The 65,558-nt window shown below is 44.3% G+C and overlaps 1 protein-coding gene across 1 annotated transcript; it reads left to right on the forward strand.

Annotated features, from left to right (window-relative positions):
• The first annotated feature begins 1,860 nt into the window (after nucleotides 1-1,860).
• On the forward strand, nucleotides 1,861-31,492 carry TREH (trehalase). The gene is made up of 15 exons (XM_033918559.1): nucleotides 1,861-2,021; nucleotides 7,507-7,607; nucleotides 8,538-8,685; nucleotides 12,219-12,306; nucleotides 13,215-13,315; nucleotides 13,475-13,567; nucleotides 16,200-16,316; nucleotides 18,252-18,374; nucleotides 19,369-19,418; nucleotides 23,136-23,336; nucleotides 23,830-24,047; nucleotides 28,526-28,637; nucleotides 30,414-30,526; nucleotides 31,091-31,144; nucleotides 31,279-31,492. Exons 1-15 carry the CDS (start codon nucleotides 1,915-1,917, stop codon nucleotides 31,348-31,350), a joined length of 1,698 nt encoding a protein of 565 aa, XP_033774450.1. The 5' UTR covers nucleotides 1,861-1,914; the 3' UTR covers nucleotides 31,351-31,492.
• The last annotated feature ends 34,066 nt before the right edge of the window (nucleotides 31,493-65,558 follow it).

The following is a 65,558-nucleotide window of genomic DNA, read 5'->3' on the forward strand; positions in this document are numbered from 1 at the left end:
GAAACTGCTCCATAAGATCATTGGCAGGAGCGATGCCCATTTCCTCCTGCTGGAACCTCCCCCATAGTCTACCTGGACCACACCAGTACCTTTTTTCTTTGGCCAGCTGGGGGGATGTTTATTCCCTTTGGCCGGCAGGCCAACCTCCACAGAAAGGTGGGCCTTCCCCTTCACAGTGCATCAAGGGATGAACCGGAGGGACCTAAGGCCTTGATTGGCCCAGGCGCTTAAGGCCTCTCCCATAGGAAGGATCTTAGGCACCTGGGCCAACCGGAATCTTAGACCTCTCTCCCAGTGCATTCTGTGATGCATTTGGAGTGGCCTAAGACTCCGATTGGCAACATTAAGGCGGTATATCAAATTTTTAATAAACATGAGAAACTTGAGATCTCTTAGACCACTCCCTTCCTATGCCACCTGGACCAATCAGGGCCTTAGGCTCCTCCCCGGTGCATTCCATGGTGCACCGTGAAGGGGAAGGCCCGCCATTCTGTGGAGGTTGGCCTGCCAGCCAAAGGGAATAAGCATCTCTCCAGACAGCCAATGAAAAAAAGGTACTGGTGCGGTTCTGGTGGGCTTGGGGGAGGGTAGGGGTATTCCATCAGGAGGAAGTGGGCATCCCTCCTGCCGATGATCTTAGGGGGCAGTTTCCAGCAGGAGGGACTGGGCATCCCTCCTGACAGGGAATATTGGGGGTGGGTGGGTTTCTGGCCTGCCAGGGGATGACTCAGGGGAGGGGAGTGGCAGCAGGAGGAATTGGGTACTTCTTCTACTGTGGACATTCTGGGGTGGGAGTGTAGCTTCAGGGGTTCTGGCAGGAGGGACTGCGCATCCCTCCTGCTGGGAGATTTCTCAGAGGGGATGGTTTCCCTACCGTGACCGCTAAACTGATCGCAGCAGGGAGATTCCTTTGCCACGATCAGCTTAGTGGCTACACAATTCTCTAACAAGCACATGTGACATGGACACTGGTTAGAGAATCATGGTAGTTAGGCAGGCTCAGGCGTTTGGCAATGAGGACAGACGCGATTCTATATAGGATGCTCATGTGCCCCGAATCTCTCTTGCCTGCCGCCTTGCTCTCTCCCGAATCTCTCCTGCCCTTCCCCACACAGCGAGCCCATGGTTTTAACCCGAGGGTTAAATCCACGGGCTCACTGGGCTAAAAAGTAAAGTAAAAAAAAAAAAAGTCACGGCTCGGATGGCTCTTAGACGCATGCCCAGACCATTTACAGATGGTCTGCGCATGCGTCGGGATCGCACCCTAGCGATCCATGCTGGCAGATGGGGTCGTTCCGCCGATTGCCCCCATTTGAATATTACTATTTGAAGAATCCATCGGACCTGCCTGGATCGGACACGGATCGGATCTAGCCCTAAATCTTTATTCAGTAACAAATAGTCCCAACAAGGATCCCTGTTTCGGCGTATAGATGACGCCTTCTTCAGGGGATAAATGGCAGAGTGCGAAACTCACTGCTGAGAAAACTCTTGGTTTGGAGAGCGGCAACACTGTTCAGTAATGTATTTCCACTCTCCAAGAGTTTTCTCAGCAGTGAGTTTTGCACTCTGCCATTTATTTGCTGGGACTATTTGTTTCTGAATAAAGATTTAATCATCTGTTGGAAAGACACCGCTCTTGCTTTTTTCGTTTGTCTGCAACATTAATACGGCAATGAGTTCCTGGCATTGAGGTAGAAATGTGCCTTTCCTTCTTGCATGCTGCGCTCCTAGTTTGTCTCAAAGGGGGCGAATGTTTTGGTTTTAAAGTCAAATGTTCTCTGTTGTGCAACACCTTTATTAACAGCCCTTCTTATCGTATCACGTGATTGGATTTATTTACTTTGTACTGTACAAGCCATGACAAGCCCTTCAGTCACCGCCTTGTTTTAAGAGTGGAAGGTCTTTTCTGCCATGGCTTTCACTATGCCTTGGAAGCTGAGATGGTTTTCGCTCTGTATTGCAGTCTGCACGACCTTACGGAATGGTGCAGCTTCAGGTTTGCCGCCTCCGTGTGACAGGTAACGCATTTCCAGTGTGCTTCAGACAAGTGCAGACTAGGCACTAGTGGTTGTTACCCGCGGCTAGCCACGGGTAACCCGCCGAAACGGGGAAATAAAATAGTAGTTGCTACGGGGACAAGGCCATTCACTGCCCCGTGGAGCTGTGAATGGTCTTGTCTCGCAGTGAGGCAATCGAGGATCGCGCGGTCCAGCAGCTCCCACCCGCCCAATCGCAGCGTTTAGCCAGCTTCCTCCCTCCACCTCATCTTACATTCCGAGTTTGCTGGCTTTCTTTCTCGCCGAGCCGCATCTGAGTTGCTCAATCTTCTCTGCTGCAACTTCTGTTTTCTGTTGCGTCATGGCAGAAGAGTGAACAACTGAGCAGCCGCGCATGGGCGGCTTTTTGAAAGCGCGCGGCTCGGCGAAAAAGAAAGCCGGCAAACTTGGAATATAAGATGAGGTGGAGGGAGGAAGCTGGCTAAACGCTGCGATTGGGCGGGTGGGGTTGCTGGACCGGTGTTCCCGGCTCACACTAGGAAGGAGGGAGTGAAAGGGAAAAAGATTCTGGGCCAAGGGGATGAAAAGGGAAAGAAAGAAACCCACAGCAGGAAAGAAAGGGGAGGACAGGCAGGTGAGCCAGATGCTGGAAGCAGGGGGGGGGCGGGGAAAGAAGCTAGATGGAGTTGAAAAGAAGACACACTGGTATGGAAGAGGAAGATAGGGGAAATCTGAACACAGGAAGGTAACAGAAAGAGGGGAAATTATGTGCATGGGGCATAAGGACAGAGACATAAAGGGGACATGCCATGGGGATGGTATATGGACACAGGGGGGGGGGGGCAATGCCAGATACATAAGCACATAAGCATTGCCTCCGCTGGGTCAGACCAGAGGTCCATCATGCCCAGCAGTCCGCACATAGGGGAAATATTAGAAATGGAGGAAATAGGAACACAGAAGCGAGATGGTTTGTGGGGATGGGACAGGGACCGAGCTCGCAGGCTCCAGCGGCTTGCACAAATTACATTGTAACGTGCCACAAAAATAAGAGGGAGGGAGGTAGATAGATAGGCCACACGAGAGGAACTGAAGGGTGGTAGAAAGGAACAGATGGTAAAGGAGGGAAGGGTGGTGGTGAAAAGGAATAGAACAGACATTGAAAGAGGGTAGAGAGGAACAGACCCTGAAGGGAAATGTGGAAGACAGAGTGGGGAGAAGACGCTGGAAGGGAAGAAGACAGATGCCAGTCTATGGGGGAGTGGAGGGAAGAAGATGGGTGCTAGACCAATTGTGGGAGGGGGTGAAGGGAGAGGCACAGTAACAGCAAATGGAAGACGCAGAGAGAAGACACACAGTGGATGGAAGGAATTGAATGAGAAGATGTGGAAAGCAGAAACCAGACAACAAAGGTAGAAAAAAAAAATTATATTTATTTATTTATTTTTTGCTTTAGGATAAAGTAGTATATTAGTTGTGTTGATAAAAATTTATAAACAAAGCCCTGCCAGCTGAACATCTCTTTCTCTAGTTCAGCAGCCAGAACTTTGATTTATAAGGAAGGAATAAGCTAAATATTGCAGTTCTAAGGCTTATATGAATGCCGCGGGGACGATGACAGGGCGGTGAAGGGGATGGCGGTGACGGTGATGGGGCGATGAAGGGGATGTTGGGCTGGGGATGGGGCAGTGACGGGGACAGATTTTTTCCCCGTGTCATTCTCTACTAGGCACTGCTCATCCAAATTCCTCCCTGCATTCTATGCTTAATCAGAGGTTGGCCATCTTGGATCCCAAAGAGAGCACGAGCGGAGCAGCAGTATTTGCCCGTGGGCACGCCTCGAAAAGGTGCAAATAAAAGATGAGAAGGATTAGGAGTATAGTTATCAAGAAAGCAGCATGACATTAATACTCTCAATTGCTGCAGGGAGTGAATAGCAGAACAGGGGGAGGAAGGCTGGAGGTGGGGATTATAGTGTAAGGCTAGAAGGGAAAAGGGATTGGGATAACATAAGAAGGAGAAACTCGTAGGTACTTCCTGGAGCCTCTTGAGCTTGCTTCCTTTTTCACCATTGTTAGCTTGCTGTTATTTATTTATTTTCTTTTTATACAAAACAGTTGGGGAAAATGTTGAGGGATGACTATTGACGTAATCCAAAGGGAGATTCTGTTTCAGCAAATCTCTGGGTGACTGTCAACGTGCATCTCCATTTGGGCTTGAACCATCCTAGGGACACAAGTGCCAAGCTGTAAGGAGGCTCTGCATCATTAAAGGACAATGACCAACACAGCTTTTTTTTTTCTTAATCTTTATTGATTTTAAAACTAAAAACAATGCCAAACAAATAAAGAACAGTAGGTATTACAAACAATGCACTATTATCTGTACAGGCAACTTATATATCATTCAAGATTTCAATATCATATATTAAATAATAATACATTTTAACATAATATATGATTTAAATAATTCATAAAGTTACTTAAATAGCACCATCAGTATTTATTTATTTCCCTCCCTTCCCCCCTTCCCCCCATGGATGTGTATAGGAAATGAATAAAAGAAATATTATCATACCTCCATAAATTTAGTTAATGGGCTCCAAACTTTATTAAATACACCACTAAATCCCCTGCATTCCGCATTTATTCTTTCATATTTGTATGTAGTGCATACCTTCACCCACCAAAACGTGTAGCTTATTCTGTCATGATTTTTTCCAATTACTCATGATCAATTGCATGGCTATGCCCGTCATGATCATAAATAGTCTATTTTTATATTTATCTAGAGTGGGTTTCACATGTAATATCGTTCCACAAATTATAACCTCATATGATAGTGGAACATTCAAATCCAAAACTAAATTTATTTGTCCCCAAATTGACTTCCAAAATATAAATGGACAAAAATATAACAGATGATCCAAAGTCCCTATATCAATATGACAATGCCAGCATCTATTAGACTTAGAACTATCTATTTTATTTAATTGAACTGAGGTCCACAAAATCCTATGTAACAAAAATAACCATGTTTGCCTCATAGATGCTGATGTTGTACATTTCAATCTCCAAGTCCAAATTCATGGCCAACGAGACACAGAAATATACCAACACAGCTTTGACAAAACAAACACAGGCTGGAAGGGAAGCTCAACATGGAATATTGTCTCCAGGCAGTTTGTTCTTAAATCTTTTTGTGGCATTATAGCTTAAAATACTCATAATAAATAGTTTGGTAATTATTTTGTCAGCATTTCCCCCCAAACAGTTTGCACGTGAAATGTTTTGACAGTATTTAAAGCTGGAGAAGATTTTCTACATCTGTATGTTGGTTGTTTTAGGGGGGTAAGAATTTATTAGGCTGGTGGAAGTTGTACAATTTTGATAGCAGCTATCAAGAAGTTAGAAAGTCAGTTCTATTAAAAGCCAAATTAAATTATATGAATTTGGAAGTGTTGTTTATCCTTCATTTTGTATCTATTGTGTGCATTTGTGTCTTCAAAACTGTAAGAGTGCTGAGCAGGCCAGACTGAAAATGTAGGTGTCCATACAGACCTTCTTGTTAAAAAGTTTGACATTTCATTAGAAGAACATAAGAAATGCCGCTGCTAGGTCAGACCATCGGTCCATCATGCCCAGCAGTGCGCTCACGCGACTGCCCTTTGGTCAAAGACTAGCGCCCTAACAGAGACTAGCCCTACCAGCGCATAATGAAACAATTAATACTTGTGTAAAATATTGGTAGGCATCCTATACAACTAGCAAGCATTTAGATGTTTTCCAATCCATTTTCTACCCACTCCTTGGTAATACAGCGATACTACTATAAATAATCATTTCTGTAGCACTTCTAGACATATGCGGCACTGTACAACAAAACACAGAATAGACAATCCATAGAAACATAGCAAATGACGGCAGAAAAGGGCCATAGCCCACCAAGTCTGCCCACCCTATTAACCCTCCCCCAACTACTCACCTAGGGGTTTCACTCTGATGGCATCACCTCTACACTACCCTCGTAGAGATCCGACGTGGGCATCCCACTTTTTCTTAAAATCTTGCCCACTGCTGGCCACGATCACCTGTTCCAATGGTCAACCACTCTTTCTGTGAAGAAATACTTCCTGGTTTCTCCATGAAATTTCCCGCTCCTGATTTTCAGCGGATGCCCTCTTGTGGTCGAGGGACCTCTGAGATAGAAAATATCATCTTCCACCATGATACGACCAGTGATATACTTAAATGTCTCAATCATGTCTCCCCTCTCCCTACGTTCTTCGAGAGAGTATAGCCGCAATTTGTTCAGCCTTTCCTCGTACGTGAGATCCTTGAGCCCCGAGATCATCCTGGTGGCCATTTCCTGCTCAAAGGACCTTACAACCTAGTCAAGACAGACAAACTGGACAAAAAGGTGCCTCAACACACAGTGGTCAGGTGGGGGAATTACCGAGGGAACGATAAGACAGATATTATTGGTGCTTAGCAGATGGGGTTGGAGTTTTCAAATTGAAAGCAGTTTCATAAAAGTGGGCTTCGAGTCTGGATTTGAATACTGCCAGAGATGGAGCTTGACGTACAGAGTCAGGCAGTTTATTCCAGGCATATGTTACAGCAAAGTAGAAGGCAGTGGCATAGTAAAGGGTCTTCTAAAGTAAGTTGTCTTTGTAGCTGTTTATCTTCTGGACTAGCGATCAAGTGACTAGTATCTCTCTCTCAGAATGCCCTATTAGCACACATTGACGTTAGCGTATATGGTCTGAAAGGGGGTTCTGCTATTTTAAGCTCCATGTCTGTAAGAGAAAAGCAAAAGTGTAGGGGTACAAGGGTTTCCAGGGGACTGCAATTCATGGAAGAATCTCACTGTTCTCCTTTCCTTCCCTGAAAGGCTGCCTCTACAAGAAATTTCTCGATAGATCCCTTGCATTCCAAGTGGGCAAATGGAACAAATGCCTCACAGCACTCATCTCCAATTCCCCCTCCTACCAAATGTTCAGGAAATCAATCAAAACCTACCTTTTTGATAAATTCCTCTAACTTCTCCCCCCCCCTCTTCCTTGCCTCCTCCTCGGACCTTGACTTACCTCAGACTCTCGACTCCTCCAATCCTGTCAGCCACCAAATGGCTTAACAAAATGGATCACCCTATCCAACTAATCACCCCTTCTTTGTTACCTCCCTTACTTAATGCCTCTGCTCGGCTTTATCGAACTCCGCAGTATATATCACCGCCGTATGTAACACTACTGTATGAACTCCGCTATATAAATGCAACTTATAACAAATGTAACTTCTCTGAAAAATAACTTCACCGTAAATGTAGTGTCGCCGAAAATGTAAATGTAGCTATGCCAAAAAAAAAAAAAAAAAGGGTAACTTCGCTGTAATGTACAGTCTCTTCATCTGTTAACCGCATAGAACTTCCATGGTAATGCGGAATACAAAAATAAAGTTATTATTATTATTATTATTATTATTCAATTCAGTCCTTATCTCCTCAGCCCAATTTACTGCACTGGGAATCTCCTGAAGCAGGTCCAGACTGCCAAAGTATTTAGTGATGACAAACATTTTGTGGACATGGGTCTGCGTGAATCTCCAGGTGAGTTGGAGCAATCAAAAAAAAAAAAAAAAAAAAAAAGTAGGCCTTTTGCTTATGCTTTTGAACTTTATAAATAGCTGAGCTGTAATTTGTGTTCACTCCAAGCAAGATCTGTGAATACGTACTAATGGGAAAATCAGGTGGATCAAATTCTTTCTCCAGACCTCTGCTTCTTTCTCTCACTTTAGATATTTCTTTCACATGAAACAGCATGTGAATCCTGGCCCTAGCACAAGGGTTCATAGACAACGGCGCGAAAGGCAAAAGCGCACGCCGACAATTGAGCGCAGCGCGTGCCGCCGCGCTGCTCTAAATTACAGTTTTTAGGTGCTCCGACGGGGGGTTTTGTTGGGGACCCCCCCCCACTTTACTTAATAGACATCGCGCCGGCGTTATGGGGGGTTTGGGGGGTTGTAACCCTCCACATTTTACTGTAAACTGAACTTTTTCCCTAAAAACAGGGAAAAAGTGAAGTTTTCAGTAAAATGTGGGGGGTTACAACCCCCCACACTCCCCACAACGCCCCCACAACGCGGCGTGATGTCTATTAAGTAAAGTGGGGGGGTTCCCCCCCACGCCCCCCCCGACGGAGCACTAAAAACAGTAATTTAGAGTGGCACGGCGGCGCGCGCTGTGCTCAATTGTCTGGGCGCACCTTTGTCCCGGCGCGCTTTTGACCTGACACCTAGCACAAGGGTCTTTATCCCCCTTCAGACTGATGTTGAAAGTGCATATTGGTGACAGTCCAATTGTAGATGCATAAGAGAGATTTAGTTTTGGTCCTGTTTATCTGTACAGTAACATTTATTGCCATATTGGCAACATTAATATCACGTCAAGCTGATCTTTTGACACACTGACAGTTTAGTGGCGCTGGCGCTTGAAGGAATCCATTTTTTTAAAATGATTCTTGTTCTTTATGCCTTGCAGAACAAGTCTTACAGAAGTTCCAGAAGTTGGTGGAATCATGTCCAGACGGGAAAGTTAGCAGAAATCAATTGCTTCAGTTTATCAACTTATTTTTCACTCCTCCTGGTCAGGAGTTTGAACCTTGTACCCTACAAGACTGGCATGAAAAGTATAAATACGATCTCCACCCCATTTATTACAGGAAACTAGTGAAGAGCTGTCTTTTTAAGTCAGCTGACATCCCTCTTTGGTGCAAATCGTAATCGGGGCAGGCAGAGAGCAGGGCGGCAGAAGGCAGGGCAGTCAAAGGACCTCAGCGATTGGTCCTCAGCAGTTGCTTATTTTGAATCGGCCAGCCCAGTCGATGTTGCTTTTTTTTATTTTAGTGAACGCCGTTCCCCCTCATTTGCATGCACGGATCGGAGGATGATCAGGACAGAGGTTAGTGAATCGAGACTGAGGGAAATCGGGTTGCAAAGGGCTCACAAACCGATCGGTACATGATCGGTTTGCTTAGTGAATCTAGCCCCTAAATGTATTGGCCCGTGATTTAATATATGCTACTATGTTGTAGTAGGTGACCTGGTTTCCCCCCCCCAAAAAAAAAAAAAAAAAAAAAAATCCAACTGATCATGTTATTTCTAATACCTAGAAATCAATTCCATCATGAAACTGAGGGGAAAAAAAAATCTAATGTACCCCGTACTCGGAGGCACTGGCTTACAGAATATTGCTATTCTTGGCAGTTTCAAATTTGGATGGCCCAAAACCTAGTATGTTTCTTGCCTCTAGGGAACTCTACTGAACTGCTGTTCCAGGTCTCCCAGGGCCTCTTGAAGTCAGTAGACTGAAGTTGAAGTTTGGAATGCACTGCTGTATTGGCTCAAATTTTTATTTTTTAAGGGATGGAAGTAATATACCACCTTTCTCTGTGGTTACAATCAAAGCAGTAGTATAAGTACTCATTTTATACCTGGAGCAATGGAGCTGCACTGGGAATTGAACCCAGTTCTCCAGGTAGTTGTTATCTGCTATAATAAAACCCTTAGCGCACATGCGCAGTTGAAACTCGGTGCGGCTGTGCTTCGCGTTCCATGTCTCTATGTCACCGCATGTTCAGTAGAGTTGAACTCTGCCTGCGGCGGTTTCCCCATTGCCCTCCCTCAGCAACACTGCAAGTGTCATGCTGCTGACCGCATGGGTCCCTGCCCCACCCCCGAAAAGGTCCGCCGAAGCACCTGCACACGCGGGACAGTAGCCGGAGGCGGTCAAAGGCCACGGTGCTATCCTGTCGGCTCCCACACACAACCCACTCCTCCCACGGCCCGGAACACTTACAGTAAAAAAAAAAATAGACACATATTCTTGTCAATCACAATTAGGCGCCCATCTCAGAATCATGCCTAACTGAAACTTAGGGACTTATTAGGCACTAACAATGTAGGCCAGGGTTCTAAAAGCTTACATTATAGGTGCCTATGGGCTAGATTCACTAAACAAACCGATCATGCACTGATCGGTTTGCGACACAATTCCTCTGACCCAATTCACTAACCTTAGTGCCAATTCGATTCAGATCCGTGCATGCAAATGAGGAGAAACGGCATGCAAAGTAGGAAAGGCCGTGATTCACTAAACAAAAATCTTGAATACCGACTGGGCCGGTCGATCAACAAGAAGCAACCGCTGGGGACCAGTCGCTCACCTCCTCTCTGACTGTCCTGCCAGCTGTACAGCCCTGAAATAAACCTGCTCTCTGCCGCGACCTGCTCTCTTCCTCCCCGACTGTCTCTCTGCCTCCCCCCCCACTCTCCTGCTCTCTGCTGTGACCTGCTCTCTTCCTCCCCGACTGTCTCTCTGCCTCCCCCCCACTCTCCTGCTCTCTGCTGCGACTTGCTGTCTGCCTCCCCGACTCTGGAGTTACGAGTTGCCACACAGCGCTGCCCTGCTTCTGCCCCGGCCTTCCCCCCCCCCAGTGTGAGCCCGTGGTTTTAATCCGTGGGTTTAAAGCGGGTTTAAACCACGGGCTCGCTATAAAAAGTTAAAAGTAAGATGATCCGTGCACAGGATTAGAACAGTACCGGAGGCAAGAAGGGGAAGGAAGGCAGGAAGGGACATGGAGGAGAGTCGGGGCAAGTTAAAAATAATAATAAAAGAAAAAGGACAGCAAACACATGTGCAGATCATCTACAGGCAAAGTAGATGGTCTGCGCATGCGTCGGAATTGCTACTCAGTGATCCGTGTAGTCGGATGGGGGCGTGCCTCCGAGTGCCCCCATTTGAATATTCTTCCTTCCTGAATCGATCGGCCCTGCCTGGATTGGGCATGGATCAGGCAGGTTAGTGAATCGGGCCCTAAGTATTTTAGAGAATTGCACCTAATGGCGTCTAAATCCTTCTCTGCCCCTAAACACACCTATTATGGAGTTAGGCACCTCGCTTATGTAGAAATGTTTTTTTCAATAATGAGCTTATTAAAACTCATAATTGAAGCCAACGGAGTTCCTTTCATTACTTTGAATTATGATGTTAACCGCTGTGATCCTTTTTGGCTAATTAAGATTCAAATTTCAAGTTTTATTTTAGTTTGATGAATCACTTATTTAGTTTTACTAAGCAAGATATAACATTAATTTAAAAAAATATAAACATATGTTTAGACATACCATTTAAAATAATGGGTTAAACCAACAGACTTACAGACTAATTAGTACACAAGGTAAAAAGGGACAGAACTACAATTCAATGCTTTAAAGTACAGAGGAGAACCATAAATGGAAAGAACATTAGGAGGGGAAAAGTGAAAACCTGGAAGCGGTATATAAAGATTTTTAGTAAACATAAACCATATACTAAAACAATATCCACTAATGAACCACAATTCATAGACCGGTTGCTTATACCTCACACTTCAAATCGCTCCCTCCGATCTGATTCACAAGGGTTGCTTATGGTCCCTTCATTGAAAGTAATAGGAACTAGACGTCATGACATTTTTTCAGTCATGGCACCACTTACCTGGAATTCTCTTCCTTTATATATTAGAGAAATTAAGGATCTCAACCTATTTAAAACTAACTTAAAAACTTTTCTTTTCAAAATTACATTTAATCTATAAAATTAACCATTTCCCTACGATCTAATCGGGGACTTCTTTATTAGCAATATCCCAATCCATATGTTCTACCCTCCCTACTACAACCTCTCTTTCTCCCCTATGGGAAACAACAATTTGTAACTTTACCTCCTTTTGTTTTTTCCTAATGTATCTTAGTTTGTCTGTATTGTCTGTCTATCGTTGCCCCTTTTTATTTTAAGTAATATTATATATTTTAATGTTATATGTTAAATCTTTTTTTTTTATTTTTATTTTATTGTAATTCGCTTAGATTATAATAAGCGAAACATCAAATTTAAATAAACTTGAAACTTGAAACTACTAATTAAGTTAGGTGCCTAACGTAGACGCCCATGCGGCACCTGTCTTTAGGCGCCTTTTATAGAACTTCCCTCTCTCTTCTCTGCGTGATTCACAAGTTGCCTATCACACGTATATCTTCTGTAAACCTAACGTAACCCAAAGATTGCTCATCATCTTGATTGTAAACCACATCGATTCCTAGTTGAAAATTGTGGGATATAAGAAACTGTATGTGGTAATAACCCCAGTATACAAGTGTTTGTTTTGTTTTTATTTTCCAGTCCTAAGATCTTGGCGAAGATTTCTGATAGTAAGCTACGGAGATGGGCCACAAATCTTCATGCTTTGTGGAAGAGTCTGGGAAGGAAGGTACCAGAATATGAACAGATACTTTGCCTTTCACTGTACAATAAACGTGTGCCTATGTTCTGTCCACCGAAGTTAGCTTTTTGGCAGTAGGAGCAGCCTTCTACTTTCATAGGTAACAGGTCTTGTTTAAGACGGGCCCCTCAAATGCCTGAAATGACCAGTACTGATGACAGCATTACTATATGACAGCCTTAGTTACCAAACTGGGAATATAGTGTGGTAAAAATTATATGGCATGAAAGCTTAAACTTCAGCTGTCCTTGCTTAACTTTCACCCCCATAACCTTTGCACTAACAGGACTTAGGGGAGGGATGGACTGTCACCTGCAATGACATGGAAAATGTCAACAACATATCCCAAATCACTACGTGTTTTAAACCTAAAAGGAAACAGAAAAAAAACATGAAAATGAATGTGTGCGTTTCATTTGCTGATAAGGCGCACTCTTAAGAGTGCGCTTTGTCATCGAGAAAAGGCGGACCCTTTCCAAAAATGCACATTCCTTTCCCAACAGTGCACCATTATGCATGTGCAAATAGTGTGTAAATGCACTTAAGAGAGTAAGAGAGTGAATGCTCTTTTGGAAAGAGTCCACCATTTTTCCAAATAGACACATATTTTTGAAAGCATGCATCAGAACATAAGAATTACCATACTGGGACAGACCGAAGGTCCATCAAGCCCAGTATCCTGTTTTCATCCCAGGTCCCAAGTACCTGGGTAGTTAGATCCCAAGTGGTAAAACAGATTTTATGCAGCATATCCTAGGAATAAGCAGTGGGTGGGCTAACTTGAATAACTAAGCTACCTGTGAAATGGTGGAGGGGCACATAGAATATGTGTGTGTGTGTGTGGGGGGGGGGTGCAATATAGATCAATAATCTTTCTGAAACGTTTATCTTTTGAGATTAAAGAAGATGTTAAAAATCACCCTGAGCTTCATTCTCAAATCTACGTCCCATATCCTGTGGTGGTGCCTGGTGGGCGATTCCGTGAATTTTATTACTGGTGAGTGACGTGGGAGCACAATTCTACTGGATGTAAAAGTGAGCTTGATTGGATGAGACGGTGTATCAGTACAAGGGACTGGAGTCTTGAGGCCATTTAATCAGTTCTGGATGCTAACTTCCAAACTAACACACTGGTCTGTTTTAATCCTAACTATAGGGACTCGTATTGGATAATCAACGGGTTGCTTCTGTCAGAAATGCGGGACACTGCAAAGGGAATGATAGCAAACTTCCTGTACCTTGTGGAAAAGTGAGTTATTGTGAAGGACAGCAGTAAGAATTAAGAATGAGAAACTGACAGGGGTGGGCAGCTTTACGGCCTGCCTGGCCCTGCCCTGTTCTTGCACACCAAATAAATCACAGAGTCATGGAGTCACTGCAATCTCATCTACTCATATTATTATTGAGGACCGTATGGGGTATCAGACAACCCGACAAACCGCTTAGTTTGAAGGGAGAGATTCTTCATTTGCCCCACGGAACCTCCTCCTCCACATTTCTTATTACTGTTTTTTCTATTATTTTTTCTTTTTCCTTTCAGTGATAATTATCTTATCATTTCATATGAATTAGACTTATTTTTCATGTAAGTTAGACTTATTTAAAGTTACTTAGCTTTCAGCATTTAAGCTTTAAGGTCATTCCCCTGAACGCCAACGCGTTTCGGATGTCTTTGTCAAGGCGACATGGGGAAGCTGAAATACCAAGAAACAAAACATTGCCTTTCTAAGCTGGTTGGCGGTACGCTGTGTATGTTCACAAAAAATTGTAAGTAATATATCTGAATAAAGGGAGGGTTCGGGTTGTCCTAAAAAATTTTTTGTCTAGTTGGAAGCCTTAACCCTAATGTTTTGTTTCTTGGTATTTCAGCCAGGGCTTCAGCAGGGGAGTTCTTCATCACTTTAACTTCCCTCACTGTTACTCCAGGTCTAGAAACATAGAAAGATGACGGCAGATAAGGACTACAGCCCATCAAGTCTGCCCACACTATTGACCCTCCCTATTAAGTCTAATGACCCCCTTAAGTATAATTGTAATTATACTGCCACTCTACTGACCCGCTCTTTCAAGTCTATACCCTAGTGACCCTATCCCTTGGCATGACCCTCGTAGGGATCCCACATAGGTATCCCATTTATTCTTGAAGTCTGAGATGCTGCGTGCCTCGATCACCTGCACTGGAAGCTTGTTCTAATGCTCAATCACTCTCTCCGTGAAGAAGTACTTCCTGGCGTCACCACAAAACTTCCCTCCCCTGAGTTTGAGTGGATGACCTCTTGTGGTCGAGGGTCTCTTCAGAAGAAAGATATCATCTTCCACCTCGACCCGTCCTGTGATGTACTTAAATGTCTCAATCATGTCTCCCCTCTCCCTACGCTCTTCGAGAGTGTAGAGCTGCAATTTGCTCAGTCTTTCTTCGTACGGAAGATCCTTTAGCCCCGAGACCATCGTGGTGGCCATCCGCTGAACCGATTCAATTCTGAGCACATCTTTGCGGTAATGTGGCCTCCAAAATTGCACACAGTATTCCAGATGAGGTCTCACCATGGCTCTGTACAATGGCATCATGACTTCAGGCTTCCTGTTGACGAAGCTTCTCTTGATACAACCCATCATCTACCGTGCTTTAGATGAAGCCTTCTCCACTTGAGTGGCTGCTTTCATGTCAGCACTGATGATTACTCCTAAGTCTCGTTCTGCCGTAGTCCTGGTTAAAGTTTCTCCATTCAGGGTGTAAGTTCTGTAAGGATTTCCGTTACCGAGATGCATGACCTTACATTTCTTGGCATTGAAGCCCAGCTGCCAGATCGAGGACCAACTTTCTAAAGTACGCAGGTCTTGCTCCATAGCATTCTGTAGATTATAGCCGTTTACTATATTGCATAGTTTGGCGTCATCAGCGAATAAGGCATCATTCGTTCCACATGAGGAAAGAAAGAAGCCTCCTTTCCAGTTAGGTTTGTCCTTCTGGGTTAAAGAGGGGCCTGCCTTTGATCCGAGCTCATTGAAGCCAGATCTGTGCTGAGGTTTGCCGCTGACTCCTCCGTTCCTCCCAAAGCCAAAGGTACTTCTGGCACATGGTGAGAAGCGGTCACCAGTATAGTTGTCTGGATTAAGCAAATGGAAGTTTCGGGTGCTGGAGGATCTGGCCGGGGATTTCCTTTTCACTTACCCATAAGCGTAGAGAACACTAAGGTAAGCCGCTCTGACCAGGGAGAGCTCTCAGCTCATGCATCTGTCTCCAATGCCATCTTGGTCAGGATGTTTTCATTTTTTAAAGAAATATCTTGGGGAACCCTGGAGCTCGTTATATCTTTTGAATTTGGTATCTTCAAGGAGGAATACATTTGTTTTTCCTGTAAGATGCTGTATGCACACCCTGGCTTTCTTGGTTTCCATTTCTGTTTCCCTTAGTTGACATATGGTGAAGTTCTGTCTATTTATTTATTTGATGTTTTCTGTCCCATTCTCCCCAATGAGCTCTGAACGGGTTTACAGGTTAACCCAGGGGTAGGGAACTCCGGTCCTTGAGAGCCTTATTCTAGTCGGGTTTTCAGGATTTCCCCAATGAATATGCAAGAGATCTATTTTCATGCACTGTTTTCAGTGCATATTCATTGGGGAAATCCTGAAAACCCGACTGGGATACGGCTCTCGAGGACCGGAGTTCCCTACCCCTGGATTTAATATACAGTTAACAGGTTACAATTTGCCATAGTTACAGTGCAAGATTTTTAAATACAAGTTTTTATCCTACCTCAACACATACTAATTTGTGTGTGTAACCATGGTGAGGTATTCGATTGGTATGTAATATGTTAATATAAATACTAAAGCTGTAAGGGGTTAATCTGAAAGACTAATACCCTCTTCTCTATCAGATATGGAATGATCCCAAATGGAGGACGAATATATTATCTACGTAGGAGCCAACCCCCTTTTCTTACACTAATGATGGACTGTTATATGAATAAATATAATGACTATGAATTTCTCAGGTGAGTACATTTCTTTCTGCTTCTCTCTCTACGCCTAACTCCCAATATGCGCTAACTATAATGCTGTAATGAAACTGAAGATATAATCACCATTTTTGAGGTACCTTCATTGGCTACCCATATTATTTCTCGGTGCTTCTCCTGATGTACGTGGTGCTCCAGAATGAGGGCCCCGTTTTACCTATCACAGGTTTTACCAATGTATCGGCCCACCAGAAACGAGGTGCGAAATTGGGACAGTAACAGTTATGACTGGCAGGGATCCCCCCCAAGTCCTTCCAGCTGAAGAGCTCCTCCAGTGGTCAGAGCAGGTCATTCCCTTTCTTGCTGCGGTTGGTAGCACCGTCCATGCACTGACGTTGCTCCAGCCTCTCCCCTCCTGCACATGCCTTATTTTCGTACATGTGTGAAAACCAAGCCTATGTATGGGGGGAGGGGCAGCACGGCAACATCATGGATAAGCAAATCCTGCTACGGTATGTGCAGCTGGTGTTTAGTCCTTGGGTGTGTGACTAGTTAGTTATTACTTCATTACAGGCTTGGGAGAAGAGCCAAGCTTTTACTTGCTTCCCGAAGTAATAATAATAATAATTTATTGTCTTGTATACCAGGCGGTTCACAACAGGAAATACTGAGTAGAGAGTCTCGTTGACGAAAGCCTTTCAGGGAGCGTATTTGAGAGTGTGGGGAAGGCTCAGCATGTTCCTTTTGGAAATAATGTGGAAAAAGCTTTATAAAATGACCCTCCTCCCCTAATATTACTTCATCTACCCTGTTCTAACCCCATATACATACTAAGGCACAGTGAGTGTCTCTTGCATGACTCGAGTATACCATAGTAACATAGTAGATGACGGCAGATAAAGACCTGAATGGTCCATCCAGTCTGCCCAACCCGACTCAATCCAAATTATTATTATTATTTTTTTTAATTTTTTCTTCTTAGCTCTTTCTGGGCAAGAATCCAAAGCTTTACCCGGTACTGTGCTTGGGTTCCAACTGCCAAAATCTCTGTTAAGACTTCTATGTTTCTATCTACACCCTCCCAGCCATTGAAGCCCTCCCCTGCCCATCCTCCACCAAACGGCCATACACAGACACAGACCGTATAAGTCTGCCCAGTAACTGGCCTAGTTCAATATTTAATATTATTTTCTGATTCTAAATCTTCTGTGTTCATCCCACGCTTCTTTGAACTCAGTCACAGTTTTACTCTCCACCACCTCTCTCGGGAGCGCATTCCAGGCATCCACTACCCTCTCCGTAAAGTAGAATTTCCTAACATTGCCCCTGAATCTACCACCCCTCAACCTCAAATTATGTCCTCTGGTTTTACCATTTTCCTTTTTCTGGAAAAGATTTTGTTCTATGTTAATACCCTTCAAGTATTTGAACGTCTGAATCATATCTCCCCTGTCTCTCCTTTCCTCTAGGGCAGGGGTGTCAAAGTCCCTCCTCGAGGGCTGCAATCCAGTTGGGTTTTCAGGATTTCCCCAATGAATATGCATGAGATCTATTTGCATGCACTGCTTTCATGGTATGCTAATAGATCTCATGCATATTCATTGCGGAAATCCTGAAAACCCGACTGGATTGCGGCCCTCGAGGAGGGACTTTGACACCCCTGCTCTAGGGTATACATATTCAGGGCTTCCAGTTTCTCCTCATACATCTTCTGTACATATATCACTTATATATAATTTTAACTGCAGTTGTATAAACTAGAAGCATAAACAGTTGCACAAGTGTTAGAAATTCACCTAGGGAGATAACAGAGAGTATATTCGAATTCAGGGCAGTTCATGATTCAATATGATGTAACTTTAGCCCTTCTTACAGGGTATTGTAGTTTCCTGCGGCCTCCCCTTCCTCCTTCCCCTTTGTCTGTTTTTCCTAGCACTCTGCCTTGACTTCCTCTCCCATTTTCTTGCTTAGATCCAATATTCACCTCTTAGAACTGGAGTATGGATTCTGGATGAGAAACCGCAGTGTGATAGTGTCACTGGATGGCAAGAATCACACACTTAACCATTACAATGTCCAAGTTGGAGATCCAAGGTAACACCATCCTTCGCTTCTCTTGCTGCATCTCTAATTTCTCTGCGCTTACAAGTTGGCCGCTTGTAATTTTACACAGTAAGTAATGCCGGTGGCAGCTTTCTAAGTACAATTGTATATCTAGTCATAATCACCAGATTTTAGGTACACTTTCTGTAAGGATTTAAGATGTCCTTAGTTTTGTTTATTTAATTTTCTATACCATTCTCCCAGAGGAGCTCAGAATGACTTACATAAATTTATTCAGGTGCTCAAGCATTTTTTCCTGTTTGTTCCTGCGGGGCTCACAATCTGTCTAATGTACCTGGGACAATGGGGGGTTTAAGTGACTTGCCCAGGGTCACAAGGAGCAGCATGGGTTTGAACCCACAATTTCAGGGTGCTGAGGCTGTAGTTTTAACCACTGTGCCACTCTAGAAATCAAAATGTAGTAGAAGTGAGGCATGTATAGGACAATTAAGCCATTGTGACATCACTGATGAGGTTGGCTCCTAGGCATTGTTGGAATGAGGCATTATGACATCACAATTTGGTTATCAGAGGCTGAAACTTTTCACACTCTTTATTTATTCAGTTTTCTATACTGTTCTCCCAGGGGAGCTCAGAATGGTTTACACAAATTTATTCAGGTACTCAAGCATTTTTCCCTGTCTGTCCCAGTGGGCTCACAGTCTTATCTAATATACCTGGGGGGGGGGGGATTAAGTGACTTGCCAAGGTCACAAGGAGCAGTAACCCACAATCTCAGGGTGCTGAGGCTGTAGCTTTAACCACTGTGTCATACTCTGCTGGCACATCCAGGTTAGAATTACTCTTCCTAAGTAGATGCTTTCTATATACCAGTAGCTGTGCTTATACAATGAGGAAACGCCATACATTGTGACAAATCAGACAGCCATGCTTGGCTAATGGGAAGCAAACACCCCCAGGAGTTAGCTTTTCTATGTAACCTGTTGGTGTTTCTTTTTTTTTTTTTTTGCTGCCTCTTTCCCAGACCCGAGTCTTACAGCGATGATCTAGAACTGGCAGAGAACTTCACTGAAGGTAAGAAAAGTTGTTCTTGGACCTTCTGCCATAATCTGTGTATAGCCTAATGGTTAGAATAGTGGACTGGGAACTGGTAGGTCCAAGTTTCAAGTTTATTAAAATTTTTGATTAATCGCTTAATCTTACTTCAAAGCGATGAACATACATAAAAAGAAACAATTAAAATTACAATATTAAAAAATAAAACATTAATTTAAACATAACCATTAAAATAAACTAGACTATATACAAACTTAACAAAACAAGAGTGAAGAGGAAAAGGGGAATTGAACTACAAAATTTTATAGAAAAGGAGGTCAGGCAAAAACACAAGGTTGAGGATTAAAAAGAATAATCAAATACAGCATTAATGAATTCAAGAGTAAGACTTATTGATCAAAAGTGTCCAAGTTGAAATCATACGGGAGCTTCATGCGACCTTGGGCAAATCACTTAGGCCCAAATTCTGTAACCAGCGCCTAAAGTTAGGCACCTATTTCGGAGGCGCCCAACTAGATAGACGCCTATCTAAAATGAATAACAAGCTCAATTAAGCTCAATTAAGTTATTGAAACATAGGCGCCTATCAAGAAAGCACAATTCTGTAACAAGGCGCCTCTAAAAATTTATGCGGTCTTCAAAAAGAAATAGGTGCTATGCATGTTAGGCGTGGGCGTGGCTACATGTTAGGCGCCTTCTTACAGAATCACTGCTCTTAAGCACGCTTAAGCGCTCACATAGGCGCCTAACCTTTTAGTTGTGTCTAGAGCTGGCCTATTTAATGGGCGCCTCCAAAATAGATGCCGCTCGGCATGATTCACTAAACAGCATCCAAGTGCGCTTGATTCACGCTGAACAGTGCCTACATCGGCGCCTAACTTTTGGGCGCTTCTAATAGAATTTGCCCTTTAATCTTCCATGCCTCAAGAGACGGCAATGGCCAACCACGAGGGGGAGGGGATCCTTCATTAGGCGGTTGCCAGGAGTCTTATTTGAGGGCACATCTGGAACTGGATAGCTCTATCAAAGTGCATAGCATCATTTAAGATGATTCATTGTCCGTCCCCTCTCCCCCAAGACCTTAATTTTTCTTTGAACCTAGAGAACAGGTGATGAAAGGCACCCAGAGCCAGAATTTCAAAGTTCACAGCTCTGTTTGGATGCTACTTTGCTAGTCACCATTTGTTGATATAGGTCTGTTTCTTGTTCCCAGAAATTCGGGCACTTTGTACCGTGGTTGCTGGGTGTGACCAGGTTTTGCATTGTCTGTTCTGGGAAGCAGTATATAAGTTGATATAAATATCATGATAGGTCTGCTTTCAGGGCACAGTGTATGGATATAAGATTATGTATAAGAACATAAGAAGTTGCCTCCACTGGGTCAGACCAGAGGTCCATCGCGCCTAGCAGTCCGCTCCCGCGGCGGCCGATCAGGTCCATGACCTGTAAGATGACCGGTATCTAAGCCCTTTTAATCCCCTTGTCCTTCCCTCTAAGCCCTTTCATAACTTATCTCTACCTCTATCTGTGTCCTTCAACCCCCATGTCCTTCAGGAATTTATCCAATCCTTCCTTGAAGAACCAGATTAAAACATATGAACAGTCAGATTGGGTCAAATCATCTAGCCCAGTGGTCTCAAACTCAAACCCTTTGCGGGGCCACATTTTGGATTTGGAGGTACTTGGAGGGCCGCAGAAAAAAATAGTTAATGTCTTATTAAAGAAATGACAATTATGCATGAGGTTAAACTCTTTATAGTTTATAAAACTTTCCTTTAACAGTTAAAAGGAAAGATATATAAACTATAAAGAGTTTTACCTTATGCAAAATTGTCATTTCTTTAATAAGACATTAACTATTTTTTCTGCGGCCCTCCAAGTACTCTATTTTTTCTGCAGCACTCACATTTAAAGTTTAATATATTTTCTTTCTCAAAACTGGCACATTTCAATCACTAAATTGAAAATAAAATCATTTTCCTACCTTTGTTTGGTAATTTCATGAGTCTCTGTTTGCACTTTATTCTTCTGACTGTGCATCCAATATTTCTTCCCTTCTTTCAGCCTCCTGTATGCTTCCTCTCCTCCAGACCTCATTCCCTCCCCCAACTTTTTCTTTCTTTCTCTGTCTGTCTTTCTCTGATTCTGTGTCCCAGTTTTTGCTTTGTTTCTGGCTCTCTGTCCCCCCCTTCTTTCTTTCTTTCTTTCTTCCTTCCTGCCACCGGGGAATAGGCTGCTGCTGCTGCTGCCGCCATCGGGAACAGGCCGAGATCTCCATGCTTCTCTTCTCCACGGGGCTGCCTGCCCGACGTCAATTCTAACGGCGGAAAGGACGTTCCGGGCAGCCAGGCAGCGATTGGCTAGCCAGAACGTCCTCTCGACGTCAGAATTGACGTCAGGCGGCGAGAGAAGCAGGGAGATCAAAGAGCATGGTGCCGGCCTGTTCCCCGATGGCAGCGGTGAGAAGGGAAGGGAAGCAGGTTGGGCACCACTGCTCTAGACAAGCCGCACTCTAGGGAGAACAGTGGAGGGTGGCCAGCTGTGCGGACTGCCCCCCCCCTCCCTTGGTACGCCACTGGAGCAGCAGCGTGTTTGGCCAGCTCGTTCCGTTCAAAGCCGCAGGTGGTGGCTCATTGCGAGATCCGCGCCTGCGTCTGAAGCCTCTCTGATGTTGTGATGTCAGAGAGGCTTCCGATGCAGGAGTGGATAGCGCAAGGAGCCGCCAACCCGCGGCTTTGAACGGAACGAGCCAGCCAGACACACTGCTGCTCCAAAAGGAAGAGAATGATCCAGTCCAGACTGCGGGCCGCAAATAAAACCTGGAGAGCCACATGCGGCCCGCGTGTTTGAGACTGCTGATCTAGCCCAATGTCCTGTTTCCACAGTGGCCAGTCCAGGTCGCAAGTACCTGGCAGAAACCCAAATAGTAACAACATTTCATACTACCGATCCCAGGGCAAGCAGGGGTTTCCCCCATGTCTATGTACATAAATAGGAAAAAGCCAGTAACCTGTAGTAAATTTAATTTAGAGGTGAAATGACTTGTTTCTTTCTCACTTCCCTCATGTGACAGCATCCTGTTTCCTCACTCAGGATTTGAGTGCCTGTTCATCTGTCTCTTTCCTGACTTTGGGGGAGGGGGGAAGATGGAGGACTTTTAGCACCTGTGGATTTTTTTTTTTTTTTAAATCCCTCAAAAATTACAAAGACTAGGGGACATTCGATAAAGTTACAGGGAAATACTTTTAAAACCAATAGGAAGAAATATTTTTCACTCAGAGAATAGTTAAGCTCTGGAACACGTTGCTAGAGGTTGTGGTAAGAGTGGATAGTATAGCTGGTTTTTAAGAAAGGTTTGGACAATTTCCTGGAGGAAAAGTCCATAGTCTCTTATTGAGAAAGACATGGGGGAAGCCATTGCTTGCCCTGGATTGGTAGCATGGAATATTACTACTCTTTGGGTTTTGGCCAGGTACTAGTGACCTGGTTTGGCCACCATGAGGACAGACTACTGGGCTAGATGGACCATTGGTCTGACCCAGTAAGGCTATTCATATGTTCAAATGCTGAGCACCTCCCTCAGTCAAATGCTTGTGTGTCTGTCTCTGTTTCCTGGCTGGGGTAGGGGGGGGATTGGGGCAGTTTTAATGCCTGCTAAGTATCTCCAAGAGTGTGCCTGTCAGCTGCCTGCTTCCTTTGGTTGAGTTTAAGTCTGTGTCTCTTTGTCTGCCACAGTGACAAAGCAGGAAGTCTGGGCTGAACTGAAGTCAGCAGCAGAGTCGGGATGGGACTTCTCTTCTCGCTGGTATGTCAGTGGAAGTAAAGGTCAGACAGCAACACTACAGAACACGAGAACCAGCGAGATTGTCCCTGTGGATCTGAACGCAGTGTTATGCCAGACAGAGCACCACCTGGCCTCTTTTTACAAGATGCTGGGTAAGAGATGGGGCTGATGAAAAAAAAGATCCCAGGGGATGGAAGGGCTATGAGGTGTTGGTGGAAGGAGGAGTTAAGTCTAGCTCAGAAAGATGCGTGGTATAGGCTCGGTTTAGGTGTGAGAAAGAAGGCGTAAGGGTTGTGGAGGGTTTGATTGCTATTGCTTGTTAAAGGGGTTGGGGTTCAGGATTAGCAATGGGTTTTAGATCTTCTCAGAGTTAGGCCCTTCTACCTCCTGGAGCTGGGGCAGGAGCCAAGAAGTGCACTTTGGTGTCCAAGTGAAATGCAGGTGGTAGACAGCTTAATCACTTGACCTTCTCCTGTACTCTTGGATTAGAGAAGAAGAAAGGGTGAGATTATTACGGGAAGGTGAAGGAGCTGTGTGAGAGCCTATGGCATGGACAAAGTAGAGTTGCTGGGGTCTCTCTGCTCTAGTAAACCGACATCTTCACTTTTAGCTTTTCTTGGCTTTTTTCCTTTTGTCTCACTTAAGGAAATACGAGCAAAGCACAGGAATTTGAGGCAGCCAAGATGAGACGAATGAATGCAATGCAAGCAGTTTTTTGGGATGAAACACTAGGAATCTGGCTGGATTTCAATCTGAATACAAGAGACAGAAACAAGGCATTCTACCCCACCAACCTGGCCCCGTTGTGGGCAGAGTGCGTCAACAGTCAGTCTCTTGTCGAAAAGGCAGTTCAGTATCTTAAGGTAAGATGACGTCTTGTTCCGACTTTAAATCATGGCCCTATCAGAATTGCGATGCCCCCAATATTGTGCAAACTCCTTCACTATGTCATGGGAAAGTTTGGTATTCCCAGTTATTAACTTCTAGTCGCCCTGCCTTAGGGCTTCTCAAACTGTGGGTTGTGATTCCAAATGGGGGTCTTAAAATCCACATTTTGGCAATGCAAACTGGGCAGGCTGTCCATAGAATCATCATCAGATCATGCCTCCAGGGACCCTGTCCTTTCTAAAGCTGCAATAATGGGCTCATGATGATAGGAAGTTTAAGTGCTGATCTACCCGAAAACCTTTCTGTGTCTGGGATTTTGGCCCTTCACACATGGCCAGAGACTGATTATTGCACACTGTTTCTATACTTTTCTTATTTCTATATTTTCTTCCTGTTGACTTCAAAGAATAGTCGGGGCCACAGTGTATCTATGAGGAATGTAACAACCACTACAGAGTGGCAATTATCTTACAGTCAAATGAGAATTTCCTACTTATATGTAAAGACAAACAGAAAAAATGGGGGGAGGGAGAAAGTGGAAGAACTTTGTATTCTACCCTGTCACTAAATACTATTGACTGATAGAAGAGAGCAACTCAACAAAAGACGAAAAAGAAGACCCAATAATCCACGGTGAAATCAATCCAGCGATAAAAACAAAAGACTGTGGATATAGATGTTCTGAAAGATGATTTATTATACGCTCTTCACAATAAAACCATTAAAATACAAATATAATAGTCCAACTGGACCCTACACAGTCCGTGTTTCAGCGAACACTCCTTCCTCAGGGGTCCAGTTGATATAAGATACACAAATAAAGAAATGGACTAAAAACAGTATACTTTGAGCAGATAGCCGGAAATGACTGCAAACAAGCAAAGTGGCATGAAAAATCACCACTTTGCTTGTCTCCAATCATTTCTGGCTATCTGCTCAAAGACAAGTACACTGTTTTTAGTCCATTTCTTTCTTTGTGTACCTTACATCAACTGGACCCCCTGATAGAAGAGAAACATGAAGAACTGGAAGGTGCAGGTCCAAACTGTAGCTTAAAAACAAAATCGCATTGGACCACTCGTACATTAAGTTCTACATGTTCCTGGCTTCTTTTTAGACCAGTTATCCAAAAAGCTGTCATATTTTCAACACTCAAGACCAAACGATGATCACTAACCACTTTACTACAGCAAACAAATGTTGCTGTACAAGCTGAAGGTCAATATTCTTAGGATACGCAAAGGCTACCAGAGGCAACTCACCTACATAAAAGTACTGTATGAATAGATTCCAAATTCTTATATTCAAGTAGCCAGAGAACTCAAAAATATTAAATAATAATGGTGACAATATAGAAGCTTGAGGTAACACACATGCTAATGAACAAGATACAAACCAACTCCTTCAATAGTGTTATTAATGCATATTAAATGTAATTTGGTTTTATTTTATTTCTCTCTTCCCTGTTATATATTATTTAAAAAAGATATCTATATAAGAGATCAAGTAAGGAGTTGGCATGTGTGGTACCTCAAGCTTCTGACAACTTTTTGGATAACTGGTCAGCCATTTTGTTCATCTGTGACACAAGTCCTGTTTTGGTTCTTGAATTCAGGTAATTGATGATTTTAAAAATTTAGGCACTGTGAATTATGGATTATAATGAACTAGTCTTTAAGCCCGTTACATTAACGGGTGCTAGAATAGATGTGTGTGTCTGTCTTTCTTTCTTTCTCTCTCTCCCCTTGGCCGCTGTCTGTCTGTCTATGTTTATTTGTTTCTCTCTCCTTGGACACTGGCTGTCTCTCCTTGGATGCTGGCTGTCTCTCCTTGGACGCTGGCTGTCTGTCTTCCTTTCTTTCTGTCTCTCTGGCCTCTTGTGTGTCATTCTTCGTGTCTGTGTCCTTGTGTCATTCCCCCGCCCCCCCCCCCCAGAGCAAAGCTGTCTGCCCCCAGCATACCCCTTCCCCTCTTCCTGTCTCTCCATGGCCCCCTTCTGTCTTCCCCCGCAGAGCAAAGCTGTCTGCCCTCCAGCACACCTTTCCCCCCAAAGTAGCCCCCTTTCCCTGACTGTCTTTCCATGGCCCCCTTCTGTCTCCCCCCCCTCCGAGCAAAGCTGTCTGCCCCCCAGCACACCTCTCCAACAAAAGCAGCTTCCTGTATCTGCAGCACCTGCACGACACCTTTCAGCCAATCTTGAGTGCTCAGAGCGTGAGAGGGAGCAGGGCCTAGGTGTATTTGGCGCGGCGGGGGAGGCCCCGACTGCCCCAGCTGCAGCTTCTTCGGCGTCGGTGAGGAAGGAAAGGTTGGGCCGACTCTCCGCAGGGGCTTTGGGGACAGTCTTCTGCGGCTCGAAGCTCTCCTCCCGGCAGCCACTGCCAGCAGCGCTCCGCACTGCCTTCCTCCCGCCGCCCAGAGTAGATGTCTGTATGTCTGGTTTTTTTTTATTTGTCTCTCTCTCCTTGGACGCTGTCTTCTGTCATTCTTTGTGTCTGTGTCTCTCCGTCTTTCTGTCTCCCTGTCCCTCCTGCTTGCCAAAGCAGCCCCCTTTCTGCAATGCCTACCTGCTCCATGTCCCCCTTCTGTTCCTCCCCAACCTGATTGCTGTCTGCCCCCAGCACACCTCTCCCCCCAACCTGATTGCTGTCTGCCCCCTTTCCCTCTCCCCCTGTTCTGCAATGCCTACCTGCTCCATGGCCCCTTTCTGTTTCCCCCCCCCCATGATTGCTGTCTGCACTCAGCAAAACCCTCCCACCAAAACAGCCCCCTTTCCTGTCTGCTCCATGGCCCTTCTTTTTCCTCTTCCCCTCCCTCCATCCATGGTTCCTGCTGTCGCTCCTGTTCAAAGCGGCCTGCTCAGGTTCGCGGCCAGCTGTAGCGAACCTCGCAGGCCGCTATCCACCTCAGTAGCTTGTTCCCTCTGACGCGATCGCGACAGAGGGATCATGTTACCATGTGGAGAGCGGCCTGCGAGGTTCATTACAGCCGGCCGCGAACCTCAGCAGGCCGCTTTGAACAGGAGCAGTAGTGGTTGTTGCGGGAAGGGGGGGCAGTCGGCGACGTGCAGGCCACTGTGAACAGGAGCGGCAGCGGCGGCAGGACCATGAGCCCTCCTCCCGTCATCCGCCGCCAGCGCTGCTCCTGTCGCCCGATGCACCTAACTTGCGCATACGCCTCAAGCCGCGGCCACGGACGGACACAGCACACATGAGGTCCCCACAGGAGATGAGGCGCCGCTGCTGACAGCCAAGGTAGGTGCTGGGAAGAAGGCTGGGGACTCACGCATGCGCACTCCTGCGACCACAGACCTACAGCGCATGGAACACGCAAATAGGAGTGCGCATGCGCGAGTTAGCCTTTTATTATATAGGATAATTAGGAATTGTTTTAAAAATGTAGGAATGTGGGCAGACTAGATGGGCCGCGGCCCTTATCTGCCGTCTTTTTCTATGTTTCTATCAAAGTTAAATAGGGGAGGGTCATTGGGGTGGGCAGACTAGGGGCCGCGGCCCTTATCTGCCGTCTTTTTCTATGTTTCTATGAATTGTGATATTTTTATTGTTTTAAAAATTTAGGAATTATAATATTTTTATTTTTAATAACTAACTTGCAAAAGGGCTTTTATAAGCTTTAGGCAATTTATTTTCTTGAAGAACCGGCTATTCATTCTCTACTGTTGTAACAGCATCTGTGCAGATGTCACTGAATTGAGCCCAAGATGATTACAAACACCTCAGAATACAGTCACGTGTTCTCTTGATAGAGCTCGTACATATGATCACATAACAGACGTGTAACTGAACAAAAGCAAAAATGAAAGCCCACGTGGAGGGGCATTTTTGATAGGTTGTCTAAATCAGACTTTGGCTCTAACCACACAAGAACGAGCGCCAGTGTGTGCTTTCTCTTCCAAGTTTTGTTTAAACAAGTGCACGAAAGTCACATTGGCGCAGAAAAGTTTCATAGTATGTATCCACCCTCATTAGCCTCCACCCTCATTAGCCTCAGAGTTTTCCATGCACAAAATTTGCATACCATTAGCTTTCTGCCAATGACTCTGATATCTACTCAAAGCCTTAACCTCTTGCCATTGTCCCCTTAGATTAGCTGTTCAGGAGCTCCTGGGCACCTCTGTTATCAGTGGTTAGCTGGCCTCTGCTTCATCCCCCACTTACACACACACACCCCCTTCCTTTTTACAAAAGCTCGGAAGAATCTTTTAGCGCCGTCTGGCGTGCCGAATGCTCTGAGCTGCTCTGAGTTCCTATGAGCATCAGAGCAGCGCACAGCGTTCAGCGTCTACCGCGATTTTTGTAAAAGGGAGGGTTAATTTGCATTTTGAGTATGTTGTGACAACTACTTTTCGTAAATCAATATAGAAATATAACAGTAAATTTTTTAAATTCTGTGTTGCTTCTAAAAACATTTTGTCTTGTTGCTTGTGCTTCCTCAGAAGAGCGAGGCGTCATCGTACCAAAATGGGATCCCTACTTCACTTTTTCAGTCTGGGCAGCAGTGGGATTTCCCCAACGCTTGGCCCCCCCTGCAGCATATTGTCATTCATGGTAAGCAGAGGGCATGAACATTTTAGCATGTAGGCTAAGTAGGTCATCTCCAGCTGTGTCGCAGCCTCTCTAGTGAGGACAAGGAGGGATCTTGTGGTTCAGTTTCATGAATCCAAACATTATATTATAATTGAGAATACCTTAGCTTTAAAAGCTCTACAGTATCCTTGTAGATATTGTACAAAAAGCTCTAAAAGTCTGACTAGTCCTATATAATAAAACTCTAAGCGCACATGCGCACTTAGAGTTTTGTGATTCCTGGCTCCGTGAGGTGTGCCTCCGTGCCGAATTCGATTTTCGAACACGGAGGCAGGCCAGAACACGGAGCAACTCCCCCCTCGCCGTCACTCACCGCCAGAGTGCCGCCTCACTGCTGCTGCTGATTTGGAGGGGGGGGGGCCACAGGCGCACCTGCCAGCATCTTCTCACCCTCCTCACACGCCCGCCGTGGCTCCTCTCTCGAACTGCACCAGGCAGGGATCGAGAGAGGAGCTGCGGCGTTGGCTTTGAATTAAAACACAGACGGGCGGGCGGCCCGCAGACAGGAGGCTGCCGAAGCCGGAAACGAAGCTTCCCGGGGGGACAGGGGAAGAGGTGCTGATGGACAGGGGGGACAGAAAAAGGAAGGGTGGCCTACTACTGGACAGGGGGAACAGAAAAGAGGTACTGCTGGACAGGGGAAAAGGTGCTGATGGAGGGGGGGCAAAAAAAGAAAGGGAGGCCTACTGCTGGACAGGGGGAACAGAAAAGAGGTACTGCTGGACTGGGGAAAAGGTGCTGATGGACGGGGGGGGGCAAAAAAAGGAAGGGAGGCTTACTGCTGGACAGGGGGAACAGAAAAGAGGTACTGCTGGACTGGGGAAAAGGTGCTGATGGACAGGGAGGAGGCAAAAAAAAGGAAGGGAGGCCTACTGCTGGGCAGGGGGAGCAAAAAAGAGGTGCTGTTGGACAGGGGAAGAGGTGCTGATAGACAGGGGGGGCAGGAAAAGGAAGGGAGGCCTACTGCTGGACAGGGGGGGCAGAAAAGAGGTGCTGCTGGACAGGGGGGAAGTTAAAACAAAGGGAGAAGGACTGCTGCTGGATAAGGGGACCAGTGAAGGGGTGGTGGTGGACACAGGGGAAGAAAAAGGAAGAAAGACTGGACAGGAGGAGCAGGCAAGGAGCAGGCAAGGTGGTGGACAGCCGAGGAAAAGAAAAGACAGAAAGAAAGAAATACAGAAACAGGCTAAGGAGAGAGAGAGAGAGAGAGAAAGAAAGAAATACAGACACACACACACATATTCTAGCACCCGTTAATGTAACGGGCTTAAAGACTAGTCTTTCATAAAATACCTTGCACAGTTTGAATGCACCCATTTTGACATTCCTTTTCCTATGCATCTACACTAAACGGCTGTAGTGCAGGCAATATACAGGTGATATAGAGCCTAGAGCTTGTATAGGTATGTGCGATGCACAAATGGAAGGAAGAAATAATAAATAAATATATGTAAGCTTATGAGGCCACATAGGCGTTTCCTTCAGATATGATACATCTATCTAGTCGCAACTCCTATCTATCTTGATATAATTTGTGCGTTGCTTCAAATCTAGTTTTATCCAGATTCACTTGTGGGGGGAGGGGTAAGTGGGGGGGGGGGGCATGTGTGCTCCTGTAGACTGTTACAAGACATTCAGACAGTCTGATGGGGATATGAATCCCAGGACTGGTTGATGCTATAGAAATATCTGTATTAGCCCTCTCACCTCCCTTTCTCTGTGATGCCTTTGAAACAGGTTTAGCAAAGTCAAGTTTGCCAAGTGCTCAGGAAATGGCCTTTCAGCTGGCCCAGAACTGGATCAGAACCAACTTTTTAGCATATGAAAAGTACGAAGCCATGTTTGAGAAGGTAGGTGTTCCTGCTTAGAACATTAGGAAGTTGTGGACTACCTCAAGGCTTCTGCGTTTGCCCACAGAGTGCTTCAGGAAGAATAACGCTCTTTCCCCTAATGGTGTCCTTTAACTTCCCTGTAAAATCATTCTGTTTCCTAACCTGTATCAAGAATGCTTTCTTCCTTCAAGCTGCCTTCTGTCTCTGCTTCGTTGATCTTTAGTCTGCAAATACAGATAGGGGTAGATATCAGCATGGAAAGAGTATAGATAAAAACAAGGGGCCATAGGGCTAAATCATGATAACTTGACAGGTCATGGACCTGATGGTGCGGACTGCTGGGCGCGATGGACCTTTGGTCTGACCCAGCGGAGGCAAATTCTTATGTTCTTATGTCCCAAACTTTTCCAACAGCAGGGCAGTGGTTTTGAGCCTTACGCTGGGATATTTACTTCCTTTCGGTTCTTAATGATTTATCAAACATCCCTTTGTGCTTGATGCTGGGAAAGTCACTGAGTTTACTGTATTGGGCAGGCTGACCCTTTCTCTTTCATGATTGGTATTCTGTGTCTGTGTCTCTAGTACGATGTGATTGGAGATGGAAAGCCTGGAGGTGGAGGAGAATATGAAGTACAGGTAAGGGCAGATACCAAATTTTCAGCAGCGCTTATAAAAGGATCAGGTTCACTTGTTCAGTTTGATAGCATGCCTCACTAAATCAGTCCAAGGGTACAACGAATCCTAACACTGGGGATCTTCTGATCTTGTAGGAGGGGTTTGGCTGGACGAATGGCGTGGTGTTACAGCTACTTGACACCTATGGAAGTCGACTGTCTAGTTAGGACAAGCTCAGCTGTTGTTCTGCTGCTGCTTGCCTGTCTCTTACCTGGAAGAGAGAGATGACGGCAGCTGTCGGGTTTTAGTTTCTGTGTACTTTCAAAGGTATAAATTCTTCTCTGGGAATAAAGGTGGGGGATGAACTGCTTTGTTTGTGGTGATCCTCTCTTTGTTTGGCTGTTTTTGTAATTGCACTGAACCATTCTTAGCTGGTTAGTAGGGTCTGTTAATCAGGTAGGTATTGCCACCAACTAGATCGTGCACCATCCAAGCAATGCTAGGGCAGAGCTCGGGAAGAGCTGGAAGGTTGTCCAGTTTGCTGCCCTATTTAGACCACTAAGTGGACAACTATTGAGTTAGGATAACAGAAAAAGCACCCTGAATATGTCCACTAACTGGGCAGCACTTCTACCCTGTTTCCCCGAAAATAAGACCTATCCTGAAGTCCATTCTCCCCCCCACCCGAATGTCCCAGACACTCCCCGATTCCATCCCTGACACTAGCACTGCCCAATTTGCTGAAAAAAAAATCAGGCTTGTCACTTCAGCGATCCCCACCCCGTTGAGACCTGACATATCTCCGCTCTGAGTCCTCCCAAAATAGCTGCCATCGCTGCTGTTTTTGGAGGCCTTGGAGCGGAGATATGTCAGTCTCACAGTGGGAGGGGTCAGTGGGGTTCTGCTGCACAAGGGGATGGGTGACAGGGGAGGAAAATTGCTGCATATGTAGGGGTGGGGAGAAAGGAAAGAGGAAGAATTGGGGTGGAGGAGAGGAAGGGAGAGATGATTGTTGTATGTGAAAAAAAAATAAGACATCCCCCCAAAAATAAACCCTAATGTGTTTTTTGGTCCCAAATTAATATAAGACACTGTCTTATTTTCGGGGAAACACAGTAGTTCAACACTAAAACTAGATATCCAGCATTAGCTGGATTGTGGTGCCCTGAACCAACTTTTGCAATGGTGCCGTCCGCCTTTGTGAACAGTGGAGTGCGGTCCACTCTGGGACCCTTCCTCCTCTCCATGCCTCCCGCTCGCCCGCTCCTCTCCTTGCTGCGCACGCCCCTTGCCTTTCCCCATACCTTTTTGGCGAACTCTCTTGACATCACTTCTGGGACCCTCCCTTAGAAAGTGACATCAAGCCGGAGAAGTTTAAAAGGTATGGGGAAAGAGAAGGGGGGTCATGCACATGTGCATGGCAGGGGGAACGGGGCCACTGCCCTGGGTGCCGCCCACCCATATTACACCACTGCGTGTGATCCAGTGTCTCCCCCGACTGCTCAAGTCTCCCCCTCGTGCTGGACCTGGTGAGGCACTGGCTCAAGACACTGAGGATGAAGGATGCCAACATCTCAGTTCAGCATCTATCCCTCTAGAAGTTTGGTGCCCTTTATCACCGGCGGCCTGGGCCATGTTCTCACCTGGTCCATAGGCTGAAGTGTCTGGGTACCAGTGCTAAAATATCCAGTTTCCCTTTAATAATAAAAACAGTTTATATACCGCAATACCCTGAAGTTCTATGTGGTTTACAAAAGATTAGAGAAGGTACAGAATAATTGGACTTGAGAGCAGAAAGAGTGAGTGAGTAAGGGGGAGAACAGGTCAGTTGTCTAGGTATTTCAGGAACAGGTATGTTTTTAGGCGCTTCTTTTTAGGCGCTTTTTAGGCGCTTCGTAAGTAGTGGGCGAGAGCAATTGCTCTAGGTCTTTACCCCATAGTGAAAACTCTAGTGAAAACTTTAGTGAAAACTCCGGCTGCTACTGCAACACTAACCTCTGGTTCACTTCCAGCCCCCTTCATTTCAGCCTCCCATGAGACTGCAGGAAACGTTACATAAGCCTGGTTCTCTTAGAAACTGAAATACTTCTGAAATTCAGGACCATGAAACTAAGGAGCTCATTTTCCAAAGAAGAAAAACGCCCAAAAAGTGGCATAAAGGGGTGGAGGGACATTTTTCTTGTCAAACCCTTCCAATTCACTATTTTTGAAACCTACATTCTGGGCTCTTTTATGCCCCACTGCTCTATGGGGATGTCTGTGTGAACAGTCTGCTACAAATGCTGGCCCCCCTCTTACAGTCCAATGGCTTATTCTGTGCATTTTTCATTTGGACATGTTATTGTTTTTAAAAAGATAAATGCACAGAGAACCAAACCATCCATTTAAAAAAAAAAAAAAAAAATAGGATAAACGTTTTGCAGTTTTGAAAATGAGCATCTTCCACAAAATGTCTAAACCTGGATTTAGATATCCTATCAAAAATTGCCCTCCATGTGTCACAAACCGTACTAAGGAAATATCTTTACTGCCTTTCATTTTCAATGGTTAAAACTATTTCAGCTAGGTTTGGGCCTGGTAGCCTAGTGGCTGAAGGCTTCTGGTTCCATTCCTGGACTGAGTCTCCCTTCACTCTGCCTCCCTCTCTACTACCCCCCCCCCCTCAAAAAAAAGATACAGAGATCACCGTTCCTGGTGGGAAGGGATTAGTGATCGTTGTTTCAGAATGAAACTAGTAGCAAGCTTTAAAGTTTGTGATTTCAAAGTCCTGGAAAGAGCCCTGGCTAGCTACATTGGTGAAGGATCAGGGTTTCAATGGAGCTGGAGCCCAGGAGTCAAAAAGTCAGTAAACATACAGGTCTTGTAATGTTTGTGAAATTACTTTGTGCTTTATATTCCTTTAAGCTAAACAACAAAGATGGGAATTGCTCCTTTCAATCTCAGCTTCCATCCCACACCCACCATCAGGGAGAATGGGTAACCTCTCGTCTCCTCTCTTTACCTGGGGAAGTCAGTCAGGGAATTAAAGAAGGTTGTTACGCTTCTTCCAGTAAAATCTGTGGTTCCCAACCCTGTCCTGGAGGATCACCAGGCCAATCAGGTTTTCGTGATAACCCTAATGAATATGCATGGAGAGGATTTCCAAGCCTGTCACTTCTATTATATGCAAATCTCTCTCATGCATATTCATTAGGGCTATCTCCAAAACCCGATTGGCTTGGTGGTCCTCCAGGACAGGGTTGGGAACCACTGATGTACATGACTCCTAGTGAACTGTACTCTGACTAGGTGCAGGGGTCCTCGAGAGCCGTATTCCAGTCGGGTTTTCAGGATTTCCCCAATGGATATGCATGAGATCTATTTGCATGCACTGCTTTCAATGCATATTGATTGGGGAAATCCTGAAAACCCGACTGGAATACGGCTCTTGAGGACCGGAGTTCCCTACCCCTGGACTAGGGCAGTGATTCCCAACCCTGTCCTGGAGGAACACCAGGCCAATCGGGTTTTCAGGCTAGCCCTAATGAAAATGCATGAGAGAGATTTGCATATGATGGAAGTGATAGGCATGCAAATTTGCTTCATGCATATTCATTAGGGCTAGCCTGAAAACCCAATTGGCCTGGTGTTCCTCCAGGACAGGGTTGGGAACCACTGGACTAGGGGATGACTAGCAAAGGGCTCGTTTTACCAAGGTGCGCTAGGGCTTTAACGTGTGGAATAGCGCTCGCTGCATTGCCACCCGCGCTAGACCTTAACGCCAGCATCGAGCTGGCATTAGTTCTAGAAGCGTAGCGCGCGGTAATTTCCTGCATGCGCTAAAAACGCTAGCGCACCTTCGTAAAAGGTGACGACATAAATGCCAATGTGAATTTGTCCCACACGTTGACTGCATTGCATCGTCTGCCATCTCTCTTCCTCTGCAAAACTAACACGTCCAATCACAAATCGCAAATCCTGTTGCTGAAAAATTATTTTATTGTCGCAAGGTGGTCTACAAATATTGACCAAGAAACAGCATCAGGTGTGAAGTTAGCCTCATGGGCTGACTGACGTCTGGCTCACGAGGACCCTGGTAGTAGTGTTAAATACTCCGATATAAACTTAAAAAGAAACAAAAACAGCTTCATAGAAAAGACAAAACCTTTGCAAGGGTCGAGAAAAAAAAATCAACCTTTAGAAAAGTATTCTTTGTGTCTTAAGAGGTTTTATTCACTTTGCTCCAAGTGGCTGCTCCAGGGGAAAGGGGGCATATTTAAAGGCTGTGGCTGGAGCAAATGCAGCTGCAAAGCAGCTGTTTGAATTTCATCTCGTTTCAAGCACAATGAATAAGAAAGGCAGCCCCATGCACTGGATGTAAAATTGCTGGGTTCTTAAAATCCAGAAAAAAAAGGCACTCACCCCGCTTCCCCGGGGGTGGGGATAAGTAGCAGCAGTTCTTCTAAGCCTTATTGACTAGAGCACATTAGATCCCCACTTTTTTCTTCTATATCTGAAGAGCAAGCGAGAGGAATACTTCGAGCTGGGTTATATGATCTAGAAATGCTGTAATAACTCAAGTTAGGTGGGTGATGCTTTTGCCATGGAAACTGTTCTGCAGGAGGGGGTCGTAATTCCATGGAACACCATACTCCATGTAATGAGCAGCCATGGGAATGGTACACTACTCTTTGGCAGATCTTTTTCTGGACCTTGTTGTCCAAAGTAATGTGATGCTTTAAAAGTAGGGTGGATGGGAAAGGCAAAGTTTTCTAGTTGCTCAGCTGTGCACACATCGCTGATGATAAAAAAAAAAAAAAGATTTTTGCAGCTGGAAGAATTTGTCCTCATAATCCCTACTGCAGGATAAGTGAGAATAAGTTTAAATTGGTCATAGGAAACAACAACAGATAAAAGGCGATAAAAGCTTCTGTTTAAAACAAAATGATTTAAATACTGAACCATTTCAAAATATATATCTATTTAGGTGCCTTAAAATCATTTGTAGGCATAAGGTTGCCCTGCATTCCTCTCTGTGTCCAGCACTGGGCGCTCTGGGTTTAGCTGGCATTTATGACCAGGACAGAGGTTCTTTAAGATTTCCAGATGTCGGTAAGATTGCCCTTCTACTGCCAGCTGTTTTCCAGGTGTACCAGCAGGAACATGTCCCCTTTATATTCTGCTCCAGTCCATGCAGGAAAGAGTCCAGTTTATCTTGGCACAGGGCATACATTGGGAGGGGGAGGGGTGGAAGCTTAATGCCCCTTATTCCTCAGCTCATAAACTGAGTATAGCCCTCAGCTCCGGTCACAATGACATCCATCCAGATCCGCATGGCCTCCGCTGATGGTGCCACCATGTAATAGAGTCTGTCATGGGTCTTCACGCAGAAGGTTAGGGCAGGGTTTGGACTCTGTAAAGAGAGGGTGGGGAAGGGGGAGACACGGTCACTAATGATACAATAGAGAGCAGAATAATTGCTACTTTTACCATCTCCTTTTGAGTGGTAAAACACAATTTAACTATTATCTGTTGAGGTGTTTGCTTGTCGATCCGCACTCTAAAGCCCTTTGAGCTCTTTCAAGCTCCAGCTGATCTAAAAAAATGTTTTTTTAAATCTGGTGAAAATTTGTCAAGGTTTTCATATTCACAAATTTGTATGCATCTGGGACAATGGCAATTTTAACATTTCTCTGCAGTCTGTTCTAGGTCCTCTATTTTGGAATTCCACAAGATCTGAGATTACCAGATTTACTCAAAAACTCAAATTATCTTTTCCTATGCTGAAAGGCATTATCTATACTGGCAAACTAGGGAAGTCTCTTCTTTTCAAAATTACTGAGCTTTGGAATAATTTTCCTGTCCAGTTGTGTGATCTGGGCTCTCTCCAATTATTTCAAAAACATTTGAAAACTTGGCTTTTCTCAAAATTGTAAACTTCGCTTCCCTCTATATCAGGGGTGTCAAAGTCCCTCCTCAAGGGCCGCAATCCAGGCGGGTTTTCAGGATTTCCCCAATGATTATGCATGAGATCTATTTGCACGCACTGCTTTCATTGCATGCTACTAGATCTCATGCATATTCATTGGGGAAATCCTGAATACCCGACTGGATTGTGGCTCTTGAGGAGGGTCTTTGACACCCCTGCTCTATATTATTCCTAATTCCTATTGTATTTATTTTATTTATTTAATTAATTTCTGTAAACCGTGCAAAGCTCTACTTTTATAGAGAAGATGTGTTATATAAGCCTAAGGTTTAGTTTAGTTTTCAGGAAGTAGTGTACAGTAGATCTCTACTAGGCTCCAGTTCTTACATTTTCCTCCTTGAGTGTTTGCTATAAATCCTTTTTTACCAGTGTTATTTAAAGTACTAGGTCAAAGTATAACTACTACTATCAGTCATTTATATAGTGCTACAAGATATATGCAGCACTGTATATGTTATATGCATGTACATCAGTGGTTCCCAAATCTGTCCTGGGGGACCCCCAGCCAGTCAAGTTTTCAAGATATTCCTAATGAATATGCATGAGAGAGATTTGCATACCTGTCACTTCCATTATATGCAAATCTCTCTCATGTATATTCATTAGGGATATCTTGAAAACCTGACTGGCTGGGGGTTCTCCAGGACAGGTTTGGGAACCACTGATGTACAATATATTCAGGTCGCACCCACCCACCTCACTCCCTACTCAACCTGTTGCAGACCTCCACCAAGCCTGCCGTAAGACCTGGTGAGCTGGGAGAGGAGTGACCCTTTCCACCTCCTGTCCCAGCCAACTCTAAAACCTTTCACCACCTGCAGCTAGTGGCTCTGCATGGGGCAGGAGCATAGGAAAATCGCTCCTGTCTCGGCCCACTGCCGGCCTGCCAGGTCTTACGGCAGGCCCGCTGGAGGCCTACAAGGAAAGGGGCTGGGTGCAGAGCCTGGCAGGGCACTCCCCCCTAGGGTTATAGGCGAGTCAACCTTTTTTCAGGGAAAAAGGTTATTTTGGTTTATATTTGAGTAAATACAATACTTTTGCTGTCCCTAGTGGGCTCACAATCTGCTTTTTTTTTGGGTGGGGGTTTTGATTGTACATGGGGCTGCAGTGGGAACGGAACCCAGTTCCTTAGGATTAAAGTCTACCGTACAAACCAGTAGGCTACTCCTCCACTATAAATGCTTAAGTAAAAGTAAAAATAATTATAATGAAAAACAAATTCAAAATTTACTCAAGTAAAAGTAAAAAAAAAAAAAAAAGTGCCTAAAATACTTTTGGAGTAAAAAGTACCTCTGCTTTAAAGTGATCCAACTCATCTAACCAGTTCAAACACAGGCAACTCCACTGTTCTTAGAGGCTATATTCACTGAACAGCAAAATTTAAGATGAAATAATTCACCGTTTGCATGATGAAGTATGTAATAGCAAAATCCTCGTCCTGGTTTTGCTGTTTCATTTGGTTTACTGAGGAATTGTTATTTACATCTCCTTTCCAATTTTACTTTTTACTTTTAACTGCAAGCATCAAATGTAACGAGGAAAATTGGCAACATTATTACTTCAGTAAAAGTAACAAATGTTATCCTGCACTTCTTTACAAGGAAAAGTATCAAAACCTTGTACAGTAATTAGTTGCATTTACTTAGTTACGATACAACACAGATTTTGCCACTGCCGTGTTCCTTTAAAGAGCACTAATGATTCCTACTCACTTTTCAATATCATCCATGATTTATCATATCTATCCAACCATAGTTTGATGCTGGATAAATGAGCAAATCAATGTCTATATATATATCAATGCCAATTCCTCTCAACCTTGAAATTCTGTCCCCAAGTATATTTAAATCTTTGCACTGTTGGTGACCTGTTAGCAGAAGTGGTGACACCCTTTAGCCTTGCTTTTGATCTTTAATTCCCAAAAGTGCAGCAATGAACCACACAGCCATCAAGATCTAAAAAGCCTGTGCTCAATGCTGTATGTTTATCCATGATCACTGTGCAGGTTTCCTGTCTTTCCTTGAACAAGAAGGTGGTTGTTTAGATTTAGCTGGCCTACGTTTTGTCAGAAGACAAAGCTTCAAAGCTATCTCGAACGGTCTACAAGCATCTTCAGGATGTCCTTTGTTAGTGTCATCTCATGGAACCACTCCCGTTTCAATTTTTTTTTTTTGCCTTAGATGTCTTCACCTTAGCACAAAGCCCTCTTCTCTGCCCCCATCCGCTCCTTCCCTTCCTCTGTACCTCTTTAACGTTCGCAGTGCCAACAGCAACCCAAACCTGCTGCTCGTGCCAGTGTTGGCTCTTCCTGTGACATCACTTCCTAAGCGCATATCCAGGAAGTGATGTCAGAGGAAGAGCACCAGATTAGGGTTGCTGCTCGTGCCACAAATGTTAAGAAGTACGAGGGAAGGGGTGCATGCACGGTAGTGGGAGGGGGCAAGGCAGAGAGGAGGATGGGTGCCACAGAACTAACATTTCTATAGTTCTAGGATAACTAAAAAAAAAAAAATAGAGTGAAAACTATCAGCAATCCAAACTAACCAAAAGTAAGTCTATGGTTGAAATGTTGTTTATCTTGTTTGGCTAAAGCTATTATTTTATATCGGAGCATATCCGTGAAAAGACCTCAACCACCCAAGTGTTTGAAAAAGTTTACTTCTGAGAAACACTTTAAAGGGGCTTGAACATCATCACTGGTCAAAAAACCCGGCAATCTTTTTTTTTTTTTTTTTTAAATGCGTGATATTTAAATTAATTTCATGTGCGCATGGGTATAGTAACTATTACAGTCATTATATAAGCCGTATGTAAATATATCAAGGTTATTTCAATGGTCAGATTTAGCCACTATTTGTCGCAACAGCATCAAGTCGAGTACAGAACAAAGCGGCCAGATTAAAGCAGCAACAGCAGTTATTAATCGATCCACAGAGAATCAGCACTTCGCCTGAAGAAGCTGTCCGAGAGTGAAACTGACTGACCCAAGTTACGCTGGGAGCAATACAAGTGCTTTATTATACTTTGAGACAAATAATGGCTAAATCTGACCATTGAAATAACATCGCTATATTTAGATACTGCTTATATATAATGACTGCAACAGTTGTATTGCTCAGGTACGATATATGGAGGAAATAAAGCATAGAAACGTTTTGAGCAAAATAGATATTAATACTGCATTTTTAAGAGTAGGGTTAGTCAGTTTGTCAGCCTGGAAAAAATAAATCTGTCTCTTGATAGTTTTTTGAGTTGTTATACAATTTCCTGGGTCCTCAAACCAACCTCTTTCCGAAACTGAATAGGTAGAAAATCAGAGATCTGCTATAAAAGAATAAAAAAAGAAGGAATTTTTACCTACTGTCCAAAAGAGAATGCATGCCTGTTCATGCACTTTGCACAGCAAACTTAGAGCCAGATGCATTAAACAGGATCAGTAAGACCATGTGGGTCTGCTCCAATCCAATTTTTCACCGATTCTAAAAGAGCTATTAAGGCACTAAAAATTTTGCATGCAAATGATTCACATGGAGGGTCATCATAATCCATCTCGCCCGTCCGCTTGACTGCTGTGAGAGGGACTCTCACATATGCGCAGAGCCAGCAGGGGAACCGCCAAAGCAGCCTCCTGCCATTCAGCTGTTTGGGGCAGGAAACATTTATTTATTTATTTTTGTTAATGGGCAAAGCGGCTGTGTGTGTGTTACACACAAACAATACTTGCCCCATTAAAAAAGCCCTCCCCCCTTTACCAATGACAGCCCTCACCAACATCCCCCCCTCAATGAACTAGGACCAACACCCCTGTGCCAATGCAAATTGGCAGGAAGGATGCCCACTCCTGCCATGCCAACCCTCCCCCTGCAAGAAAAAAATCAGTAGGAGGGAAGCCCATTACCTCCTGCCAATGGAGCCCCCCCCCTGGACCCGGCACCACCCCTGAACCATCCCCTACCCAAAAAGGCAGGAGGGATGCCCACTCCCTCCTGCCACCGGATGCTCCTCCAAACCAACTCCCTCCCCATACTGTTGTCTGAAGAGAGCAGGAGGGAGGCAGCTCCAATCTAAAATGGAGCCCCCCCCCACAGTGCACCATATGATGCACAGGGAGGGGCCTAAAGCCCTGATTAGGCCTTGGGCATCTGAGCCAATCAGAGCCTTAGGCTCCTAATGGTGGGGGGGTGGCACCTGGCATGGGGTGGGGGGCTCTGTTGGCAGGAGGGAGTGGGAATCCCTCCTGCTGATTTTTGCTGGCATGAGGGGGTGTCTGTCCCCATTTCCGATTCATTGAGAAGGGCCATCATCGGCCAGGGGGAGGGTGCTTTATTCTTTAATAGGGCAGATAGTGTGCATGTATAACACATGCACAGCATCGGTGCCCATTAGAAAAAGTTTCGGCAAGACAGGTCTTGACCAGTCACTTTTTTTTTTAATCGTTTTTTTTGTGCATCACCAGGTGATGTTAGTGCATAAGTCACTTGGTTAGTTTATATGGGGTTTTAATATTAAATAGCTAATTTGCATGGCTGGATTGGAAAATGGGCATTCTAGGGGAAAAACGCAGTCATCCGTTTTGTGCATTGGGTCGGCAAATGTGATTGTCGCTAAAACAGTCCAAACTCGTTTAGCGACAAGCACCGACTTTAGTGCATCTAGCTCTTAGAACCCTCCAGTCCAAATCCCCACCTATCCCCCTCTCCTATACATAAAATAATTTTCCTTTAAATTCGCAAAGCAGCCAGCTTTGCCTTTCCGCTTTCAGCATTAGTATCGTCCATGCAGGCTGGCTAACTGGTTTCTGTTATTAAGACAGCAATGCCCCAGGTGGGTGGCAGCAGTAGACTGGTGAAAGCGTGTCTGTTATTTCTCATCTCAGCACACAGATGCATTAAGTGAAAGGAGAGCAGGAGAACCTACTGGCTGTTAGAGAATGAAGTGAGACAACTTCATGAACCGTACATGGAAAGAGCAGAATAAGGAGGAAAAGGGAGCAGAAGGCAGAGAACAGAAACAGGAGGGGGGTGGGGGATACATATATTTGCAAGGCTCAAGTGGAAAAATCCTTTCTGTAGAGAGAAAAGAAAATTGCAACAATGGAGCAGAGCTAAGATAAGTACAAGTACAGTGCGACGCTGACATGACGGAGGAAATCCATCCTCTCACCTTGGCAGCACTGCGCAGATGGTCGTAATATACTTCCTCAATGGCCTGGAAGTAAATGACTCCTTTCAGCTAAGTTCAGATAACGCTATCAGGTTGGTGTTTCATGAATCACGCCCATAGGATCCCTGAGGAAGACTTTAAAGGTCGAAACACGGACCTTGTTGGGTCCTCTTCATTGACTTTAGTTATGGATGAACTTAACAGCTTCAAACTTGAGGATTTACTGCTTGTTTCAATAAAGTCTTCATCAGTAACATCTGGTTCCACAGCCTTTTTTGCTTTGGACTTTATAAATCACGCTACCATTACCTTTGAAGATTTATTCCGAGGTTCTGTCTTCTGTCTGTTGAGCTTCTGTTGAATAAGTAGAGGCTGCTTCTCCTGTCACTACTGTCAGGGTGTGCGCATGAGCGGGGAACGCTCTGGTCGTGAGAAGGGGGAATGTAGGGGGGGTGTTAATGATCGTCTCCATTTGCATGAAGGCCTTTACTGAATCAGTCGGCTGGCATGCAATAGGAAACGGATCATGCACGGTTTGGAGGTTTAGTGAATCCTACCCTAAATGTTTTATACCCCAGGTCAGTGCAAAACATTTGGGATGGCTAAACATTTGTTGGCACCTAAGTTAAGAGGGAAACACCATTTAAAACACTACTTTAAAAAAATGTCAAGGCGCTTTTCAGCACCCCAAAAAAAACCCAAAACCCCAGCACCAAATCACGCCTCTGGAAGTGCCTACTGACTAGGGTTACCAGATTTGTGCAGTGACATCTGTGGTTTGCTCAGTGGTTTGAACAGTTCAGTGTTCTTTGTCATACAAATGTGTGGAACACTGGACTACTTATATGCACTAGGTAGGCTTGCCAAAAAACTATCTCACATCTGCCCTGAATTTATGTCCAATATTTACCATCCTGAGGCCCTTATAAAGGAACAAGTCATTAAGTTCTGATAACGCTATCAGGTTGGTTTACATCCTTTCTTTCTAACCGTACCTCTACGGTTCGTCTGAATAACACTTTTTCTAAACCTTTTTCTCAAAACTATGGTATTCCCCAGGGCTCAATTCTGTCTCCTCTTCTATTCAATATCTTTTTAGCTCCTTTACTAAATTTAAGCCAATCCATAGGCTTTACCACCTACGCCTACGCAGATGACATCCAATTGACTCACGCTTTTAATCCCGAAAATCCCAATGATATAATTCAAATTAATCAAAAATTAGAAAAAAATTAAAAATTGGCTAGAACAAAATAAACTTGCATTAAATATATCCAAGACAAGGGCTTTATTCTTTCCTTCAAGACAGGACCTAAAGCTTTCAATCCCTTTTTCAATCAACAATACGCCAATCGAATTAGCAACATCACTCAAGATTTTAGGCGTAACTATTGATACTAAATTTACTTATCAAGAGCATATCAATAATATAGTTAAAAGCTGTTTTTATCGCTTGCGTCTTATTCGCTCAATGTCTAAGTACTTAGAGCCAAAATCTTTAAATATCTTAGTCCACTCTCTCATAATATCCAAATTAGATTATTGTAATTCTCTATTATTAAACATTACATACAAGGAACAAAGACGCTTACAAATAATACAAAATATCGCCATAAAAATAATACATCAGGGAAAGAAATATGATCATGTGACTCCATATTTGATAGAATCTCATTGGCTACCCATTAATCAAAGAATAACATATAAAATAGCATTATTAGTTTTCAAAACATTAAATACACATGAACCTCAGTTTATTAATCGTTTATTAATCCCTCACGTTTCAAATCGTCATCTTCGATCTAACGCCCAGGAGCTACTCATGGTCCCTTCATTGAAAATAATAGGAACTAGGCGTCACGATATTTTTTCAGTCAAGGCCCCGCTTATTTGGAATACTCTTCCATTATATATCAGAAACATCAAAGACCTTACTTTATTTAAAACCAACCTAAAAACATTTCTTTTTAAAGCTTCTTTCAACCTTTAAAGAGGAATTTTCTTCCTCGACAATTTAAAATAATCAAATCGTGAAAAAAGTTTTACTTTATTTAAACCCCAATCCCAGTGTTCCATCCTTCCCCTTCCACTTTTCTTCTTTTCCCTGTGGGGAAAAAATAATTTTGTAACTTTTACCTCCTTATGTTTTTTCCAACCATTCCAGTATTGTCTACAATGTTAGTTTGTTACGACCATGTTTTTTTTTTTTTTAATTTTTAAGTTAATAATGTTTTTAAGTTGAAAAATATTTTTAACTGTTCTTATCCCAATATTTATTGTTATGTTATTCGCTTAGAATTATTAAGCGAACCATTAAATAAAAATAAACTTGAAACTTGTTGGTGTTTCATGAATCACGCCCATAGGATCCCTGAGGAAGACTTTAAAGGTCGAAACACGGACCTTGTTGGGTCCTCTTCATTGACTTTAGTTATGGATTAACTTAACAGCTTCAAACTTGAGGATTTACTGCTTGTTTCAATAAAGCCTTCATCAGTAACATCTGGTTCCACAGCCTTTTTTGCTTTAGACTTTATAAATCACGCTACCATTACCTTTGAAGATTTATTCCGAGGTTCTGTCTTCTGTCTGTTGAGCTTCTGTTGAATAAGTAGAGATTGATCTGTACGAGAGTCATAACCCCCATGTTCCGAGTCATCTGTGCAAGTGTCTCTTCCAGTCTCTACAAAGAAAGAAACGGAAGGCAGAATCTTAAGCATCACTGAACTTATTAATTTAAGATGTATGGTGGTATATGGGACAGAATATTACCCATATTATCAATAAACAGAGTTATGAAAAGTAAGGAAAATGATAGAGCACAGGAAGGTGGGTAATCCCTAAATTATCCAACTGGCTTGAATAATGTGGGCTTTTATTACTTGCACCATTTGGACTTGCCCCCAACTTCTCTTATGCATGCATATCAGTGCACACAGTTAATTTGCATGCACAACTTGATTAATTGGCTTAATCTGTGCTAATAATTGGCAATTAACACCTCCTAATTGATGCTAATTGGCATGAATTAAAAGTTACATGCACAATGTGGAAAGCACGATTCTATAAAAAGTATGTGCCAGTTGTAGTTCATGAATTTGAAAAGGGGGTGTGGCCAGGGGAGGGGCTTGGGCGGATCATGGGAATTCCTAAAAGTTATGCACATGAATATGCATGAGGTAGATTTGCATCTCAAGGAGGCAGTGCATGCAAATCCATCTCATACATATTCATTGTGGATATCCTGAAAACCTGACCTGCCTGTGGTTCTCGAGGATTGGAATTGCCTCCCCCTGTTATAGAATATGCCGATCCACGCACAACTTAGGCACAAGTATTTACACCTGGCTTTAGCTGACTTAAATGGGTGCACCTAAAAGTTATGCAATGCACTGGCATTTTGCGTGATTTTAAAAAAAGGTACAAGCACCTTATCGAATCGCATTATGCGCCTCTCTTTTTGGTGCTGTATATAGAATCAGGCCCTTAGTCCGTATTCTCTATAGGGTGCCAATCGTGCGATCGGACTGTATAGAGAATCGCGCGTCCACGAAAGTAGCCCAGGATTTTCTGGGCCTACATTTCCAACAGCCTATCTATGCCATGAATCGCACCTATGTAGGCTCTTTACGGCACCTAACACCACTTCTGGCATTAGCCAGGCCCATAGTGGCATTAAGCACTGTACAGCACCTACGTAGGCATGATTCCGACACCTTTTATTGAGGCGTCAGTAGGCACTTAATTTTTTTACCGTTTAAAACAGCGTCTCTCAATTAACTTAGGCACCGGTAGAGTGCCTACCGGTGTGTAAGTTTTGGCATCGTTTATAGAATATCCCCCTCAAAGTCTATCAAATTACTTTACTTCCTTTTAATTGGAGATGTGTACGATTTCCAAATCCAAATTAGCTTACAGAGTAATGCAATGCGCATTAATCACGAGTGCGCAGATGGCTGAGCTAACTTCAAATTATACATGGGAATAATAAGATTTCAAAGAGAAATCATGTCGATGCTTTTAGGGTCATCAAAGAAAATTGTGTTATTAAGAAAGCAACTGCCCCCAGTTATGACCTGAACGGTATCTTTGCTCAAGTTAAGGTGTAAATTAAAAGGGAAAGAGGTCATAGAATTGTTTTGCATATTATTACCCTAAAACGACTCCTACTGCTTTTGTCAAACAACGAAAAAGCTCAGAGCAGATACAATCTGCCGTCTTCTTTTTCTTCACTGGTTTTGATTGATAGCTTGCTTTAAGGTCCCTACACAGCTCCCAGTCTTTGGAAGCAGCGATTCAAAGAGCAGGTGGAAAAATAATCTGCTCCGATCACAAGGCATCTGCTAAGTCATATTCACAGCCTAAGGAAGACATCCACAGTTTTGATTTCTACAGACATTCCAGAGTTCTGCAACACAGAAAGAGCTTCAGGAATCTCCAGGGTACCTGGGACATTTCAGAGGTGGCTTTTCTGTTATAACATAACATAAAATCGGATTTCCATAACCATAGAGTGCTATGCGGTGTACAAAAGATTGAGTTAAATTAACATAATTGAATGAGCTCGATAGAATGGAATTCTAATTATCTAAAAATTTAGTGAATATCAGAGTTTTTAATTGTCTTCTAAAATGTAAATCGGAATAAGAAGTCGGTAACAAATGCCGAAAGTCTTTATCATAAAGAGCCACCTGAAAAGAAAGGGTGTGGTTATGATATCTTTTAAATTTGCAGCCCTTGACAGACGGAAATACAAAGAGAGCATGGGATCGTCTAAGGTTCCTCTGAGAGCCAACTGACCGAACCCAACTTAAAGAGTATATGAGCCTCTACTGGTAGCCGATGTAATTCCCGAAAAAAGGGAGTTACATGATTGAACATTTTCAGTTCATGTAACTCCCTTTTTTATGGCAATCATCTTCCTAAAACACTGCAGCACATTTTCCATTGCTTTTGTCTTCGGCACAATTCATTTTGCATCGGGCTCTTGGTTTGTTCCATTTGCGCTTCTGTTATTACTTAACTAATGCAGGAGAAAAGCTATTGGAAGAGTAAAGTGTTCCACTGTGAAAAGGATAATTTCCCTTTGAATAATGCATGCATTAAACAGCAACAGAATTCCAAGGGGGGGGGGGGGGGAAATCCTTATATTTCAGAATCACAATACCTTTACCTGGTTTTGATTTTAGGAGGCATGTTTCCAGTAGATTGCTAGTATACTGAAGGAAAGCAAAGAGCTGAGAATATGCCTGAAGCCAAGGATGCTTCTAGAGGCTTCCACACACACTCGCTCTCTGAAAGCAAGAGCATAAGAAACATCCAAAGTCCAACGAGCTCAACAGTGGCAGTCTGGGCCACAATTATTCCTGCAGATTCCAAAATGTAGGGAAGTATGGAAATTGGAGGGGCTGCCACTTCCACGCACAACTTACAGAATACAATAAGTTACGAACACCCTAGCCGCATTTTGTGCCCAATGAGAGATAAGAATATAAGAATAGCCTTACTGGGTCAGACCAATGGTCCATCTAACCCTGTATTCCGTCTTGACGGAGGCCAATACAAGTCACAAGTACCTGGCAAAAACCCAAATAGCAGCATTCCAGAGCAAGCAGTGGCTTCTCCCATGTCTGTCTCAACAGCAGTTTAAAGACTTTTCCTCCAGGAGCTTGTCCAAACCTTTTTTAAAACTAGCTATATTAATCACTTTTACCACATCATTTGGCAACACATTCAAGAGCTTAACTATTCTCTGAGTGAAAAAATATTTCCTCCTATCGGTTTTAAAAGTATTACTCTGCACGTTCATTGAGTGTCCCCTAGTCTTTGTAAATCTTGATGCAGAATAAAATCGATCCACTTGTACCCATTTTACACCACTCAGGATTTTGTTGACTTCGATCCTATCTCCCCTCAGCCGTCTCTTTTCCAAGTTGAAGAGTCCTAATCTCTTTAGTCTTTCCTCATACGAGAGGAGTTCCATCCCCTTTATCATCTTGATCGTTCTTCTTTGAACCTTTTCTTGTGCCACTATATCTTTTTTGAGGTAAGGAGATTAGAACTGAACACAATGCTCAAGGTGAGGTCGCACCATTAAGATGCAGGTCTATGGCTGTTGTAACTGTGAGCCCATAAATGTAAGGTGTACGAATACCAGGACACATTAGTATTCTAGACTGAAATCTGAGCAACCAGTTGCCATTATAGAGTAGGCTTTAACCACACACTTATAGAACAGCTCCACAATGCATTGATGTCATGACTCTAAGATGCACAAAGAGGTTTTCCCTCCTTATTCTGTAAATGCACATCCAAAAAGGATAATGAGGTTCCTGCAAAAGAACATTTGCTGGTTATTGCATCATGACTCCAGTGGAATCTGAGCCTGAAAAAGTTTATTAAATATAACATAAAACATAAAAATTGACTTTATAGACCATAATGATCTATGCGGTTTACAAAAGATTAACTTAGATCACAAATAGAACAATGAAGAAAATTAATTTTACCCCAAAATCTGGAAAATAAATAAAGGGATCTTTTACTAAAGCGCTAACCGATTTAGCGTGATAAATGCTAACATGCCCATTATATTCCATGGGTGCATTAGCTTTTAGCGTGTGCTAAATCAATTAGTGCGCGCCTTAGTAAAAGACCCCATAAGTCTTCAAATGTCTTCTGAACTCCAAGTATGACATAGATACCAAGAATAGTTGTCTAAAATCTTGATCCCAAAGAGCAGCGTAAAGGACCCGCAAAGGAAGTGGTGGTAATAGCACCATTAGGGAACAGTGATCACAACATGATCCAGTACAAATTAAACATGGGAACATCAAAGGTGAAAAGAACCAAAACGACAGCACTCAACTTCAGAAAGGGAAACTACAAGGACATGAGGAAAATGGTAGGAAAAAAGCTCAACAGCAACTCAGGGAAGGTGAAGACCGTAAAGGAAGCCTGGACACTGCTTAAAGGCACAGTGCTCGAGGCACAAGACCTGTGCGTCCCAAGGTTTAGGAAAGGGTGCAAAAAAAATCGAACTAGAAACCCAGCATGGATAACATCTGCAGTTAAAAAGGCGATAAGTGACAAGAAAACATCCTTCAAGAAATGGAAAAAGGATCCAACAAAGGAAAACCAGGAAGAGCACAAAAGACACCAGAAAGAATGTCATCGAGAGGTCAGGAAGGCAAAGAGAGAATATGAGGAAAGACTGGCAGGAGAAGCAAGAAACTTCAAACCCTTCTTCAGGTATGTGAAAGGGAAACAACCAGCCAGAGAGGAAGTGGGACCACTGGACGACGGAGACAGGAAAGGAGCGATAAAGGAGGAAAAAGAGATAGCTGAAAGGTTAAACAAATTATTTTCGTCAGTCTTCACCAGAGAGGACACATCCAATATCCCAGAACCCGAGGTGATTATAAACGGAGAACACGACGAAAGGCTGGTACAACTAGAGGTAAGCAAAGAGGATGTCCTCAGACAGATAGACAGACTAAAGAGCGACAAATCACCAGGCCCGGACGGCATCCACCCAAGGGTACTAAAAGAACTGAGAAACGAAATAGCAGAGACACTTCGCCAAATATGTAACCTCTCCCTAAAAACTGGGGAGATCCCAGAGGATTGGAAAATAGCAAATGTCACGCCCATCTTTAAGAAGGGATCAAGGGCTGACCCGGGAAACTACAGGCCTGTGAGCTTGACCTCGGTTCCTGGAAAGATGCTGGAAGCAATGGTAAAGGACACAATCTGCGAACACATAGAAAACAATGGACAACTGAAGGCGAGCCAGCATGGCTTCTGCAAGGGAAGGTCATGCCTCACGAACTTGCTGTACTTCTTTGAGGGAATAAACAGTCAGATGGATAAGGGTGAATCCATAGACATCATTTACCTTGACTTCCAAAAAGCCTTCGACAAGGTACCACACGAACGGCTACTAAAAAAACTGTGGAACCACGGGGTGCAAGGGGATATCTACCGATGGATCAAACACTGGCTAGCGGGCAGGAAACAGAGGGTTGGAGTCAAGGGCCAATACTCAGATTGGCAATGGGTCACGAGCGGAGTTCCGCAGGGGTCGGTGCTGGGACCTCTACTATTCAATATATTTATTAACGATCTGGAAACGGGGACAAAATGTGAGGTTATCAAATTTGCTGATGACACCAAACTCTGCAGCAGGGTTAGAAACACGGAAGACTGTGAAGACCTACAAAAGGACCTAACGAGACTGGAAGACTGGGCAAATAAGTGGCAAATGAGTTTTAATGTGGAGAAATGCAAGGTCATGCATGTAGGGAAAAAGAACCCGATGTTCAACTACAAAATGGGGGGAACACTGCTAGGGGTGAGTAACCTGGAAAGGGACTTGGGGGTGATGGTCGACTCATCACTGAAACCATCGGCACAATGTGTGACAGTCTCAAAGAAAGCAAACAGAATGCTGGGCATCATCAAAAAGGGTATCACAACCCGGACGAAGGGAATCATCATGCCGCTGTATCGCGCACTGGTGCGCCCGCACCTGGAGTACTGTGTTCAATACTGGTCGCCGTACCTCAAGAAGGACATGGCGGTACTCGAGGGAGTGCAGAGGAGGGCGACTAAGCTGATAAAAGGTATGGAAAATTTTCCATACGCTGACAGGTTAAAAATGCTGGGGCTGTTCTCCCTGGAGAAGAGGAGACTTAGAGGGGACATGATAGAAACCTTCAAAATCCTTAAGGGCATAGAGAGAGTAAATAAGGACAGATTCTTCAAACTGAGGGGAGCCACAAGCACTAGGGGTCACTCGGAGAAATTGAAAGGGGACAGGTTTAGAACAAATGCTAGAAAATTCTTTTTTACGCAGAGGGTGGTGGACACATGGAATGCGCTTCCGGAGGAAGTGATAGGCCAGAACTCTGTACAGGGGTTCAAGAAGGGTTTGGATAGGTTCCTGGAGGATAAAGGGATAGAGGGGTACAGATAGAACTTGAGGTAGGTTATAAAAGTGGTCAGAAACCACTTTACAGGTCGCAGACCTGATGGACCGCCGCGGGAGCGGACCGCTGGGCGAGATGGACCTCGGTCTGACCCAGTGGAGGCAACTTCTTATGTTCTTATGTTCTCATCTGCTCCCTAGTTGTCCTCTTGTGCTTGGATCCTCAGCCCCAGCTTTGAAATGCATATTCAGTTTGGCAAAATCAGCGCATCGACCCCGTAAAGTACAGAGTCAAAAAGTTAAGGGATGAAAGTTTGCAAGAAAAAATAGCGCGATAGAAAAACTTGGAACATGGCCGATCTCCATCATCCATGACATTGCTTTTTCCCCCGCATTAAATATTTTGCTCAAGGGATTGCACTTTGAAAACAGTAAATCTGTGAGAAAAGCCCTCAAACTTGCAGGCAAGTGGTCCGTGGCTAAGAGTACTTGATTGCCCATTAAAACTTGTCTCGTGTGACTGCTTCCATGACATCTCTGGAGCTCCCTCTACAGCTGCTAAGGCAACCAGTCAAATATACCAAGACATGATTCATAGACTACTTTCTCCTAGTTTGTTACGATGGGAATCACTCTTTATAAAGTGGATCACAAAGACCTGTTTTATATCACATAATTGCCCCACTGTAATGCATAAGTTAAACCTTTTACAAATCAGACCCTTAGGCTCCGGTACTCAAATATCTTCTACATTTTACTATGCTAATCCACTGGAACTAATAGAAGCTGACAGGAGTTCCCATAAATATATAAAAAGCCATAAGATCTCTAAGGGAATGAAAGAGAGAGCAGATGGCATGGATGAGTAGTCTGGATAGGCCACACAGGCCTGTAGTCTCAAACTAGTACCAATATTGGTGGCCACCTTATAAGCTGCTACCTATCACGTGTCAATTACACATCAGTGCCAGCTTCAGAATCACGCCAATGTGAAAGATAAGCACCAGAAATGTAGACCAGGGTTTTCCTGGACTACATTTCCAGTGCCTATCTTCATGTGAATCGTGCCTACGTAGACACTTTAAGCCACCAAACACCACTTCAGGCGTTGGCCATGCCTACTTTGGCATTCAAACGCTTAAAGTGCCTATATGTGCCTGAAATCCCTGTTAAAAACGCCGTTTGGATAGCATTTTTAACGGAGGTATGGGTGCCTACTGGTACCTAGAAAATCAGTGTTGTTTTTAAAATCTGGGCCATAGTTTTTTTTAATCTGTAAGAATCATTTCCACTAGCAGGTCACCCATGTATCCACCACTCTATACCTATAAAGAAGTATTTATTCTTGTTTCTTTGCCTTCATTTTTCAATGGCTCTGTGTTTCTCCTGAAAGAATCATTTCCACCAGGAGGTCATCCAAGCATCTACCACCCTATATCAATAAAGAAGTATTTACTCTTGTTTCTTTACCAATACTCTAGGGAGCATAATGTGTTATTATTTCTAAGGTTGCGATAGATCATATTATTCCAAGATTCAGGATATCCCTTATAGGTTTATGCCCCTTGTTTCTCTTCCAAATCCTTTACACCAGTGGTTCTCAACCCTATCCTGGAGGACCACCAGAACAGTCGGGTTTTTGGGATAGCCCTAATGAATATGCATGAGAGAGGTTTGCATATAATGGAGGTGACAGGCATGTGAATCTGATTAAGACTATCCCTAAATCCTGACTGGCCTGGTGGTCCTCCAGGACAGGGTTGGGAACCACTGCCTTACACTGTCTTCCAAAATTCAATGGGAAAATTGTCCATGGTACGGAAAGAAAGCTTTGGCCTTTTTTTTTAAGAGTATAAACGTCCAAATACCATTACGTTTTATCTAGAATGAAAAACATTAATATCAAACAACACAAATTCAGCCGCTTAATTTTTTTCCATCTAGCTCAGGGGTGTCAAAATCCCTCCTCAAGGGCCGCAATCCAGTCGGGTTTTCAGGATTTCCCCAATGAATATGCATTGAAAGTAGCGCATGCAAATAGATCTCATGCATATTCATTGGGGAAATCCTGAAAACCTGACTGGATTGTGGCCCTCGAGGAGGGGCTTTGATACCCCTGATCTAGCTGGTTATCTATTTTGCAGGACTTGACAACTTATGAACCTTCAACAGGAAGCTAGTGAGGTGTAGTTAGATCCTCTGCTGTTGACGTCACCATTACTGTTCCTATCCACAGTAAAACATTATTTGTTAAAACATTCCTCCTTGATGTTTCCTAATTAAAAATTAACCACACACACTTAATTCATTCGATCGTTAATGTTCTCGAGGGGCAGTTCAGGCAGGTTACGGAAGAAATGAAATCCATCGATCAAAGCTATTATGAAACTTCTATAAGATTGGCAACAAAATGAAACAAAATTCTGTACATAGCAAGTCTGTATCTTACTTCTTTGAAAGATTAATACATTGAGGGACTGACAGCTCATAGATCACTATCCCCTTCTTTTACTAAGGTGTGCTATGCGCTAACCGTTAACGTGTCCATAGACTAAAATTTTTACATTTTGTCCAAATTTTACATATAAAAATGAGACACGTATTATAAAAAATCCAAACACGTCCATGTTTCATCTACTGCTTCCTTCGGGGTGGGGGTTGTAAGGAAGGCAAAACCAACTTCCAGTGCAAACACTTACAGAAAACCAAGTATATATATATATATATATAGTGGCATAGGGAGGGTGGGAGGTACCCGGGGTGGTGGGGTCTCCTGTCGCCCTCTTCTCCCCCCCCCCGCCGCACATGCTTCCCTGGTGCAAGCAGCATCTCTAACTCGTTGCCTGTGCCAGCATCGGCTCTCCTTCTGATGTCACTTCTTAGTCGTGGGACCCGGAAGTGACGTCAGAGGGGAGTGACGAGGCTGGCACGATAAGAAGGTTGGAGCTGCTGCTCATGCCGGCGAAGAGCTAGAAGTATTGTGGGGGGTGAATTGAAGGCGTGCGTGAGGCGGGGGAGGAGTGGGAAGGAGCAGGGGACGGAGAGGAGGAAAGGTGCTGGCGCCACACCAAGACGGCACCCAGGGCAGTCTGTCGTCCCCCACTTACTACATCACTGTGTAAATTAAAATATATATATTCTCTCTTGTAGGTCTCCACCATCAGCTGCCTTTGTATAGATAGATTGAGTGGAGCCAACTTTTCAAAATTATTGGGGGGGGGGGGTGCTAAACCCAATATATATATATCTTTCATATCTCTCTATCTATATCTATACAAATATCTATTGATCTAGCTATCTATAGAAGCCAAGTCTGCGGGTGCTGTGAGTGCTTGAGCACCCCCCCCCCCCTAATATTGAACAAACTCCTTGACTGTCCAGGGAGAGGTAATTTCCATTAGGTTTAGCACCCCCCCCCCCCAATAATTTTGAAAAGTTGGCTCCTCTCTATCTATCTATACAAAGGCAGCTGATGGTGGAGACCTACAAGAGAGAGTCTATAAGCCAAGAATAATGCCCATTTTCTAACTTGGGCATGCCTCCTCCAAAGAATAATTTTCAGAATCAGTAATACGTGTGTTAATGCATACCAACAGGAAAAATATTGCAAAACGCTTTAACGCATTTCTGTGGTAACCTGTTGGTATGCGTTAACCACACATTAAGGGCTTAATGCCCATTAGTTAACTGTACAAACGAAGCTTTTTGTATGGTTAAAAATCACTCTACCTCGTTCCTGTTCTGCATGTATTTCAGGTGATTCTGCACTGAGGGGCTGCGGTGAGATCCGATTGGGTTGAAGCCACGAAGAGTGTTTGTTCAGGTTCTGAGGATGTGTTTGGCTCTGGGCTAAGCACGGCATGCTTCTCCTAGAGGACTTTAGTGAGTGATCTTTACTCGTTTCACTTCTACTTGTATTCATACCTAAAAGCAAAAAAGATAGGAAACTAAGAAACTGCAAATTAAAACCATATTTTCTAAATAATAGACGATAAAGCAGTGTGAAAACTCATTGTAAGCTCTCTAAGGGTGAAAACTTGCAGCAGCCTTTTCAGTAGCAAGACAGAAGCATCCTGCCCCAGCTCACCACTGGACCACAAGGGCTTACGGAGGCCTGTGACAGATCCAGGGTCCAGGAAGCAGGAGGGGAGATGCAGAGCCGGCTAGGACAGGGCAGAGAAGATTCCTGTCCCACCTCACCGCTAGTCACCAGGAGGAAATGGGAATTTCTCCTGCCGGCTGACTTGTGGTGGGGTTCGGGGGTTCCCTGCCGTGGCCGCTCCCCCATCAGCTGAACGGTAGGGACTTCCCAAATCTGCGATTTTGTAACCGGTGCCCTACAGAACTGCGGCTTTGGGGAATCCCCCTGCCACACTCAGCTGCTGCGGTCTAGCGGCTGAAATGTAGACCTGGGTTTTCTGGGCCTACATTTCAACCGCCTATCATGGCGTGGCTCTGTAACTCGCGCCCTGGAATGATTGACAGGCAGTCCTCAATATCTTCTTGAAATACGATAAGGCCCGTGATGCTGTTTAATTCCTTGCAACAAGGCCTCATGCTGAACTGGGTCTGTGGTGATGCCACTGGCAGAATCGGTTATCAGTTGAACACCTCGCTCGGCTGTGTCATTAACCACCTTCATGGTATTGACAAACTGTTCAGTGGTACGGAAGTTTGGATCTTCAGATCACACTGTCCACTGGCTTTGCCAACCATTCATTGGTAATGCCAAGAGCGTGAAACAGGAAATGTGGTTCAGGTCCAACCAAGTCTCCCACTGACATGCTTCGGTGTACCTGCTTGCCACAATGAAACTGTTGTTTGCCAAAATGCGTGTGTTTAGGTATTAGCAAAGTAAGTTACATTTCTGTTATTTTCCACAATAAAGAGCAGACATGGAAGGTTCATTTAATAAAATACCGCTAGATTTTATGTATTCAGTGGCTTTGAGCGACCCCAGAATGGGCTTTACAAATATTTTTTAAAAATTATTTTCTGATCACGCACAATGAAATTCATGGGAAAAACTTCAATTCACACAGTTTTTCCAACTATAGGTTTTTCTAGACAACCTAACGGGGCAGGTGCTGGACGATCAGGCAGTCAAGCTTTTAGTCGATACTAAGAATTGCATCCATCTTTAATGGCTCATGATTTACTCAACTAAAATGAAAGCCTGACTCTAAAGAGAATATAATGCACTTTTCTAGCATTAGCTCATAGAAAAAGACATGATTAAGTAGCATTTTCAAGATCATTTCGGTTGAAAATGAAATGCAGCAGTGGAATTGAAATTGTAGGACCACTGCTAATATTTGTGCTGCATGCTGAGGATTCTCCCATATTTTAGGAAATACTGCTTTGTCTAATCTACAGAGAAGATAAAATAGTAACATGAACCCAACAGATTCAAGTCCACAAAAACTAAAAATGTCCAAGCTATCTGCATTATTCTTTTTTTCCATAACATCCTAAAGCAATAGCATTGCATTAAAATAATGAAGACGCAAGAGTAAGCAGCATATGGGCCTAACTGTTAGATGGTGGTAGGATGTCTATGGCCGCCATTACTAGAATCAGGGCCTATCTCTGTGAATCCCATCCCCCTTCTAAATGGATAATTTTGGACAAATTGAGCCAGATTCAGTAAATGGCACTGAAAATTCAGCACCAAGAAAATATCAGCGCTGAAAGGTATCCTATAAAGGGTATTCTGGGACGGGTGCTCTTCACAGCATAGGAGATAGGCCCCGATTCTAGTAATGGCGCTCTACGTTAGGCGGCCATAGACATCCTACCACCGCCTAACTTAATTGTTTTAATTGGTGAGAAACAGCAGAGTAATTGACAGCCTCAATTAAAACCAATTAAGAACTGACTTTAAAAAAAACGGAGGCGCCAAAGGGTGCCTTCAAAATGGCTGCCATTCTCCCATCTAGAAAGGTGCTGTAGGACGCGTAATGCCACTGCAGGCATGGCTATCGCCAGAGGCTATCACCGGAAGTGGCATTAGTGATCATAAAGCGCCTTCATAGCCACAATTGTCATGAAAGATAGGCATCAGAAATGTAGGCCTTAAAACCCTGGCCTATGTTTCTTATATGAAGCCGCAATTCCATAGTTGCCAAATTTTTTTATTTTTCTGTTCTTGCCCATTTTGGTCTCTCATAATATGTCCCTTATATTCCTCCCACCGGCTCCTTCATGATTTTTTTTCTATAAGGGATGTTCAGTATAGCACAGCATTGGGTATGTTTTTCATTGAGCTCGTGCAGGGCTTTCTTACCCACGTCACCTGCACCCTGCATTTAGTACATCCCAACTCCCACCTCAACTCCGTTAATACTCAGGCTGGTGACCCTCGGGGTTTTTTAGGCCTTACTTTCTTTTTTTTCAGATTAGGGTAGGTTCTAGAATTTTCTCTTCTATTTAGTTTCTTGTCCGGGCTTGTTTTTCTCGATTGCAGTTTTGGCGCCTTTTCGCGAAACGCCTTTTCTCGAAACGTCACGTGACCGCTTGACCTCGAGCACAAGGTTAAAAAAGCCGGGCTCGCGCCACTTCGCTTTTAGTCAGGAGTTTGCGCGTTGCTGCTCGAGCGCTCGGGCGAAAGCTCTGCTCGCGGCTTCGCTGATGTTCTGTGACTTTTGCATGTCTCAGGTATGGCCTCTCTTCATGCCCCCCCCTCCGCCAAGTCAAACAGTTTTACGCTTGTCTTTTTATTATTATTATTAACTTTCTTCATTGTACATTTAAGTATTTTTTTTCCGGTTCGGTTTTGTTCAGTTTTCCAGTCAAAGTTAAACAGTTTTACGCTTGTCTTTTTATTATTATTAATAACTTTCTGGGTTCCTTCATGGTACGTTTTAAGTATTTTTTTTCCGGTTCGGTTTTGTTCAGTTTTCCAGTCAAAGTTAAACAATTTTACGCTTGTCTTTTTATTATTATTATTATTAATAACTTTCTGGGTTCCTTCATGGTACGTTTAAGTATTTTTTTTCCGGTTCGGTTTTGTTCAGTTTTCTAGTCAAAGTTAAACAATTTTACGCTTGTCTTTTTATTATTATTATTATTATTAATAACTTTCTGGGTTCCTTCATGGTACGTTTAAGTATTTTTTTTCCGGTTCGGTTTTGTTCAGTTTTCCAGTCAAAGTTAAACAATTTTACGCTTCTCTTTTTTATTATTATTATTATTAATAACTTTCTGGGTTCCTTCATGGTACGTTTAAGTATTTTTTTTCCCGGTTCGGTTTTGTTCAGTTTTCCAGTCAAAGTTAAACAATTTTACGCTTGTCTTTTTATTATTATTATTATTAATAACTTTCTGGGTTCCTTCATGGTACGTTTTAAGTATTTTTTTTTCCGGTTCGGTTTTGTTCAGTTTTCCAGTCAAAGTTAAACAATTTTACGCTTGTCTTTTTATTATTATTATTATTAATAACTTTCTGGGTTCCTTCATGGTACGTTTTAAGTATTTTTTTTCCGGTTCGGTTTTGTTCAGTTTTCCAGTCAAAGTTAAACAATTTTACGCTTGTCTTTTTATTATTATTATTATTAATAACTTTCTGGGTTCCTTCATGGTACGTTTAAGTATTTTTTCCGGTTCGGTTTTGTTCAGTTTTCCAGTCAAAGTTAAACAGTTTTACGCTTCTCTTTTTTATTATTATTATTATTATTAATAACTTTCTGGGTTCCTTCATGGTACGTTTAAGTATTTTTTTCCGGTTCGGTTTTGTTCAGTTTTCCAGTCAAAGTTAAACAGTTTTACGCTTCTCTTTTTTATTATTATTAATTTTCTGGGTTCCTTCATGGTATGTTTAAGTCGGTGTCAGATCAAAAGCGCACCGGGACAAATTACTGTTTTTAGGGCTCCGACGGGGGGCGTGGGGGGGGGAACACCGCCAGTTTACTTAATAGACATCGCGCCGCGTTGTGGGGGGTTGTAACCCCCCCACATTTTACTGAAAACTTAACTTTTTCCCTGTTTTTAGGGAAAAAGTGAAGTTTACAGTAAAATGTGGAGGGTTACAACCCCCCAAACTCCCCATAACGCCGGCGCGATGTCTATTAAGTAAACTGGAGGGGGGGGGGGTTTCTCCAACAAAACCCCCCGTCGGAGCCCCTAAAAACTGTAATTTTGTGCGGCGCGCGCCTCCGCGCTGCGCTCAATTTGCGGCGCGCGCCTTTGTCTTTCGCGGTTTTGTTCAGTTTTCCAGTCAAAAAGTCAAACAGTTTTACGGTTGCCATTTTTTTTTAATCAGTTCCTGCATAGTGTGTTTAAGTATTCATTCACATTTTGTTTTATAAGTTCGGTTTTTTTAACGCGTTGTCCCGTACCAGAAATCCCTGTGTTTTCTAGTTTTTTTTATTACGGCTTTTTTTTTTTTTTTTTCTCCCTGTATTTCCATGCGGGTCTCCCTATGCCGAGATTTTTGCCCTGAGGTCGGTGCCGCTTTTAGTCTCGGCAAAGGGAGGGAAAAGCATTAGGATCCGTCCACGACTGTCAGAGCTCAGATTGTTAAGGACGTGCAGTTTTACCCCTTCCCATGATGCTTTTCCAGGCTTCCTTTGCCCTCTCACTGGTTTTTCAGACTTGCATTTTTATGCTGTGCTATGTATGGATATACCTTATGCTTCATGTATCTAGTGTTTTTTATATGCACTACATCCTCCTTTGAGGTTATTATGTATTTTGATGCTTGTCTATATATGCACATACCTTATGCCTTTTCCTGCTCTTTGCTGGGTTTTTATATATACTACATCTTCATAGTAACATAGTAGATGACGGCAGATAAAGACCAGTCTGCCCAACCTAATTCAATTTAAATTTTTTAAATTTTTTTCTTCTTAGCTATTTCTAGGCAAGAATCCAAAGCTCTACCCGGTACTGTGCTTGGGTTCCAAGTGCCGAAATATCCATCAAAACCTACACCAGCCCATCTACACCCTCCCAGCCATTGAAGCCCTCTCCAGCCTATCCTCCCCCAAACGGCCATATACAGACAGACTGGGCAAGTTTGCCTCTTTTGAGGTTATTATATATTGTGATGCTTGTTTATATATGCACATGCCATATGCATTTTCCTTTTCTTTGCTGGATTTTTATATATACTACATCCTCATAGTGACATAGTAGATGACGGCAGATAAAAACCCAAATGGTCCATCCAGTCTGCCCAACCTGATTCAATTTAAATTTTTTCTTCTTAGCTATTTCTGCACAAGAATCCAAAGCTCTACCCGGTGCTGTGCTTGAGTTCCAAGTGCCGAAATCTCCATCAAAACCTACTCCAGCCCATCTACACCCTCCCAGCCATTGAAGGCCTCTCCAGCCCATTCTCCCCCAAACTGCCATATACAGACAGACCGGGCAAGTTTGCTCTTTTGAGATTATTATATACTTTGATGCTTGTCTATATATGCACATGCCCTGTGCGTTTTCCTTCTCTTTGCTGGGTTTTTATATGCATTTTATCCTCCTTTGAAGTTATGTATTATGATGCTTGTGTGTACATGCAAATGCCTTATGCCTTTTCCTTCTCTTGCTGGGTTTTTAGGCTTGGATTTTTAAATGTTATTTATGTATGAATATACCTTATGCTTCATGTATGTAATGGTTTTTATATAAACTACATGCACCTTTGATGTTATTACCGTGTTTTTCGATCTATAAGACGCACCCGTTCGCAACCCACAGTCAAAAGTCGCCGTGCTCGCCCGCCTGAAGTCCCCACCCACACCCAAAGCCGCCAGCAGTCGAAGTAGCCCGCCCGCAGCCCATAGTCAGAAGCCGCCCACACCCGATGCCAAAGGAGCCCGGTCGAAGCCACCCACACCCTAAGCCAAAACCGCACGCCTGCAGCCCGCAGTCAGAATCTGTCCGTCCGAAGCCGCTCGCATCCGAAACCGAAGCCACCCGCCCGAAGCCCACAGTCATAAACCGCCCGCACCTGAAGGATTCCGCCCGAAGCAGAAGCCGCCCGCCCATAGCTCACAGTTGGAAGCCGCCCACACCTGAAGCCAAAGCAGACCACCCAAAGCCGCCGGCACCAGAAGCTGCCGTCAGCCGAAGTAGCCCACATGCAGCCTACAGTCAGAAGCCGCCCGCAGCGAAGGAGCCCGCCTGAATCCGAACCCGCCCGTACACAGCCCACAGACAGATGCCACCCGAAACAAAGGAGCCTGTCCGAAGCTGCCTGCACCTAAAGCAGCCTGCCCGCAGCCCATAGTCAGAAGCCTTCCACAACGAAATAGCCCACCCAAAGCCACCCAAAGCCGAAGCAGCCCGCCCGAGGTCCACAGTCAAGCTACCCGCACCCGCTGCCGCCAGCAGATGAAACAGCCCACCTGGAGCACACAGTCAGAAGCCGACTGCAAGGAAGTAGACGGCACGAAGCCGCCTGCACCCAAAATTGCCAGTAGCCGTAGCTGCCCGCTCGCAGCCCACAGTCAGAATCCACCCGCACCCGAAGCCACCAGCAGCTTAACAGCGCGCCTGCAGCCCACAGTCAGAAGCCGCCTGTAGCGAAGGAGCCCGCCTGAAGCCGCCCGCACCCGAAGTCCCCAGCAACCGAAGCCGCCCGCCCGCAGCTCGAAGCCGTCCCGGTACCTTTTTAAAGTTGTGGTGCTCTCCTGCTGGATGGCTGTCTTTGGAAGCAGAAGCGCGACCTTTGCGCTTACTGCCTGGTCTCATGTCGCTCATTGATTGGCTGATGTTAGTTTTTGATGAGAAGGCAGTAAGCGCAAAGGTCGCGCTTCTGCTTCGCGCTGCTCTGCTTCCAAAGACATCCATCCAGCAGGAGAGCACCACAACTTTAAAAGGTACTGGGAGGGCTTAGAGCTGCGGTTGGGCAGCTTCGCCTGCTGGGGACTTGGTTTTGGGCGGGCTCCTTTGCAATGGGCGGCTTCTGACTGTGGACTGCAGGCGCGCTGTTAAGCTGCTGGCAGCTTCGGGTGCGGGTGGATTATGACTGTAGGCTGCGAGCGGGCAGCTACGGCTACTGGCAACTTTGGGTGCAGGCGGCTTCGTGCCGGCTACTTCCCTGCAGTCAGCTTCTGACTGTGTGCTCCAGGTGGCCTGTTTCATCTGCTGACGGCATCGGCTGCTGGCAGCTTCTGACTGTGGGCTTTGGGCGGGCTGCTTCGGCTTTGGGCGGCTTTGGGCGGGCTAATTCACTGTGGAAGGCTTCTGACTGTGGGCTGCGGGCGGGCTGCTTCGGCTTTGGGCGGCTTTGGGCGGGCTAATTCACTGTGGAAGGCTTCTGACTAAGGGCTGCGGGCGGGCTTCTTCTGGTGCTCGCAGCTTCGGACAGGCTCCTTTGTTTTGGGCGGCTTCTCTCTGTGGGCTGTGTATGGGCGGCTTCGGGCATGCTTGGATTCGGGCGGGCTCCTTCACTGCAGGCGGCTTCTGATTGCAAATGTGCCCGCCCGAAGCCGCCTGCACCCGACGTTGGCAGCAGGTGACGCCGCCTGCCTCCAGCCCGAAGCCGCCCCGGTACCTTTTTACAGTTGTGGTGCTCTCCTGCTGGATTGCTGTCTTTGGAAACAGAGCGGCGCGAAGTAGGAACACGACCTTTGCGCTTACTGTCTTCTCATCGAGAACTGAAATCAGCCAATCACTGTGCGACGCGAGACCAGGCAGGAAGCGCAAAGGTCGCGCTTCTGCGTCGTGCCGCTCTGCTTCCAAAGAAGGACGTCCAGAAGGAGAGCATCACACCTTTAAAAAGGTACCGGGAGGGAGAGAGGGGAAAGAGTATTCGCTCCATAAGATGCCCCCACTTTTCTACCCCCTCTTTGGGGGTGGAAAAAGTGCATCTTATGGAGCGAAAAATATGGAATGTATTTTTGTTGCTTGACTATATATGCACATGCCTTATGCATTTTCCTTTTCTTTGCTAGGTTTTTATATGCACTATATGCTCCTTTGACATGTATTTTGATGCTTGTCTATATATGCTCATGCATATGCCTTTTCCTTTTCTTTGCTGGGTTTTCATATGCACTATATGCTCCTTTGACCTTATGTATTTTGATGCTTGTCTATATATGCTCATGCATATGCCTTTTCCTTTTCTTTGCTGGGTTTTCATATGCACTATATGCTCTTTTGACATTATGTATTTTGATGCTTCTCTATATATGCTCATGCCATATGCCTTTTCCTTTTCTTTGCTAGGTTTTCATATGCACTATATGCTCCTTTGACATGTATTTTGATGCTTCTCTATATATGCTCATGCATATGCCTTTTCCTTTTCTTTGCTGGGTTTTCATATGCACTATATGCTCTTTTGACATTATGTATTTTGATGCTTCTCTATATATGCTCATGCCATATGCCTTTTCCTTTTCTTTGCTAGGTTTTCATATGCACTATATGCTCCTTTGACATGTATTTTGATGCTTCTCTATATATGCTCATGCATATGCCTTTTCCTTTTCTTTGCTGGGTTTTCATATGCACTATATGCTCCTTTGACGTCATTATGTATTTTTATGGTTGTCTATATATGCATATGCCTTATGCCTTTTCCTTCTTTTGCTGGGTTTTTATACTTAGAACAAAATAAAGTCACCACACTCATCAATATACTTAGTAAGCTTGTTTTCTGCTTAGAACTCTGCTCAGAGACATGAAGGCTGATTACTCGGCCTCACCTACCAATCATTGCAGTGTTCGGAAAAGTTTTTTAATTTTGAATTTTCATTAATGCGCTAGCTTACACGCTATGCTAAAGATATTAATGTTCTCATGAATTTTTATGAACTATACAAAATGACTTAACTTTGAATAGGAACCAGTCACTATTCAAAGTTAAGTCATTTTGTATAGTTCACAAAAATTCATGAGAACATTAATATCTTTAGCATAGCGTTTAAGCTAGCGCATTAATGAAAATTCAAAATTAAAAAACTTTTCCGAACACTGCAATGATTGGTAGGTGAGGCCGAGTAATCAGCCTTCATGTCTCTGAGCAGAGTTCTAAGCAGAAAACAAGCTTACTAAGTATATTGATGAGTGTGGTGACTTTATTTTGTTCTATCAATTTCTTTAGTCACTCAACAGTAACCTTGACTTGTAAGAGTTGCCCCTGTATATCTTGTTTGACTTGGGTTTTTATACTTGGCTTTTTTAAATGTTGTTTTATGTATGAATATAACTTATGCTTCATGTATGCAATGTTTTTTATATAAACTACATGCTGCTTTGACGTTATTGCCGTGTTTTTCAATCTATAAGACGCACATGTCCGCAACCCACAGTCAAAGACTGTCCGCAGTGATGTCACCCACCTGCTCCCGAAGCCGCTAACAGTCGAACTAGCCCACCCTCCGCCTGCAACGAAGGACCCACTTAAATCCGACCACACCCGAAGCCGCCCATACACAGCCCACAGACAGAAGCCGCCCAAAACAAAGGAGCCTGTCCGAAGCCACCTGCACCAGAAGCAGCCCGCCCGCAGCCCACAGTCAGAAGCTGCACGCCCCTGACGCCGCCAGCAGATGAAGCAGCCCACCTGGAGCACACAATCAGAAGCCGACTGCAGCGAAGGAGCCCGCCTGAAGCCGCCCGCACCCGAAGTCCCCAGCAGCCGAAGACGCCCACCCGCAGCCCGAAGCCGTCCCGGTACCTTTTTAAAGTTCTGGAGCTCTCCTGCTGGATGTCTGTCTTTGGAAGCAGAGCAGCGCGAAGCAGAAGCGCAACCTTTGCACTTACTGCCTGGTCTCGTGTCGCTCATTGATTGGCTGATGTTAGTTTTTGATGAGAAGGCAGTAAGCGCAATGGTCGCACTTCTACTTCACGCTGTTCTGCTTTCAAAGACAGCCATCCAGCAGGAGAGCTACAGAACTTTAAAAAGGTTCCGGGACGGCTTAGAGCTGCGGGTGGGCGTCTTCGGCTGCTGGGGACTTCGGATGCAGGCAGCTTCAGGCGGGGTACTTCGCTGTGGGCGGCTTCTGACTGTGGACTGCAGGCAGGCTGTTCAGCTGCTGGCGGCATCGGATGCGGGTGGATTCTGACTGTTTGCTGCGAGCAGGCAGCTACGGCTACTGGCAACTTTGGGTGCAGGCGGCTTCGTGCCGGCTACTTCTCTGCAGTCAGCTTGACTGTGTGCTCCAGGTGGGCTGTTTCATCTGCTGGCGGCTTCAGCTGTGGGCAGCTTCTGATTGTGGGCTGCGGGCGGGCTGCTTCAGCTTCGGGCGCGGGCGGCTTTGGGTGGGCTACTTCACTGTGGAAGGCTTCTGACTAGGGGCTGCGGGCGGGCTGCTTCTGGTGCTCGCGGCTTCGGACAGGCTCCTTTGTTTTGGGCGTCTTCTCTCTGTGGGCTGTGTATGGACGGCTTCGGGTGTGGTTGGATTCGGGCGGGCTCCTTC

Source organism: Geotrypetes seraphini, chromosome 13 (genome assembly GCF_902459505.1).
Source record: "Geotrypetes seraphini chromosome 13, aGeoSer1.1, whole genome shotgun sequence".
NCBI classification, from domain to species: domain Eukaryota; kingdom Metazoa; phylum Chordata; class Amphibia; order Gymnophiona; family Dermophiidae; genus Geotrypetes; species Geotrypetes seraphini.

Bases quoted from the DNA above. Each gene is read 5' to 3' on its own strand.
- TREH (XM_033918559.1), top strand. From the start codon at position 1,915: ATGGCTTTCACTATGCCTTGGAAGCTGAGATGGTTTTCGCTCTGTATT. The intron at 12,307-13,214 runs GTACCAGAATAT...TTATCTTTTGAG, and splicing joins GGAAGAGTCTGGGAAGGAAG to ATTAAAGAAGATGTTAAAAA. The intron at 30,527-31,090 runs GTAGGTGTTCCT...CTGTGTCTCTAG, and splicing joins ACGAAGCCATGTTTGAGAAG to TACGATGTGATTGGAGATGG.